Consider the following 69,390-nt stretch of genomic DNA (forward strand, 5'->3'; position numbering starts at 1 on the left):
CCTCAAAGAATTATTCCTTTTCGAGCATATAGCAAATTGAGTCAAAGGAATTTGTGAATTTTTGAGAGTTGAGAGTCTGTGTTTTCTTGTTAAAGGAAGCCCATCCCCCTTTTTGCTTCTTGAGGATAATTCTAGTTGCTTCCAAAGTATCTTATCAACATTATTATGTATGTGTTTGTTTACAAAGGAAAAGAAAAGGGAATTAAATAATAAGAAAAAAAAAGAATCCTCTTATAATTTACTTGTATCTTCTGGTTGCTGTCAATGTGTTTTGACTGAATACATTATTAGTGAGGGGACAATTTAAGTACTTCCATTTGTAATGAGCAATTATTGGATGGGATTGACATGTTAATCACAATGGAAATTTTATTTTGGACTGGAGTTGATGTGAAAACGAAGGATGAGAAGAGAAAGAAGAAAAAAAGGCAGAAGAAGAAGTCTGAGAGGAGAGATAGGAGGGAAGAAGATAAATTCGAGGAGGAGAAGGAGTTGAGAGAAGAAAATCCAAATTCTGTATATTCAATGTCAATTATAATGTGACTATTCCTCTTGATTGTTCTTCTTCTTGTACAAAAAGAAACGTAATTTTACAGAAATTTAATCACTTAAATTCTTGATATCTGATAATAAAGCACAAAGACAACCTAATCCCACTTTATATTGGAGACAAGATAAACCTATTCCTAAACCATTTTGCATAAAATACACGTATTCCTAATTTATTTGGGATTCTTGTTGTTCTTCCTTTTTCTCAAAATTATATCTTTATTATTTGATCCCTATCAGAAGTGGTATTGGAAACGCAAAGCAAGTAGGGATTTTGTTTCCTTTAGTGAATTGGAAGGACTATGATAGGATAAATTTTGGGAGGTAAAAATGTGAGTTTTGAGTTGTAGTTTCTTTACTAGCTCACCTTAAGATCTTGGAAAATGGTTGACAATATATGCAAGGGATTATAATGGGGGATAAAAGAGTTCTATTTAGTTTTGGATTTTGTGTTGGGACTTTATTTATCTAGAACTTTTATAAGAAGATTGGGATTCTTTGTTTTTTGAATTTTAATATAGTTCTAGTTGTTTTTGGAGTTTCAGCTTATAAATATGATTGATGGGTGTAATCCAGAAGCACGGTTTCCAGTAAGAACAAAAGTTAGAACTCTTGAAAGAGCTCGGACGTCTCTCACATTCCCCATCCTGTTCTCTATCTACTGTTTCCAGCATCTTTCGCCTTGCAAGATTTCCCTTCTTCCATGGGTGGACTACTCTCTTTCGTCCCCTTTTCTCTTCTTTTACTTGCCTATGTTCTCTTCCTCTTTCTTCTTCTCCGCTTGTTTTTTGTTCCTTCTTCCTCTCCTCCGGTGCATCTCAGTTCTGCTATCCTCTGTCTTCTTGTTCTTCTTCTTCTCTGTCCTGCACCGGGATACTGCTTCTGTTTTTTCCTTTGATTCAGTATGTATCCTTAAGGTTTCTTCTTCTTCTTCTTCTTCTTTTTGTTTTTCTTTTTTCAACTCTTATTGTAGTTTAGGGTTTGCTAGGTAGGATTTGAGATCGGAACTTCTATTTGGCAGAATGGTTCTGGTTCCAGCTTTCGTTACAAGAGTTTGAATACAAGTGTGGTCATTATAATTCTCAAAAACTGGGTGAGCATGTAATTGAAGACACTCTAGTTTGGTGTTAGTGACATGGTATTTATGTTTTCATATAATTACCAAACAAACAATTACACTTGTTATTTGAGAAATAATATAGAAGATGCTTTAAGCTAATCTTAATCTTTATCTTGCATCATTAATTTGCTTTGTTGGGCAACCCTTTCACCACTAGCATGCTCTGTTAAGATTAATGTTCTCATCTACTCTGTTCAAATCTGAACTTTGCTCGTGGAATAATTGAACAGGTTCATTCTTGGTTCGAATAAAGGCCTAATCGGAGCACATAGATCGGCAAAAGGTGGGGGGATGCAGTCAAGCGTGGAAGGGGAGGCCAGTCAGATTTTACATCACAAATTTGTCTCTGATTGTCAATCCAGAAAACAAATATCTGTAGATGAAGAACAATTTGCTTTTCCTGTCTGCCATGGTAGTAATAGTAATAGCAATGGCCGTACACACAGCAATCGCGAAATCTCTCTATAATTATGAGTCAGTTTGATTTTCTTTATTTTGGTAGCTAGTTAGTGCGATTTTCGTTCCTTGTTTCACTGCATCTGCCAAACACTGTTCCTTTGTGTTACTGTGAAGTTTCCAATGATGGTGACAAATTTTTTTTTTCCCGCTATGTAATTATGATCCGACAATTAGTTCTATGATGAAAAATTGATTGATTTATAACTATTTAAAAATAAACAGTTTAGTTTAGTCAGTGATTGGAAAAGTATTTTTTAATAAGAACATCTCTATTTTTAAGAGAAATTATTCTAATATTTTTTTCCTTAACAATTATTATCAGTTGCACTTTTTATCTAGAAGGATTGTAATATTTTTCGTTCGTTCTTGTTATTTAAGAAATTCCAAAAATAGAATAATTCTTAATATAAACCGCAAAAATAATAATTTAGTATTATTATAATTTTAATTTAAATATGAGGGAGGGAAGACAGGACAACATGGCACAAACATAATCTTACGTAATCTCTCATTTATTATTATTATTATGATTATTATTATTACATATTTTGTCCCTCTTTGGGCTGGGTGTTCGTGACACAAGCGGAAGGCAGGCAAGGCGAGAGGGAACAACTGTTCAAAAATTTCAAATTCCCAAAAGATAACCCTAATAAAAGTCACTTATTAACTTCCGACGCTGGGACTCAGATTCGACAATAAACATTGAACCGCTTGTGATCGGTGGTTATAATAAATTTTCTGCACTCGTCTCCCTCTGATTTCCCCCAATCATTTTCTTTCAATTCTCGGTTTCTGCCATTTTTTCCTGATTTGATAATTCTTGCTGTCAGTTAGGGTTCCGTTTCATCATTTGGTTCTGAGATTTGGCCAAATTTTCAATGTCCGCTTCAACGGTTTCTATCACCGCCAACACCGCCGCCCGGAGGAGGCCTGTGGTTGCCGGAGACAAGAAGACCGGCATAGAATTGGTGACCACCGACCACGTCGCCGCGGCTACCGCTGCGACTAGCGGCGATGGCGATGACAAATTGGTCTCCAATGGTAAAGATCTTAGCCACTCGATTAGGGGCGAATCTGTTTTGGAGAGATCGAGAGACGCGGTTCAGATCAAGAAGCTTGAACCTCGCCGTACCAACCGGAAGGCGGTTACGAAGCCCGAGAAGCCCCGTTGGCATACCGTCATCAGCATCTTCACCAAGAACGTGTTGCTTCTACTTGTGTTGGTGGGTTTGGCTCAGATGATCCGCAGATTGGTCCTTAATCCAGACAATGCTCCTGCCATTTCTTCTTCTCCTTCTACGGAGTTTGAGCGCCGCATAGCGGAAGTCGAGGCTTTCTTGAAGACCACGACGAAAATGATGCAGGTCCAAGTGGAGGTTGTGGACAAGAAGATTGAGAATGAAGTCTCTGGTCTCAGATTGGAATTGAATAAGAAGATTGAGGCTACAAACGCCGAGCTTGGCAGTGAGCTGAAGAAGTTGGATGGTAGGACTGGGGGTTTGGAGAAGACTTTTGGTGAGTTTAGGTCTAAAGACTGGTTAGCCAAGGAAGATTTTGAGAAATTTGTTGAGGAGTTCAAGAAAGCTAAGGGAACTGGAAATAGCTTTGAGGATGTAAAGCTAGACGAGATAAGAGCGTTTGCAAGGGAGATAGTTGAGAGGGAAATTGCAAAGCATGCGGCTGATGGGCTAGGTAGAGTAGACTACGCTCTAGCTTCAGGTGGGGCAATGGTTGTTAAACACTCTGAAGCCTTCTATGGTGCCGGGAAAAGCAGCTTCATTTCTTTAGGGAGCCGGAATGGAGTACACAAGGATGCACAGAAGATGCTAAGGCCCAGTTTTGGAGAGCCTGGTCAGTGTTTTCCGTTCAAAGGAAGCAGTGGTTTTTTGCAGATCAAGCTTAGGACCGCCATTATTCCAGAGGCTATAACTTTGGAGCATGTTGACAAGGTGATTTTTCTGTTCTTGTGTTTGCAATGCTTGATTCACTTGGGCATACTTGATTCATTGGGTAATGGGTAATATTTCTCCAGCATGTCCTGACATGCATCCATCTCTAATTCTAGTTGGCAAGTTTTATGGCTTAGATGTTAGATTTACATGTCACAGTCTGTGATTTTAATAACTATGATCATAGGTCTGCTCACTTTTCTCAAGATCATTCTTGCAGTTATGCTTTATAATTTGGTCAAAATAGGATATCATGGCGGTATTTCTTAAACAACATACCATGACTTTATCCACTATGGGGGGCCTTACATGAATTTTCGCTTTCTGTTCCTTTCTATCTGTAGTCTTATCCTTTTTAAGGTTAAGTTAATTAATATCATACCTAAGTGTATCCCATGGCCAAAAAAGGAACAATTCAAAGATGTTAAATGAATTAGTCTTTCCCTGAACTTTCAAAGATGTATTTTGGTGCCATGTTTACTTGTGGTTTGACTTGCCATGTTTGGAGCAAAACCAATTGCAATTTTAGCCTGATAACACTATTAGTCTATTAGAAAGATTTTTGTGTGCAACTGGAAGAAAATATGCTTGTTTTGTTCTGCTGTAGTTTTTTCTGGTGAGGTAGATTGTGCATAAGCAATTATTCTTGCCAAGAATTATCTAATGTTTACAATACTATCTATGGTGAATTGGTTGGAGGCAGAATTTTAAGGCTTATTTGAAGGGCATAGCTTACAGCCTTTATACATTTCAATATCATAGTCTTAGTAATATGAGCATTTCATATCAGTCTATGGATTATTTGGTGCAATCTAATTGAAACTGGCAGTCCATTTGTGGATGTTCACATTATGGAAGCCGTTGGTAAGGAGGCCTCTTTAAAGGCTGTAGTTTTTTATAATGCATATTTTCAATATATTCTGCTAATAAAGATATATATTTGGAAGTGTCACTTTTGATCCAATATTTTTCCCCAGCAAGAGTTAATATATAAACTAAATTTCATAGAGAGTATTTTTTTTGTTTTTAAACCTGCTTTAGTGTTGCCTAAAATCACTGGACAATTTTTTATTAATTTCAGTACAAATTACATGTTTTTGAAATTGATTTATCTGTGAATTTTTAACTGAACCCAGCATCATACTAGTCCATGATAAGTTGAAGATAAAATGAAATTTGCTAATGTGATTTATAAGTTGATTAGTATGACAGTATAATTTTATTCCTTTTGATAAAATACTTTCCCAAGTATAGGCTATCATGCTAACTTTAAGAAATGTTAGGCATGACATTAGATACAAGAAGAATTGTAGTTTATGAAGGGGGGATTATCTTGTTAAAGTCAAAATTTAAGATTTCAAAATTGAATATGACAACATGAAAGAAAAAGAATAGGAGACTTGAAACAAGTCTTTGGAAAATTCAAGAATGCTTGCTTAATTAATTTTGAGAGATTTAGAGAATATATACAAGTTCTGCCCTAATCTTTTTTCTATAAAGTAGGAAAGGATTTGAGCCATCTACTCCTAAAAACTAGGAAACACTATCTCCTAGAAATTAGAAGATAAAAACAGATACAAAAGATAACATTTACAGATTATTTATAACAATTATCTACTATTGAAAACATTCTAGAATAATCTTTAATAACTACTGAGTCTTGTAAAGCTTCTCCATTCCTTTTCAATGTAGACTTCTTCTTCTTTTGCTAAATTCTATTGGTCCTAATGATGGTAAATATATCCCAAGAGGGGGGTGAATTGGGATTCGTATAGATTTTTTGATAATTAAAATACTGATTGATGGTAGAACACTTTGTTTCGAAATAAACCTTTTTGTTAAGTAGGTTTCGAAACCTACTACATATGTTTCGAAATATACTTTACTGTTTTAGCTTGTTTCGAAATCTATGAGGTATGTTTCGAAATACAACTTACTGTTTTGCTTGTTTCGAAATTTCTTAGTTTGTATTTCAAAATAATGATCTTTGGCAAAGATGATTTACATAAATAAGAGTATTAGAGTATACCAAAGGTGTTTGAGATCAAAGATATGCATATATGAATATGTATGACTAAACTCAAGGAAACTTTGTTTTAGTCTTTGAAAACAATTCTTTTGAAAGTATGAGTAATAGGCAATAATGATAAGCAAAAGTAAAAGAACAATTGCACACAAGATATATAGTGGTTCGGCATCCAGCCTAGTCCATTACCTTCAAGGTTACCCACTTGAAGGATTTTTCAATCCCAATCACTTTTATTAGTGATCAACCACAGCAAGGGTTTTACCACGGTTCACTCTAAAACCTTGTACAATGAGTTTTTACGGGCTCAACTCAAACCTTATACTAAGTGAGTTTTAGGCTCAACTCAAACCTTACAACAATCAACAAGATAAATAAAACTTATCTTTACAGTCCAATGAATTTATAGCAATGAATATTTTACCAATGGCTGGACAAACCTCTTAGCTTGAGGTCAGGAGAGCTGAAGTGATGAGACTCGTTGTTTGCACTTGCTTCTCCTTTTACACTTGCAATGTACAAGCTTAAGATGTAGATAGATCTTCTTTGAGAGCTTAATAAAAATCTTTTGATCACTACTTGTGCTTGTGTGCGTGTCTCTAGTGTGTGCTCTATTGTTCTAACTTTTTCTTGCCTTCAAATACCTGCTATTTATATTAAGAGATAGAAATCTAGCCGTTAGAGACAAGACATAAAAGTAGATTTTGAAACATAGCATACAGGTTTCGAAACATCACAAATTTACATTAAGGTTTCGAAACATACTCCTCATGTTTCGAAACATACAGCTTTTCTAGCTGTACTTGCACTTAGAGACAACATTGAGTGGGAGACATAATCTATTCCCACTATGATTAAACACACGATCTCCAATTCAAATTTGAATTTGAATATAAGAGGATGGAGAATACATTTAAAAGTACTTTGAGAAGTTTTTAGATAAATATTAAAATGCAAAACAAAGCATCTCGGATTTTAAATCTCTACTAACAGAAATGTCAGAGGTTTCGAAACATAATCCAAAATCGGTTTTCAAAACATATGCATTACATAGATGTTTTGAAATATCATACATACTTAGAAAAACATTAAAAGCCTTTTCAGAAGGGGTTTCGAAGCATGCATAGAAACATGACAGATTTTCAGAAACATTTGTTTGAAAACACAATCCATAGCATGTATATTATAACATATTTACATTTCTTTAATTTAAGTAAATGTCCATATTTTCTTTTATTTATATTTTACTTTAATACATAAATGTAAATAAGAAACTACTCCCTATTTGGATTCAGTAAAAATATCCAAAAAATCAAAATCCATAATAATAAGAAAGTAGAATTTTGGTTTTAGAACAAACTCATGATTTAACAATATTACCACCTCCAAAATATATATTTTCTATTTCATGAAAAATTCATTAAAAATCGTTTTAATACCAATGGATATTAGAAATCGAAATACCGGAAGATAGTTTTCTAAAAAAAAAACATTTTCTTATATGTCCCCTTAAAATGCGATAACCTTCCAGACTTGGAAAAATAAGGTTTTGCAAACCTCGATACTTGGAATTCATTTAGTTTTCATTTTCACAAAGTAATACTTGATATTGAAATTGATATATGTTGAAAACCACAACCTTGAGTCATGACTTAGGGATTAAGCTAATAAAAGTTTTTCATCATCAAAACTAATATGCAAAAGGGTGCAATATCAAATTCTTGTCAAACAAGACTCAAATAGAAAGTAGCAACAGATTGCTATCTGTGGCTTTCCTCCAACAACAATAATCACAAACTTTAATCCCTCTTCTGAAATGTTCTCTTACTCCAATTGATTAACAGATACTAATTGACTTAGAACAGGGGCCATGTTGAGAACAAAAATGATAGACTGTGTGTAGGATTTTGACCTATTTGATGGGCAGACAACTGTGCAGTGCCTGAGAAGTTAGTTTCATTAGTCTTTCCTGAACTAAGATCTATTGGAAGCCATCTAATGCTGCTGGTCAAATAGCCATGCTATTGAAACACTCAATTTGTTCCATTTGATTAGGATTATTCATACTGCAGACACTTACATATTATTTCAATTTGATACCAGCATACAATCGGTTTACGAGTCCTTGTGGATGGGTGTTGCTTCTAATAGATTTGGGGACGGGAATTCTGGTTTGGATCCTCAATAGTATGCTAAGCCCGCATGTGTTGCTTATCTCTGGCTACCGAGGTGGTGTGTTGGCCTTTTGGAAGCAAGCAGAGGTTAGCTGGATATGGAGGGGTCTGTTGTCTGCCATTGAACTTGAGGGCAGTATATCGGGGAATTTTGATCAGGGTTTTCCTTATCTGATTTGTTTTGATGGGCTTAATAGAGGCCTAATCTCCCCATCTGATCCTTGTAGTGGTACATAAGAGAGGAGAGAGCAGATTTGAAAGAAGGGGAGAAACTGGAGGAAGAGTCAAACAGAGAATTAGTACCAATATAATAGGCAAAAAAACAAGAAAATGCAAAGAAAGAATCCAAAGGGACTACAGTAATGAGAGGAGATATGCAGAAGAAGATGGAGAAGAGAAGCAGCATCAGAACAGCATAGGGAGGTCGCAAAGAGAATAGCCAGAGCACAAAGAGGAAGAAGCAACAAGCAAATATCAGTCCAGCAAGAGGGGAGGATAGAATTTGCAGAAATTATGAGCAGCCCAGCAAAGAGAAGAGGTTAAAATCTTCAGAAATTATAAGAATGAACCAGCAAAGAAAAACCAGAATGAAGAGGAGATAAGAAAGGAAAGAGAGACAAGGGAACAAAATTCTCAAAGTTCCAAATATTTAGCTTACATTCTCTCCAAAGTTCAAATATTGTTTTTTTTTTTTTTTTGCAAGAAAAAACTCATTTTATCTATTTTTTGATAGTTAATCAACCTCTATTTTAGGCTTGATAAGACTCTCAAAAGTACCAAGAGCTGTTTTAAAATTGATCTTACTGATCTAGTACGTTACTTCTATCATATCAGCAATTCTGTGAAAGTTTAATTAAATCAAAATATATCAAGATAAAATAAAACTCGTTAGTAAAGGCTTGTTTGTTCAGACTGAGGAAGAGCCAAACCCATTGTGGTGAATACTTGAAATTTCTCAGCTCAATAGAAGAGCTGTAAGGGATCTGGGCGTGCACCTCAACATGCTGATGTAATAGACCTAGCAATGTGGAGGTGATATGACGAAACTTGGTAGGCACCACAAAATCAGCTTTTGCTGTTGAATTTTTGGACATATTGGATTTCACTTGTCAAGGTATGAAGGCGAGAGGATTTGGAACTTCCTCAGCTCAGAAATTTTGAGAAATTGGGGAGGTTTTTGTGATTTAGTACACAATGTACTAATATGTAGCTGTATTCTAGTGGTGGGAATACAGTTGATTTTGGCAAGAATAGGGTCTCTCTTGGTCTTTTTGGGTGATGAATTGTAATGTAATGCTGGGGGTTGAAGTCTTGTGGAACTTAGTTGCATTTGAGATGGATTGTAGGTGCATTAGGTCTGGAGAAAGTGTTTCCTAACTGCAACTTCTATAATCTTCAACAGTTATGGTTTCCTTTTGTAAACCTTCGCTTACTATTTAAAATCAGATCCAGATCAAGTTTACTTGAGTTGGGGAGATTGAAGAGTGTGCTTGCAGGAAGGATGACCATTGTTATGTTGCATTCAGACGTTGAAGATGAGAAGTAAATTTTTTCTTCTAGTCTTTTTGATACAACTTATATATATTTTTTATTTTACATTCAAATTTTATATTATCAATTTTATGATGCCTCTATAAAATTTGTATGTTGATTTGGATTCATTGTCATATTATTATGTTTAAATTATTGTTTATGATATATTTTTGACAGCACTTATGATTTTACATGTTTATGGAATGTCCTTTTATATATGAAATCTTATTATAATTAATTAGTTAATTATATATATATATATCTGAAACAGTATCAGGTAGAGTGTGGTGCCAGTACCATATTGTACTAATGATAAATCTGGTATCTTTTTCAGTACGGTACTAATTGCTATGGTTTGGCATTTGATTTGGGATGCCAACATAAAAGTTGAGGAAATTAAGCCTAAAATGGGTTTGAAGACTAAATAAAGATTGGTGGGAGAAGCAATGATTTTGATCTCCAGTTCTTGCATTGCCTTTATCCATATTTAGTTTCTAACTGTAAGCAGCATATTTTTTGAAGTAGTAAACGTAAGCAGCATATTGCTAGATGTGATATACTGCAAGCATATGTTTCTTTTATGTGAGCATGCCTTTGTTTCTGTATCATCAGTGCACTTATGAACATATACACTTACCATATATTCATTTGTTGTAATGCAAACAGAGCGTTGCTTACGACAGATCGAGCGCCCCCAGGGACTGCAGGGTTTCGGGATGGCTCCAAGGGGACGATCCTGCTGATACCGCCCTGGAAACAGAGAAGAAGTTTCTTTTGACCGAGTTTACCTATGACCTAGAGAAGAGCAATGCTCAAACTTTTGACGTGTTGGACACTGCAGGCTTCCCTAGCATTGTCGATATGATCAGGCTAGATTTTACTTCCAACTATGGTAGCCCTCACACCTGTATCTATCGCGTAAGGGTGCACGGGCACGAGCCCAGTTCTGTCTCAATGTTGCCAATGCAGCAGGGTTGAGATCCCCCTCCTCCTCCTCCTCCCCTGTAATTGTTGGTTTCTTTGATTTTTCTCCTTTTGTTTTGATCTTAAGGTCGCTCTTCCATGGCTTTTTAAAGTGTGGTTCTTTAGGCCGATCCGACACTAAACTTTAGTTGTATCAGAGACTACTACCCTCCTTAATTATCACATCAGTTTGTATTTAAAGAGTCGGAGGGTCTTCCAATCTCTGTTTGACTCGCGACAGAAAGAATCTTGGCCTCTTGTCTTTGATAAACAGTCAAATCATGTCAAGACTTGTAGGGATGAAAACGTTTTGGTTCTTAAAATCATTCTATAGGACTTGTAAATTATGATAAACCTCGTCTTATTATGGTACATCGGTCCAGTTTTAGTTCTCAAATTCTTTTAAAGATAGTTTTAAATTTTATAAAAACTTGTATCTGTGCAAGAGACAGAGGAGGTATCTTGAACTACAAAATATTCTAAAGTGAATTTGACTTAGTAAATTACTCAAATTAATTTAAGTTTCACTATATCATTATTTAAGGCCTGATTCACTTTAATTAGTTATTGATTTTAATTTTTTGTTTTCATTTTGAAACACAAAATATTTCTGCTTACTTTTAGTTTTTGTTTTTACTTATTTCATTAAATGTTTTATTTATATTAATGCTCAACAATCCTTTTTGATTTGTTGTTGCTCATTACAGGTTTTTAAACCAACCCATTGTTCGATGAGGTAGATCAATCCAAGAATCTATGTTTTTTTTTTTTTTTTTTTAAATTATAATATATTTTGTAATTTTAAAATAATTTTTACGTTAAAATTTAAAATTAATATAATTTATATATCTCAATCAATTTATCATTTTAGCCACTAAAATGATTGTACATTAGTAGTGTTCTACTAATTTCTAAGGCATTTGCTATCTTACAAAATTGTAATTTTAATGCTTGGAGTAAGAGTGATTCCATACAACTTTACCCGATTGAAGTCACCAATGCCATCACCATAAATTTTCATTTAATTATTATCTACTATGTGATTTATGCTTACCCTTAGATGACATCACCAATGGCATTGTCAATCTGCCTTTTCTATAGAATTTTACTACAGAGCTAGAAAATCTTACTGTGAACCTTATATAATGGATCGAAAAGATCAAAATATCACCGCTCAAAATACAAATTTGCAAAGAATGTTACTACCCACTATGCAGCCTTCGCCTCTCTCTCTCTCCTTTCTCTCATGGTCACGCGATCGTCGATCACAGACATTGTTGTGCCTGTGCCTCGTCTCATCGCCTCGCTGATAGTCGACGAGGCGAGGAGAGTCAATGGCAGCGAGGTGAGGCGCAACAGCGATGGCAACGAGCGAGGCGCAGCAACATCAACGATCGCACAGGTATGGGAGAAGGAAGAGAGGTAAGGACTAAGGCAAGGGCATTTGAATCTTTTCGATCCCATTCAATAAGCCCATCGGTAACCCCTTCAGGCAAAATAGTGTTCTCCTTTTCTATATCACCTCCTCTTCTCCTCTCATCCTTAGTAGTTATTTCTTTATTTCTTGTATTTGATTGACTAGCCTGGATAGATAGATATATATATCTATATTTATCAGTAGCTACTCCTCTTAGATCTATCTTTCTTTCACTTCAACTTCAAATTTCTTTCAACCGTTAATTGTAATTATAAGTGACTTCTAACCTGTTTGAATTTATCTGTTTCTTTATAGTAATTAATTATTTTTTATAGAAAATATAACTAATAATATACATTATGAAAAAATTATAAATCATACAAAAAATAAATTTGTAAAAATACATGTATTTAATAATAAAAAATAAAATTAATTTTTAACACTAAACAACATGTTTAATTTTTATTTTTAAATTTAAAAAAAAAACTAATAACGTCATCAAATAATATGCAAAATTACTAAAAACAAAAACTAAAAAGAAAAATTGAAAATTGACAACCTTAGTAAACATTCCTTTTGAATTAAGTTACGTCGATGTTCGAAATTAGTCGATGAAGATTTGTTAACCCACATCTGTATGGTAGATCTGAGAGAGAAATAGTGAGGTATCCGGTCCGATTTGCTGAGTCGACGGCCTGTCCCTGCAAGGTACTCCGAAACTCAAGTTAGCGAGCGAGTAAGCAAGTATATCGGGTGTTCGTGAGTTAGTGGTAAAGAGTACATACCATGGCCCTCAAGAGAGCTAGTTGATATATATATATATATATATCAGCAGAAGCTTCTTTTCCTACTCCGTACGTGTATAGGGAATGGGATGGAGTAGCCGGCGGGGGCGTCCTTGCTGCTGCGAGGTGTCGATGAGACCCTCATTAATGAGAATGAGATCTGCCATTAATGTGAATGTCCAGAAATCCAAGTGCGGTTGTAATGATGTTGTTGCCAGGATGGGACTGGCATGGGCCGACGAAATGAGCCCAATGGGTCCATTCAGGACGGCCCTTGGCTTGTCGGTATGCCGCAACATGTGCTTCTTCTATGATGCGAACTGACAGGCTAAGCCGACGAGCTATGAAGGTCGCTGGGAACTTGCCCAGAGTATAGCTGGGGGCCTATTTGAATATACCAACGAGTTAAAGGTGCTACCAGGAGCTCGTTTGGTCCCGACGTTTGATCTTGAGTTTCAGCATTAACTGAGCTCGCTTTAATGAGCTCAGTTCGATTTACTAGGCCTTGGACATTTGGGCCGAATCACCACATTAAGTCTAGTCCATACAGAGTGGAGCGAAAAATATCCGTAACAAGTTAAAAGATACTAAGATATTCAAATTAAACTTAAAATAACCCTATTTATCATGTTTCTAATTAAATTCACATGACAAATTACAGATACATAATAGTTACCTCATTTACATGCTGATGCTATCGATAGAAAAAAAAAGTCTGAATAAAAATTACAATCATGATCCACATAACTTTACTTACCCTTGAAATTGTAATTGCAAGAAAGAAAAAAAAAAGGCAAAAATATCTCTAAACACAATAGAGATCTTCAGCCTTCTCTCTTCTCCAGCGCAGCAGCGGATGGCAGTGAACAAGGCTTTCATACTCGAATACAGTGGTGATTGTCTCTTAAAACGACGATACATAACAATCTCTTAACGTTATAACGAAAATACAACCAAATATTTTGTTTCACATCTTTAGGCTTTCCTATATATGAAATAGAAGCTAATCTAACAACATAGAGATAGAGATAGAGATAGAGATAGAGATAACAGACTGTGGGAACTTTGAAATTAAAAGCTCTGACATAATACTCCGATTGTCTAGCAAACATTGCAACAAATACGTCGAACTTCTCCATGATGGACGTGGGCCCCGCCAGCCCATAATCAACGCCAAACCAATATGGAGGCCCAAATCCAGACTTGACCCACAAACAATAATGTACTACCAATACCAACCAGTGAAACTTGCAATTGGCAATTGCTATCCAAATCCCTCACGAGCCATAAGCCTCTCAATGGGAATCAATAATACAATCCTCCATCATCTATTTAGATCTAGATAACGCATGCTAGCCATCGTTGGTCATCTCATCTCCTACCAAAATCCCTGATGAGTTGTGTACTTTTTTTATTTTCTTCTATTTAGTTTCTCGTTTTCGACTTCTTTGCTTCTAATTTTATATGGTTTCCAATTGGTTAGAGACTCGAAAAATTAGAGAAACAGATCATTTGGCTAATAATTCTTTTTTATGTCTTCCTTTATATATGAAACCTAAATCTAAAAGTATAATGTAAATTTAAAATTCTTTTTTTTTTTTTTCTCTCTATATGTATCATCGATGCACGAAAACAGTTAGGGGGTACTGTTTTAACTTTTTAAAACATTTCTTTATTGAAAAGTTGATAAACACACACACAAAAAAAAAAAAAAGAATTATTTTTATAATTTTAAAAATATTTCATTAGAAAAAAAGGGGAAGAGTTGATTGCGTCCACCAAGTTGTTAGAGACGGAATTGTTCCGTCTCTAACCATTACGAACCTAGGTTTACCTTTGTCACAGCTTACAGCCACTCTGTCTCTCTGACCGTCCCCTTATCATCGTTCCCCCTTGCCGCCCGGTTGCTCGGTGCCGCCGTCGATTCACAAACACGAATCGACGTTTCCGTGCTCAGTGCCGCCGTTTCCGTGCAAGACGAATCGTCGCTACCCCTTGCCGCCGTCGATCCACAAACACGAACTCCGATTGCTCGGTGCCGCCGTCGATTCAGCTTAAAGGGGTATGATTTCTTTTGTTTTTCTTCTTTTGTCTGTTTCTTGGTCGTATTTCTGTTGATTCTCGTATTGCTTCGTTTTGACTTGAAAGGGTCTGATTCCTGTCCGTAAGTTAATGATCTTGCTTTCATTGTGATAATTTGATTGTGTTGTTACAATCTTTCGGAGTGAAGGGAAGTTGGGAACCTTTTCTTGCTAGGGTTGTTTATTCGTGTCACCCTAATTTTGAGGCTGCCCCTGTTTGATCAAATGAACTCATTAAGAATTATTACAAACTGAATTATTGTTGGTTTCCTTAATTTGAAAGTGAAATTTGTCTGGTGACAGTTAAAGGGATGTGCCCACTTTCATTTCAACCCAATAGATGCTTAACATTTAGCAGAGCTGACTCTGTTATCCATCCCAACCCGCCCACTGCTATGCTTTTAACAACTCTGTCATCTCTATCTTCTCCGTTCCTCTTAATTGTACTGATTCGAGTTTCTGGGCTTTAGTCTGGGAATGAATTGAAGTGTGAACTTGGTTGATGTGTTGATTAAATGATATTGGACTTGGTTGATGTCCAAGAGACCATAGAGAAAGTGAATGATGAAGTGGAAAAACTTTTATAAATTGTACCATGTTTGATTATTTTCTTTTTTTAAATTTATTGTATGTTTTTAATTAGTAAATCATGGTTCATGGATGATAGAACTTATATTTATGTTTGTTTGAATACATTATAAAATTCATGTTTATTTTTAGGTTGAATATTTTTTTTTATAATTTTATGTATTAAAAATTATATTTACAAAAAGGTCCTTACATTTTTTTATTTACGTGTTTTCCCTGCGTTTCCGTTTCCTATTTTTTTGAAAAATGCCATTTCTCTATTTTTATTTCGTATCATGTCCGTTTCCTATTTCCGTTAGTTCCACAATACATAGAAGTAACAGCGATCAAAGCAGACATGGGTTTTTGTAAACTACCAACAGAGCACCACTTTGATTATGATGCTATAGTTTGTTTAGAAACTAAAATTTTCATTAGTAATCAAGACATATCAGTCAGATTCCAGCTGAATCAACTGCCAAACCACTTCCCTCAACCCCTTCCATTTTCTAGTTAGCCTAATAATCCAGGTTAAAAATATTGGAGTCAATTACTCAATCCAGTTTCAAAATTTTAACCATAAGGAAAAGGGGGACATAGGATTTTAGCCTGCCCAATCCCATCCTATAGTCTTTCTACCAACTGGGACAACTCAAAGAGAAAAGTGTTTTTCCCTTATTGCATATAGTGGCTTCCCGTATCTTGTCTTTTTGGCTACAAGCAAATGTGGTTTCCTACTTGCTTGGTATATGTATTGGAGCATATTGAGTAATCCATGGAAGACATTTCTCCTATTCATAATTGATCCTAGGATCAGGGTTTGTATTAGGTAGTCGATAGCTAGTGTAAAAATTGTCAGAATCTTTTACTATGAATTCTAGACAAAAGCAATAAATTGAGATATGATGACCTTGGAAAAGATATTATCATTGATAGATATGGTTGGAGAGATAGAATTCATGTGGTCAACCCCACCTAGTTAGATTAGGCTTTTAATTGTTGTTGTTGTTTTTGAATCCTTAGAAACAAAGTTTCACACTTGAAATTATGCTGTGTAATTTACTAACTTTAACACATTATACCTTTTTTTTTTTTTTTTTGTTCTTGTGTCTGTGTGTGCTTTTGTGTTTTGTACTCTAATTGTCTGAACTTCCATGGTATTTATAGTCTTCAGATTATGCACTCTCTTTGTCTACGTTGTTATATTTTATTTTCTGCCAGTTGTTTCTATTAATTTGATATGAGAATGTGACTATTACTTGAAATTTCTTTCAAGGACCAAAACATAAATCTTTAATAGGTTAATAATTGTCTTAACCTTGGACTATAGAGTTAAGTTGTAAAATTGTTTCTTGCTTTTCGTCCTTTCCAAAACCAAGAATAGAACTGCATCATCGGGAACAACTCTGTGGTAGTTCCTTTGTGTTTCTTAGTCATGTAGGTCTCTTGTCTTTGATTATTCTTTATTTTGATAAGTGCCTTACCTGTCATGATTTTGTTTGTTTCTGTTTGTTTTTGGCCCACTTTTTATTATGCTTTGTTATCTGTTCTTTTTTTTTTCTTTTCCATTTATCTGCCTCCTTCCTGTTGGAAATGAAGAACACCTTGTGTCTTTTGTTGCCTGCCCTCATCTGGTCCACAAAGGGAGCCATAATATTGTACTGGTCTTGAGTTCCTTGTATTGCCATGTTGAAAATTACAGTGAGATTAGCACTCCCTGGGGCAAATTTCTATGATGTGGAGCTGTACAGACATGATAACTGGGAAAGCTGCTTGCCTCTTCACAACTTCTGAGATGTTAATATCATGTTATCAACATTATCTGCAGAGTGCAGAACAAATGTGCTTTTTAGTTGTTTTCTTTAATCATCTAGGAAATGTTGGTGTTCCCTTTATCTGTTTCGCTTACATTTATATGTCATTTGCTAATTTGGATTTTCACATTATTGACACTTTTGAGGTTAATTTTGCTTCTGGAGACATGGATAGTGATGTGATTGCAAAACTCACCCTGTATGGGCTGGGTTTCAGGGCTAAATTCCAACATAAATTAATATATTTTAAAAGTTCTAATAATTCAATCATTTATGCTCTTATAAAAAAATTAAGAAATTCTAATTAAATTTATATTTATAATTCAAGAATTGAAAAAAAAAAAACTAAATCCCTAATGCCCTATTGATTATCCACTCTCAGTCTGTCACACAATCACCCTGTCTGCCCTTATTCATCGCTCATTCAAGTTCCAAATCTAGGAGGAAATCAACAGTCCCCTCTTCCCAATCACTGAATCACAGCAACAGATCAACTATCCCCTCACTCAATCCGAACTTCAACCATTACAATTCTAGAAATCATCTGTGCGTCCATCATGCCTCTTCTCTGTGCACCTCCTCTTTGGGATAAAAAATCAAACTTCAACCATCCCTTCTCGCACTCAATCAATCCCAACTTCAACAATCTCTTCTCTCCTCTGTATGTCATGCCTCTTCAATATTGAAATCTTAAATTGAGATTGAAAACGTTCTCTGCCCATGCACAATTGACAGGTAACATTACAGTGACCCTTGTTGATGCCAGTTACCATCTATCCTTTTTGTGAGATTATCACCAAGTTTGGCAACCCTTTTTTGTCTTGTTAATGCTTGCTTTTGCTTTTGCTTTTTTTGTTCTTTATTTCAGTTGTGCTATATACTTCTTTTTAATGCTGCTGCTGCTAGGTTTTTTCAGTTGTGTGTGCTGGCTATGAAATGCAAATGATTGCTGGTTGTAATTATGTCGACTGCTGATTGTGATTGTCGATTATGATTGCTGGTTGTATTGTTTTGTAAAAATGGTGAAAAATTCTATATGTTTTGATTGTTTTCATTTTCCTACTAGTAAATGAGTGAAATTAAAAAAGTAGTGTAAAAAATTGTTAGGAAATTATTTAAACTGACAAATATAATTTTTTTTATTATCTTTTTTTATATGAATTTACCTAGTATGGGCATCCAATGGGTACCTATTACCCAATGGGGATGAAGATAGAATTAGGCTTGCAGGGATGGGGACTGGGAGAGTGGTCCTTGGTGCAAACCCTGCCCATTGCCATTCCTACTGCCAGACTTAACCTTCCATTGGTGACAATTTTCATATGCTAACTGGGTATTATTATTTTCTGAAGAAATTTCTTTTGCTAATAGTGTACCATCATCACATAAATGGATATGGGTACCTCTTTATACCTTGATCCTTTTTTATTCACTATGATATTGCTGAAGGAGCTCTCATGTGCTATGGTTTCTTTGAGTAGCATAAATTGCAAGTTTGTACGAATGAAGTGCATATGATATTGTAATTAATAAGCACGAATTCAGAAGAGCAAACTAATCAGCTAACCTTTTCTTCAAGTTCAATGGGAAAAAGAACTCAAATTATTGGCATATGCAAGATGTCCAGTCATCATTTTATCTATATCTTTTAAGTTGCATGTGCTCAACTAAATCAGATATGTTATCCAAAATTCAGAATGGGAAACTTGTCGCTAAGCTTCACCCAGCTCAATTTTTGTCATTTCTGTTACATGTGCCTAAACCAAATCAGATATATAATAAAATGAGAAATAGAGAAGGCAACTACACAAGCCTCTTAGTTTAGAGAACCTCTTAATTTCAAATTTATGGTTTGTTTTGTCTCGAGGTTACTGCATCATCCCAATGGAAGTGCTGTCTAATTTCTTGCAGGAGTTTAGTCTTTGAACCATGTTGAAGCATTTATATGACAAATTGTGTGTTCATGGGGGCCATAAAATTAGATATTGCTTGTATGCACAAACAAGTGGCTTCCAAAGTGGACAGGTACATGTTGAACCAACTTATCCATTTACATTATTCCCTTGATTCAACTGCCTATATATTTTAGATCATCATGTAGTTTTTGGTTCTTGAAAGCTGACTATTTTATGCTGCAGAGTAGCCATCTTTCAGTAACTAAAAAGAAAAAAAAAAAATAGCAGACATAAATGGATTGCATTTGCAATCCCCAAAGTACTGGGAGCCTATTTAGCCATCCACAGCCCACATTACCAATTTACCAGTCAGGCTTTGTTAGATTGCATCCACCATCTTCTTACTCTATTTACCACGTTCATTACTAGTAGATTTATTAAGGCTTAATACATACGACGCCCTCTCAATAATTAAAAAATATAGCGTTTAGTCTTTTGATGTGCAAAAAGTTAAGATTCCGTATCTCAAATATTAAAAATTGTTTCTTTAAGTCTTTATCGTAATAGAATATTAGCGCGTGTATGAATGCGCCTGTTTTCATGAGCGATACATCATGTGGATGATCAGTTGATAGTATTTGAATAGGCTGATTAGTTTGTTGCGCACTTACAACAATTAAAAAATATGGCGTTTGGTCCCTAATGTGCAAAAAAATCAAGATTTCGTATCTTAACTATTAAAAATTGTTGATTTAAGTCCTTACCTTTACTTGAGAGTAAATAGAACTATTATCTATGCCACACAAGACATACACGGAAAAAAGAGAAAGTATTATGTCATAAAAAACCATGCCAGCAAGACATATCAGATTAAAATTTACCTTGATAAGAAAAAGACTAAATTATCCATAGTTTAAAAAAAAACTTAAATCTCAAACACCGAAATTTCTGAATCACTAACCCAAAAAATGTTACCTTCTTCTATTCTCAATTACATATATGATGGAACTATTTTCCATCCTTTCTATTTGTTGAACACATTCCATCGTTCTCTCACTCTTTTGTTTATATTCTCTTTTTTGTCTAAGGGTAAGGACTCAAAGCCATAATTCTTAATAATTGAAATACAAAATTTTGACATTTTGTAAATCAGGAACCAAACACCATATTTTTTAATTGTTGAGAGAGCATAAGAAACCAGTTAACCTATTTAAATATTATTAATTGGTTATACACGTAGCATGTCACTTACGAAAAATGCGTGCATTCATGCACGCGCTATCATTCCGTCATAATAAGGATGTAAAATAATAATTTTTAATAGTTGAGATACGGAATCTTGACGTTTTGCACATCTAGACTAAACATCATATTTTTTAATTGTTAAGGGGGTCTGTATGTATTAAGCCATTTATTAATGGAAAAATGATTCCCAATTTCTTTCTTCGGAGCTGTTTCTTTTCCCTTCCCCCCGCCCCGGCATAGCGCTTCGCTTCAGGTTCTTCGTTAGAATCAACTGACTTCTCCCTTCTTCATTGATCTGGGGGGAAAGGAACTATCTACCAGTTGGGAAGCTAGACATCAAGTAAGTGGCTTGATGAGGATAACTAAGTTGACACGCTGGAGTTGGCTGCTGGCACAACAGGGTGGTGCCTTACCGCACTGCAGGCGAGCTCGCGGTAGCATTCGTGGTGGTGCTTCAAGATTCCAATGTACTGCGTCCAAGATCAGGTCCATAAAAGTTTGGCATTCATAATTTAGATAATTCATTAACCTTCTTTCTTGTATCAAGTTTGCACAGGAATGAGTGTTTGAATTATTCTTCTAGTTTATTGTTACCCCTCAGGTAGAACTCATCCTCAAAAGCTAGATGTCAAGGGGAGGATGCCCAAGAGGTTATAACCCCACACCAAGAACCTAAACCTCTGATGTGGAACAAGTCTCATACATTGCAGTGAACCATGATACCACCATGCTTCGTAGTCCCGATGCCCATGACGACAGGTTGTGTACTAGCTACGGGTAGTCCCGGACAAACACTGCAATACCAACGTCATCTTCGTTGCTGTATGATTGCAACTTGGAGAGATGGGGCCAGATCTAATACCACTTTTGTCAGACCTCTTAATCTATTGATGGATTTCTCATTGTTTCGATGAGATTTTGGCTTAGGAAATTACAAGGGAATTGAGAAGAAATATAGGGGGAGTTATAAGAACAGAATGAGAGGGAACGAGAGAGAGAGTTGAGAGAATCATAATTCATATATTGATAAAGCGTAATTCGGTTAAGGCACAATCGGGCCTTATACCGAGTACAATAGAAGAATCTCTCGTACAATGACCTGTCCTCCCCTTTTCTCCCTTCTAGAACATTTGTTATAACCACCTAGGTACAACCCTCAGCCTACAGCTACGGTACAATGATTCATAGCCTAGGTACACGACATTTGTTTTCTTTTTCCTTTTTTTTTTGTATTAAATGCTTTTTGATTTTCACATGTAAACTTGTTTATTGATTCAAGTTATTTCTGAATTCTGACTCTTGGATTGGATTATATATGACAATTTAGAATTCTCCACCCTTTACTTGTTTTATAATATAATAAATTAAAACCAATACCATAGTGGGCAGTGATCTTCGCATTCACAGTATAATCAAAGCTAGAATGATACAAAAAAAGAAGCAAAGAAGAAGAAGATGTTCACTTTACAGTACCTCTAGAGTTGGTAAATGGAAGACTTTAGCAGTATCTTCAAAATGTTAACGAGTTTGTGTTTGCTCTTCCCCATTTTGTATCATGTCATAGCCCTGTTTGGCACCAAGAAGCTTTTTTGGAGTAGAGGATTATCTGGACGATGACAATAGCCGGCCATACACTTACCAGAAGGAGAAGAAGTCAAAAAATCCGGACAAACATATTTCTTTCAAACAACGAACAATAGCTTACATGGAGCCATTTACTCTTGATGTTTTCATCTCAAAACGCTTTGTTTCAGCTTCACTGACCCACAGGGTAACAAGCAAGCAGGTTGCAGTTGCCGGTACTAACTCCAAAGACATCAAAGCTGCGCTCAAGTCTCGAGCAGACATACCTGCATGTTTGGCCATAGGCCGGATTTTGGCAGATAGAGCACGCGAAGCTGATGTCTACACGGCATCTTATACTCCGAGGGAGAGGGACAGGTTTGAAGGAAAGATAAGAGCGGTTGTTCAGTCTCTCATTGACAATGGCATCGATGTCAAAGTCTATCTGGATTAACTTTTGTAATCTTCTTCCCCCCTTTCCACAGCTTGGTTTAAGACATTGTGTTACATTTTATTTAGGTTTTATTAGAGCTGTGCATCATTTAGAGGCAACTTTTTTGGTCGTGTTTTGATATTAGCATACACAATATTTAGGCACTATAGATGGACCTAAATTTATCAAATTAAAATTTCAAAATCCTAAGTTCTCGGATGCACACCATTTGTTATCACGTGCGCCTTTGTCTGGACTTGGTTATCCAAATATTTGTTTAAAATTAGAAGAAATATAGAAACTTTTAATGGGTTTTAAGCAAAGCTTCATCCAGTTAATTCACCAAGTCGGAAGTGTAAGTTAATTCACTACCTCTAAAATCACTAGGTCGTTCCCTGATTCTTATAACTGATGAAACATTTCATGGCTCTTACAAATCCTTCGTAGTTTCAAACCACAGAATATAAACCTGTGCAAAATAAAATAAAATACATCAATGATTCAGTTGGCTCGGCTTAACTTTTTTCCACCCACATTGTAAAAACTTTGAAAAAGATGAAAATACTGAGATCTCCAAAAATAAAATATGCTAAACATCTTGTAAATGACATGCTTCCCACATGGTTGAAATCCGAAGCCACGGCAACTCTTTCATGTCATGTTCGTCTCATCAGCTGAAACAGTAAATTCACAGGTTCTGTTGCAATACAACACACTAGCAATTCCCGACCTGCAGAAGGGGAAAAAAAGGAATTCCGCAAACAGTCTCTTCTCTCATCCAAAATCTACCACAAGTGAAGCAGGGAGTTTCTTGTTGGAAAGGGTGTACCACAGACAAGCCATGAGCACATTATTCATAAACCATTAAGGTATATGTCATATGTATCTGGTTACCTCATCAATCCATATTTCAAACCCAAAGGCAGCAAAATTGCTAATCGATCGTCCAACTTTAGACAGCCTGATCAAACTAGGTCACATACAAATTCAACCCATTGAGCAGATAAAATTTGAAATAGTAAAGAGGGCCAGCCTTGGAATTAGGTAACAAGCAGTTAATGATATCTGTGTCGATCCTTCTCTCTAGAATAAGACGAAGCATGGTACTCGCGTTCTGTAAAAATTTCAATAGATGTTGGAAGTCAGCACCCTACAGTACCTAGTAACTAAATCAAGAAAGGGAATCTCTAGATCAAGAGACTCCCTTGTTTTGTGAGGGTTGGGAGAGAGTCATGTACACAGCCTTCTTGCTTTATTTTGCAAATAGGTTGTTTCCACAACTCAAATCCATTATTTTTTGGTCATAAAAGAGCAATTGGACCGTTGCCACCAAGGCTGGCCCTCCTAGTAACTAAATCAAGATTGGAAGAAATTTATAAACATCACTAACCTCGAGATGTATGACGCTTTGATTTCTCTGAATGACCTCCTGCATCAATAAGATATGGATCAGAAAATGCTAATATAATTTTGACTGTAGAGATCTAGAGATAAAACCGCCAAGTATTCATAAATTAACCTGAATCTTTTCCTTTGTCCTTGGCCCGGTGTCCTCTGTCCTTGATTTTGTCTCTGTCCCTTTCAGTGTCATCTCGCTCCCGCTCCCGCTCAGAATCCCTTCCCCTGTCACGATCCCGAACCTTTAGCCTCTCCCTTTCCCTTTCCCTGTCCCTTACCTTTTCCCGCTCCCTCTCCTGTCTTTCCCCACTCACTTCCATCCTATGCTCAGACTTCATTTTGGATGCACGCTCTTCTCTAGCCTCTCCCTCAGTGGGGATACTTTGAGAATCATCACCACTCTTCTTGTTAGACTCTTTCAACTTCTCAGGTGCTGCTTTTATCAGTTCACTCTTGGAACTGCCAGATTCCTTATTAGTTGTATCTGAAGATGCCTTTGGAGTACCAGGATCATTATTAGCTGGTGGGACAGTAAGTGAATCTTCCTAACAAAAACAGGAATGAGGCAAAAACTTTGGATTAGTAAGAAAACTTCCTGAAAAGAATTTAGTTTACTGATTCTTATTGATTTACCCATCTAGTGGGATTAAGGCTTCGTGCTGTCATTGTCCTGATTCTTATTCATTTGGAAGTGGGGGGTATTACCTTTGGAACTGGCTGGGAAGGAGATTCCCACGATCTGTTGGTTGTAGTAAATGAACCCCCATCCTTACAAACAGGTATATATTGTGCCTTAGGAAGGCTGTACAAATGTGCCAGAACTCTACAAACCTCATCGATACCAGACTTGTCTGCATCAAATGCCTTCCACCATGGTGGATTCTCAGGTAGTGGCACGTGGAATCTACGAGCAGCAGCATACACAACCCCGCAGGCAACAACCTCGCTCTTGAATCGCACACATAAAGTTGTACGCAAACTGCTTAAGAAAAGGATGGTCAATGAAGTACATCAACAAACAAGCATTAAGGTACAAGTAAAGGTGTAATAATAACCACATGAACTTTAAGTTATGGATCATCCACACACTCTGAAATTTTATAAGATTGGATCTTTCAGTTCAACAAACCAGTATCAAGTCACCAACAAAGGAGTAATGGCCATGAACAATCTGGTGGACCATCAATACAGCAACTGCATGAAAGGGACTCTCAATGAACTGCCTCAACAAACTAAAGTTACCAAAAAGGAGCAATAACTACATGACCAAAAAAATAAAATTACCAATGAGGATCACAATTTTAGATTAGATCCAAGTCATAAAGTTGCCTGGGATGGCCCGCAGGCCTGGTAAATAAAAACATATATTTTTTAAAAATTTATAATTGTAATTGTAACTCTTCATTTGTCATAATTTTGGAACAATAAGAATATATTGACATATAATTTAATATAGACATTACCTTAATGTGTTACTTTTAATTTTGTACATTATGATTCGTATATTATAAATTTGTATGTATTTTAAATCTTTTCATGTATATTATAAATTTGTATGTATTTTAAATCTTTTCATTTGTCAACACTTTTGAGTCGATAAAAATAAATTGAGAAATTATTTAGTACATAGAATATCTCTATGTGTTATTTTAAATTTTGTACATTCAAAATTGTACATCTGTAATTTTTTAATTAGAAATAAAAATTAATAGTTTGCCTGCAAAGGCTTGGTGAGGCAGCCTGAATCAAGCCCCTGGACTGACTCCCCATTTGGCATGTCTAACCAGCATCTAATATAGTTCCATTACATATAAAATAAATGAGAATTACCTGTCATTTGCTAGATTCCATGCTTCTTGTCTCAGTTCTAGGGGTGTCCCAAGGGCGGCAAGGTAGTTTGATATAAATTTATGAGGATGTTCAACGTGGCAGATGAAACCCATCTCCTTCAATAAGTGCCTCTCTGTTCTATTCAGGTCCATCTTTAACATTGCATATTTCTGTCAAAAGGGAAGACTCAGTTCAGAGATCGAATAATTAGAAGTAGATGATCATGTTCCATGGCTTGGTCCACTAAATATAAACAAATCCCCAAGAAAGGAGGAATGTAACAAGGAAAAGAAAACAAAAGGAAAAAAGATGAATACCCAATAGGTATGGAGCTGTTTATAATAAGGGCCCCTAGTGGTTGTGGAGGTTCATTCAGAAACAGGAGCAGAGGAGTGCAATTTTTGGAAAGCATGGATAATAGAGAAGATCATTTTACAAATGAAATCAAATGAGGTCATGTTGTGGGAGAGTCAGAAGAGTATTGTAAAAGCTTAAATTGCATTACCTGAAGTTTAATGCACAAAGTACCCAAACAAATGAGATGTATACTAACCTCGGTCCCTAGTCAGAGTGCACAAGATTGCGCCCCTTTTTTGTGTTCATTCATGTACTTATCAACAAATGTCTATATGTGAATATATTGTATACAGAATTAGTAAGTGTCATAGTATAATGAGAAGCAAATCCAACCTTGGAAAAAGGATCCAAATGCTCTATTGGCAAGCTCTCCCTCCTGCATTCCATTCTGTGGAAAACAATGAGTACATGTCTTGCTTTTCTTGGACATTCCTCAAGCTTTGATGCAAGCCAAACACAACTGGCAGCAACTCTCTGCAAATAAACAAGATCATATTCCACATCAGGAAGTAGAAGTACATACATATCATATAGCCTCCAATTGAATTTAAACAGTTGAAAAAAAATACAAACAAAACCTTCACGTTAAAGCGAGCAAATGACTTCTTGCAATAGAACCTATGAAATAGAACCTGACCAGTGGCCATTACTGCCTGAGGTCTGTGGAAAGCAGATTAAAGAAAACAAAAGACACATCTAAAAAAAGGCCAGATTGTGTTAGAAAGAATTTACAAGTATGTTCTGTAACTACTTGGTTGCCTTGGACTGTTTATGTTTGGCCTCAGGCAACCCACAGAAGTATTACAGAGCATTACTTTCAGTATCATAAAACAGTAGAAGCAGAAACAACAACATATGCAGGATACAGCTTGAGTAAAATGCCACCTTCTTGGATGAGGTCACAGCCATAGATTCTGAGGGTCGTTTCGGTTGCTTCATCTATGCCATCCTTCCTGGAAGGTGTATTTTGTAGCTGCTCATCCGTTACGTAAAAGGTGTCAATTGCTGTATAAATCATGGTTGATAGAAGAGCTCAACTAGCTTTAGTTCTCTGTCAAGAGAAAAAAAGGTGGGAACCCAGTGTTCACTTCCAATGTCATCCAGAATATAATGAACTGAAAAAAAGACGGTGAAGAATGCCTTGCAAAACAAAATATCAAAAAGCACAACAATGGTTAAATAATCCGGCCAAATCAAATTTCTTTATCTACCACAACATAGTAACTAGCCTTCTAGAGGGAAAATACAATACACATTATCAATAAATATATACATGTACATATCCACATAAGATTCTTTTGTCTGTCAACTTTCCGAAGAATTCAAAGTTCAAACGCATATTGTGTTCTAATAAACTTAATAAGTAAATAATATAGAAAGAACGTATATTTCCATCCAAACTGATGTTGCAGTTCTGGCTGCAACCCATATTCTGAATTAATTTCATCATCAAGTTAAATAATCAACATGGAAATGATATAGAAAAGGAAAAAAGAAACTGAATATGTTAGATTGGCCATGAGCTTAGGTTTAAGGTTACGGGTAGGATTAGGGGTAAAGATTGATCAGGAATTAGACTGCAGGCCCTACATAAAAATGGAGAGAGAGAGAGAGACTTTAGGTCAGAGTGTCAAACCAAAGTCCATGATGGATTTTATGTGGATGTTAATATTTCAGTACTATAAATCAGTCTTCCAGCTTTTCCTTCACATTACTTTGGACGAGTTGATGCTATCTCCTGCATCTCCGTCTCAGGCACTAACTAGCTGAAGTTGAAGAACTAGAATCAGCTAGGATGGTCACTTGGCCTTATTCGCTTTTCTCTCCTGCTCTTTGAAATTGAAATCCATGGTTTTATTTCAGTAATACTGATACATAAAATAAACAGCCTTCAAAGAAGACACTTGTTTATATAACCAATGAACCAGGAGCCAGATGAACTGATCCAGTTAAAACCATGACCCGGGTGAAGCAGACTGGTTCAACAGGCAATTTTTTTCTTATTTCAGAAGAACAAGAACACAGTAGAAGTAGGAATGGTAATGGGATGGTTTTGACAAGGGACAACTCACCCATCCCCATCCCCACATACCCAATCATGTCCCCATCAGGGATTTTGTTTAGTACCCCATCCACATACCCAAGGCACATTTTTCTTTTGTTTACACCCCTGGTTCAGTAGGGGCTTTTTTGTAAATATAATTTTTAATATAGAAAATTATAAAAAATGGTCATTTAATCTAAAAATAAACATAAATTCCATAATGCATTCAAACAAAAATAAACATAAGTTCTATCATCCATTAACCATGACTTACTAATAAAAAAATAATAATAAAATTTTAAAAAAATAATCAAACATAATACAAGTTATAAAATTTCCTCCACTCATTCTCTTTCTCTATGGTCTCTTGGACATCAACCAAGTCCAATATCATTTAATCAACACATCAACCAAATTCACACTTCAATTCATTCCCAGACTAAAGCCTAGCAACTTGAATCAGTATAATTAAGGGGAACGGAGAAGATGGAGAGATGACAGAGTTGTTAAAAGCATAGCTGTTGGCGGGTTGGGATGGATAACAGAGTCAGCTCTGCTACATGCTAAGCCTAAGCATCTATTGGATTGAAATGAGAGTGGGCACATCCCTTTAACTGTCACCAGACAAATTTCACTTTCAAAATAAGGAATCCAACAATAATTCAGTTTGTAATAATTCTGAATGAGTTTATTTGATCAAACAGGGGTGGCCTCAAAATTAGGGTGACACGAATCAACAACCCTGGCAAGAAAAGGTTCCCATCACTCTGAAAGATTCTAACAACACAGTCAAATTATCATAATGAAAGCAAAATCATTAGCTTACGGACAGGAATCAGACCCTTTCAAGTCAAAACGAGGCAATACGAGAATCACCAGAAACAAGACCAAGAAACGGACAAAAGAAGAAAAACAAAAGAAATCATACCCATTTAAGCTGAATCGACAGCGGCACCGAGCAATCGGAGTTTGTGTTTGTGAATCGACGGCGGAAAGGGGTAGCGACGATTCGTGCTGCACGGAAACGGCGGCACCGACCAATCGGAGTTGTGAATCGATTCGTGTTACACGTAAACGGCGGCACCGAGCACGGACAAGTTGATTCGTGTTTGTGAATCGACTGCGGCACCGAGCAATCGGAGTTCTGAGTCGACGGCGGCACCGAGCACGGGGCGGCAAGGGGGAACGATGATAAGGGGACGGTCCGGAAGATAGAGTAACTGTAAGCTGTGACGAAGGTAAACCTGAGAGAGATGAGGGTTCGCAGAGGGCAGCCCTCGAATCAGAATTAATATTGTCCTTACAACCCTGCATTTTACTAATATTACAAAACAGCCCTACAACGTTTTAGAAATTGTATAAATGCCAGGAAACGTTTTATATATATTTCTTAAAATTTCAATACAACATACGTTAGTATCTTCGAGGCATTTCAGTGTATATAAGTATTGGTACTGCATTGTGGGTCAGTTCTAGACTGGGGTGGGGCCTCCATAAAATCACTTGAGAAATTGATGTCTTTCTCTTTTAACTCTTTCCTTCCAAACTGTTGCAATGCTTGCTAGACAGAGTATATAGACTATTATATGCCAAAGTTTTTAATTTCAAAGTTGTCTGCAGTATATTATCTTTTTATTTCACATGTAAAAAAAAAGACTAAAGATGTTTCGATGCAACATTGGAAATAATAAGGCTCAAGAGACAACCACCATCGCTACCGAGTGAGAAAGTCTTATCCGTCGCCTTCATCATTGTGTTGAAGGAAAAATAGGACTAAAGACATGCCTTGTGTTTAGAGATATTTTTATTTTTTTCTTGTAATTACAACTTAAGGGTATGTGAGTTTTAAAGACCTTGATCTTTATAGATCTTGACCGACCATGACTTATATCAAGATTTTCTTTTTATTAATAATATCAGTATATAATCCTAACTTCAACCATCCTTTTATGTGTTAAGTGGGACCCCAAATCTCTTCCAAATTAAAATCTTATTTTGTAAAATCTTTATTTTTAATAAGAAATAATTATGAATTCTTATTTCAAAATAAAAATATATATAAAAAAAGAGAGAGTTGAAATTGGGATTGATCGAGAATCGATGTTATCTAATGATTTTAGTGGTTGATTTTTGGAATTCGATTTAGGGATTAGGTGAGTGGATCATTGTTTTGAATTGCAATTATAATAATTTACCAATGTCTAGAAACTCAATGGTTGAATTGGATGAGAACGCGGCCTTCACCAGTAATAGGATTTTGATTTTTTGTTTTTGTTTTTGAATTATTATAAAGACATCTTCTAATTTGTGAATACTTTTATATTATAGAATGATTGATTCATTCTTATAAATAATTTTATAATATAATTAAAAAAATAATCAAATTACAAATCACTAACATTTGATAGTCTTCAAATATAAGATATAAATATTCTCATGATTTATAATATCTTGCAATTATGTTACAATATCATTGGCATAATTAATTCGTATGGCTCTGATTGAATTTCTCCAATGCCTTCAGTTTGTATGTGTTATAAATTTTATAAATAGTTATTAATCACAAATATCTAACTAGGAATCGAACGACATCTTACTCTTATAAGTACTTTTTTCTAAATTTATTTTGATAAGAAAAAGTTTGATTATAAAAAAAATAAATATATATATATATATAACAGTGAAGGTAATAGTAAGGCGATAAGGATAGGATTTTAAATTTTCTGTTTATGCTTTTAATTTTATGGGGGCACTAAACTAATCCGTTTGGAGTTGGCGAAAACAGGGATTTTGCAATGGCGATGGATGCTGCTATGATGGTTACAACTTACAAGGCAATGATGAACCATTGGACTTGGAGTTTTAAAAAAAAAAAGAAAAAGTGTGGGTGTACATAACGCAGAGGATCCTCTCTAAATAAATATTCGTTTCTATTAAATAGGAATTAAAAAAGAAAAAAACACCTTGAACGCACTCACTCACTCACTCAACAGTCACGCCCATTCACAAATTAATTCACTGAGACTGACTTATGTGATGAAAGCATAAAAATTAATATAAACGAGCAGATAAATAAGAACAAAATAATCCATAAATGTATATGAGATGTCACATAGGAATAAAGAAGAGAGAATAGTGGGGCACTGATGAGTGAGGGAGTGGTGTCCTTGGTTGTTGGTAGTTGCCTTGGGTGCATCCTTCCTTGAAGCTCAAGCAGTCCTCCTCCTTGCGTGTGAATGCGCTCTAGCTAATTGGGGCCTCCAACTAAGAATAATAATGAAACTGTTCAGTTAAGAGGAGGTTGGTTAGATTTTTAATAGAGTAGATAATAATAAAATAAAATAAAAGGACACTTGTAATATTCAGTATAAATAATTATAATCTCAACCAAATGCAAATCCTCTTATATATATATATAAATAATATTTGAACTAAAAAATATATTCAAAGATGCGTACATACCTATCCATCAAACCCCACCAAAACTCTACAAAGAGACAGAATAAAAGATGTTCAAAAGTCCACTAAAAATAGGAGGAAATAAAGATAAAATCCCAGAAAATAGAGAAGAATAAGGAGACAGAGAAGAGGAGGGTTGAGGTGCGTGAGAGTAGAGTAAGGAAGATAGCGACACAAGAAGTAAAAAATAGGAAAATAGAAGAGTAAAAGAAGAAACAAGGAGAAGAGACGATGAAAGCCCTCCATCTCCATGGATTACAACAAGATGGCCTTGCCTTGCCTTTCAGAAATTCAGCTCTTCTTTATTTTTACTCAAAACTAAACAAAACTATATTTTTGGATTCCACCCACTCCTTTATCTATAAATCTTCGTATTATATTTATTATAATTTATAGGCTATAGAATCCAACTCCAACTCCAACTCCAAATACAACTACAACTACAACTACATGGTTTTTTGTCTTTTCTTTTTTATGATAAATACAAAGTAAGTGCATTCAAATTAATCATAAAGTACAAGATTATAGAATTCAACCAAAATTGTAGATTACGCTTCGCTCCCACCCTTCTGTCAAACTTAAAAAGGACAATTATTATTCAGCAAAGGCAGGCCCAACGCTTAGTGGGCGGGCCGAAGATCAAACAAAGAAGAAAAGTGACGCACAACGAAGAGGAGTACCCGATGCTTAATGGGCCGAAGCCCAAGGAAACTATCCACCAATGATGGCCCACAAGCAAAAGAGGAGAGTGAGAAAAGGAAAGGGGGGAGGTGTGTAAGGTTTTGGTCCATACAGAGAATATGGACAGGATTGGAGGGACAGAGATGAGGCGTGTTTGGATGGGAGTTGCAAAAGAAGAGGAAGAAGAGAAAAAAAGGAAGAGGTGTTTGGTGTTGACATTATTAACCCCAAATGCTTCCAAACCAAACGCTGCTGCCGGTGGGGGCCTTTGAACATACAAAGAAAGAAAAGCTGGTCTATTCAAAGAGAAGTTTTAAACGACAGTGACAGCAGAACAGATGCAGATACAGATACAGATGCTGCCGCTCATCTGCTCTTCTACGTACGTACGTACGTACGTACCATTGCTACATTGCTGCTGCTACTCACTCTCTCACTACTAGTCACCCCCCCTTCCCCTCCCCCTCTTTAATTCATCTCTTCCACCTCCACACAGCTGAGCTGCCCTTTCTTTTTAATCAATTCCCAAACAAAGATCCAACCATTCATCGGACACTGTTATTCGTTTTTATTTTTGAGGTCAAATAAAAATAAAAATAAATTGTATTAACATACAACACAATAATACAATTGGGTGGAAAAACTTAATAAATCCAATCCGAATCCATCGTACACAAAATTTTAACAGTCAAGTAACTCTCACACGCAGGTAAATAAGATTAATAATGAGCACGATTTACGATATATTATCTAATACATATCAACATATAATTTCTTATAATAAAAAAAAAAAAATAACGAGCAAGCGAAAAAATCTATCCGTAAATACGAGGCAGTAAAGGGGCAGTTCCGTCAATTGGGTGTGAAGAGGACGCCATCTGTCGTCACGTGACTTGGCCTCACCCCCACGCACGGAATGCTTTTGTCTCCTTCCTTCCGAATCCCGGGGACAAAACCGACAAAAACATGAGAACGCGGGGGCGAAAGTGGAAATACACCAAAGTTGAGGGCCCCACAAAAAATTACCCACAACCGTTATCCTTTCGGCCGCTTACTTTTGTCGCCTCCTCCGTCTGCTCTCCACTCCGCGGCCCCGTCTTCTTTAGCGCATCGCCATACATCCCTGCTATCCTGCGCCGCTCGCCTTATCCTTCACCCCCCACCTTTTCCTCTTCTTCAAACAGCTCCCTCCTTCATAGAAAAATACCCAAAATCTTTTAAGGAGACAAATATGACTCCAAGATTGGGTTAGAAGTCGAGCTCTTGATGGGTGATCTCGGAGAGGGGAGGGAAAAGAAGAGGGTTTTGTTCTGTTCAGAGATGTGATCTGATGCGAAGAGGGAAGCTCTGAAGAGAGATCTTGGTGAAATTTAGGGTTTAGTAGTTGACATCTTCTTCGTGTTCTTCAAGGGCCAGTGTCATGGCTGGTGGTAATGAAGTTGACATCAGTGAGTCCAGGGTACCCATTTTCTTTCCGATTAGAAGGGTGTTCCATTTCACCTTTCTTTTCTTTCAAGTATGCTGATTGATGAATATATGAGTATGTTTTTGTTTGATTGATCCAAATATGGGTTTTGACTGATATGAAGATTGAGGAGGGTTTCTTTGTACATTAATTTTTGTTCTCATCTTGCTTGCTTGATTTTTGGCTGGTTAGATTAGGCTTTCCTTTCCCTTTCTTTTTTGGGTTCCTCTGGCTTCATCTATATTGGGTAAGTGTACTGGGCATATGATTTCTTATTCCTAATAAGTCAAGGCTGTGCTGTTTTTGCTTGTTTAGGAGCCGCTATGATGGAACTTTTTGTAGGATTTGATGCTTTTGAGATGGGTTGCAGGTTAGCCTGCTTGTTTTTGAGTTTTAATGTGTTCTGCTATGTTGTGGAAATTATTGGTAGAGATCCTTGGTTTTTGTAGGATTTGAATCCATTTTCTCATTTTTGAACCTGATTGCTTGTTGTCGATTCAAGTTTGGCATATAAAACTGCCCTTTTAATAGGATCTGCTAAGCTGTACCTATGAATGGAGGATTTACTATATATGGTCTTGAATTATGATATCTGAATTGTCCCTTTGGTTTTATGCATAGATGGTGGTTCCTCTGAATACATGGGTCCTCATCTCCAATTTCAAGCTGGCATACACTCTTCTCCGTCGTCCAGATGGCACTTTCAATCGCCATTTGGCGGAGTTCCTTGACCGCAAAGTGCCTGCCAATGCGAATCCAGTTGATGGGGTGTTCTCTTTCGATGTTATTATTGACCGTGAGACCAGCCTCCTTAGTCGAGTCTATCGCTTGGCTGATGCTGAAGGTCTCCCTAGTATTGGTGAGCTTGAGAAGCCCTTGACATCTGATGTTGTTCCTGTCATTATATTCTTTCATGGTGGAAGCTTTGCTCATTCCTCTTCAAATAGTGCTATATATGACACCCTTTGTCGCCGGCTGGTGGGCATCTGTAAGGCTGTTGTGGTATCAGTGAATTATAGGCGATCTCCTGAAAACCGTTACCCGTGTGCTTATGATGATGGCTGGGCTGTTCTTAGGTGGGTTAATTCAAGGCATTGGCTTCAAAGTCCAAAAGATTCCAAAGTTCATATATACTTGGCCGGAGATAGCTCTGGTGGTAATATTGTCCATAATGTTGCTTTAAAAGCTGTAGAATCAGGCATTGAAGTACTGGGGAACATACTTCTCAACCCAATGTTTGGTGGGCAGAAGAGAACTGAGTCAGAGAAGCGGCTAGATGGGAAATATTTTGTCACCATTCAAGACAGAGACTGGTATTGGAGAGCATTTCTTCCTGACGGAGAAGACAGGGACCATCCAGCATGCAATCCATTTGGTCCCAAGGGCACGAGCCTTGAGGGAATCAAGTTCCCCAAAAGTCTTCTTGTTGTAGCCGGTTTAGATCTTATTCAAGATTGGCAATTGGCCTATGAAGAAGGGCTAAAGAAGCATGGACAAAAGGTGAACCTTCTATATTTGGAGCGGGCAACGATTGGGTTCTACTTGTTGCCGAACAATGACCACTTCTACACTGTTATGGACGAGATCAGTAATTTTGTTAATTCTTAACTGTTAATACACTTAGCTTACTGACAAGCAGCAATGGGTAAAAGCTTGACATTTTGCCACAGAATGATCTTCTTTTGAAGGGCTTGTTTGCAGTTTGTAAGATTGTCTAGTAGTACTGCCATTTAGTCTTTAGTTGGTTGTGTTATTGCTTTTGCACTGTGCTGGGTCTGGTTCATCTCCGGTCAGATGGACTGGTTTGGTTGTTGGTTGTTTCTTGAAGAAGTCAAGTGGTTCAGCATCTAGCTGGACATCAAAGTCCCGCTTACATTGACGACTTGGGCGTTTACTCCTCAAGTGATGTGGTCTGGTGTAAGTACTTGGCAGGCGAGGGGAGCCTTCTAACTCAGTTCAGCAGATCCGCCAATCTGAAAACTATCCTTTCCCGACTGCTTGCAACAGAGGAAAGTAACACAAAAGTGTGCAACAACAGTGTTCGGTGGCGATCAACCTGGGCTTGGTGCTATCTAACGTTATATAGCTAATTCTGTGACGTGGATGGAAAACATCCATTGTACTATAAACATATATGATGATGTTTATACTTATGTTCTAGCATTATGTAAAGTTTGTTGATCTAAGATCCGCTTCTTTTTCCTGTTCTTATCCTCGCTTCAATTTTCGTTGGTTGACAGTTTTGAAACTATGGCAGGCCTTTCCAATGGCTTGGGCTAGTGCACACTGAAATGGTATCAAATTGTCTCTTAGCCCCACTAAGAACATGGCTACAGCCATTTCACTGCTTCTCATCTTTTACCTGGATAGCATAGCTTCTGCCTGTTGTTAGATTCACCGTGTCAATGGGAACAGGAGCTGCAACTTACAAATGCAGAACCAATTATGGTGGTGGGTTCAGAAAGAGGGTGAATAGAATAGTAATGGGAGATCAATCTATATTATCATGGAGTCCAGCTGTAAGGTGAGCGACAAAGGCTTTAATTTAAGGATATAGCATTTATGGATGTTGAAGCTGGATGGCCTATTTTTGGCAGTGGATTTAGGAATATGGAACCTGATGTCAAGGTTGATGCTAAAAGCAGATTGTCCTCGGTACAATTTTTTCCCACTAGTGGGAAAGCAAAGCATTGTTGTTGATGGAAAAGTGGTGAAATTGCCTGTTTTGTGCTAGCAAGCGAAGCCCAAAAGAACTTGGGGCGCAAGTCCTCAACTTTCTCGAGAAAGTTGCAGAAGAGAGGAATTGTCCAAATTTGCCATGAATGATTGATTGGGGGGAAATCCAAATCATGCTTGTTTTGTCATTGGAATGCCTGTTGTAGAAGTTGGCTTGTTTTGGAAGATGGCCAACCACATTTAGGGGCAGTGATTGAAGAAGATTTGGATGCGTTGAAGAGGGACCACAAAAGAAGAGAGAGAGCCAATCCTCATCCTCATGGTGTTCGGAGCTGGTGGGAAAAAAGGCTTTCAAAATGGGGGCAGAGAAGAGAAGGGTGTATTAATTGATTGAATTGGCAAGCAACAGCTAAGATGGGGAAAAAGACATGCTAGCTGTTTTGTTCATCTTACTGTTTGTCTCCTTGTTAGCTGGTCTTTGTCAACCAGTCCACTGGCAAATTTGGGTGAGTAAAATAAATTCATACTGTTCCCAGTTTTAAAGATGAGAGAGTTAATGGCACTGCTTGCTTGGATGGCTCCTACTCCAAGCAGGATGTCTTAAATGTCTTATTAGATGATGTGTTAATTTTTGTCCAAATAAAAATTAGTACTCTGTATCTTTGACTCTTTTATATTTCTTTATTTATTTTAACTTAAAAAAAGGAAGAGATCGAACTAAAGTCACCGTTTGGCATTGATACAAAATAAAATGTTCATTCTAAAAAAAGTAAATTTTATTTTTACACAGATCTGACATGTTATTTCGATCAAACAAACATTTTCATTTACTTAAAAATACAATCAAACTGTCCCATGACAGGGCCACCAACCAGACACTAAATTTTCTTTTCTATTTGAATAATAATGTACTTGAAGACATGATGTGCAAGTCCTTAGTCCTTACCATCCAACCTTAGCTGGACACAAAAAAAAAAAAAAAAAAGAAAGAAAGAAAGAAAGGAAAACCTTAGCTTGACTAGAATATTAGTATTGGTTGGGTCTGGGCCTCGTTAGCCTTGGGCTCATGTGATCTATTCGGATTTGGGATGAGAATTTGGAGTACAATTTCAATTTTTAGCCCTATCTTTTAGACAATTATATAGTTTTATTTAAAAGTTAACAGACTTAAAACTATTCAGATTTGAAGTGCATAATATAATGAAACACAAACGAACTGGCCAAATCAAGGATTTAGGGCTTCTTGCAAGCTGACTATACTATATGCAACTGGGTCTGGCTTCGTCGCTGCTACCTGCACCGGCCATTCCCAGGGCAGAGTGCTTCTTATCCTTTTTAAGTTTCTCGGAGGCTTTCCTGAACTCCAAACAGTTCATAACTGAGAATAATAGTCAAACAGTCCACTTCGCATGATAAGTTGGGAAGCGGCTACTGCACTACTTTTGTAAAATGAATTTTACTCACTTCTTGCAGATGAACCCTGTAGAGGAGAATGCAAGCACCAGCTCGGCTATATCACTGGTTCTGCATCTCGTTCTAAAGAGAATTCATCACTCAAGATGAAGAAAGTGAACATAGTTTGAAGAGTCCGCAAGAACTATTTGAAGCACAAGAGAACAATCCCGGATCTGAGAATAGTAATCAGATAGGGTACCTTCACAAGGAAAGTTGGGAAGTGGGGGCTACCTTCACAACTTCTGCGGGAGTTTCTCGGATACTTTCTTGGGCTCCAAACAGTTCATGAGTGATGATACCAATCAAGTAGGTCCCTTCACAGGAAAAGTTGAGAATTGGCCTCTACCTTCAGAATTATCAAAAAGACTGCACTTTGTTGTGGATAAATCGTGGAGAAGAGAATGCAAGCTCGGCTGTTAAATCTTCTTCTTAAGAGAATTCAACACCCAGGAGAGAGTAAATGAACATAATTTGAACTAGAGGAACAAACCACAAGATTAACAGGAAATCTCTTATTACAACACAAGAGGAAGCTGGGGAACTTTGTATTGCTCCTTACATTGAAACCAAGTCAGAAAAAGAAAAAAAAACTTCCTGTGAGCAGTGATTTCAACAACTAAGCAGTGCCCTCTTGCGCAGAACAAAGCTACGAAAGATGTGCATTTGGGCACCATCTTGTTTCCTGGAAAAAAAAAACTTGTAGTTACTCCAAGAATTACTAGTTAGATACTTAACGCGCCCGAGCAACATATGCAACAGAAGCTGCAGCAAAAACTGTCAAAACCGAGGACACCAAGGTCCAGAAGTTCTTTCCCTTGCGCGCTTCCGCTACCGAGCCATGCAGAAGCTCAAGTTGCCGCTTCATATCTTCAACCTTAGCCTGTTTGTTCTTGAAAGCCTTCTTGATTGCTTCCAACTCTGCCACATATGGTTTAACCAATTCTCCAACCTTCTGTGTAGATACATTGTCTTCCTTAACACCATTCTGGTCTCCAGATAGACGAACCATCAATGCAGTCGTTTTCCTCAACATGTTCAGCAAGAACTCCAAGTTAGTATCTGCTAGTTCCATATTAGCCTGCATTTCATCGGCTTCCTTTCTCGCCAAAGACAGCCGATTCTCCAATGTGGCAATTTCATTTGCCAACAGCACGCCCCGGCCTTCTAACCCTTTCTTGACTTCAAATTCATTTTGAATTTCAGCCTTCAACGATGCTATCGCCTTATTGTTTTCTTCGATGTTCTTCTCCAAGGCCAAAATTTTCTCCCTCAAAATTTTAGAATTCTTCTTCTCCACATCAAATCCCCTTCTGGCCTCATCTCTCTCAACAGTAACTTGATTGGTTTCATCTTTATACTTGATCATTTCAAATTGCAGCATCCCATTTTTCTCGGTTTGCTCCCTGCAATGATCTTCCAAACATAATTTCTCATACTTAGCTATATTCAACTCCCTCTGAATTTGAACAATTTCACCTTCGCGTCGGGCTTTCACCTCTTCGATTTCAGTTTTCTTTCTGACTGTCTCATTCATTTTCTGCTTCTGTACCTCCAGTTCCTTCAGGGCCTCATCCAACTCTCTCTTAACCACACTGTTCTCTTCAACCAAGATCCCAAAGCTCGTTTCTTGATCCTTATTCTTTTCCAACAAAGCATCAATCTCCATGCCCAGCTTCTTTTCCTTCTCTACACCTTCAACACACCTCTTTTCCAAATCCACAACTTTCAAGTGCAACATCCGCTCCTCCTCTAGCAAACCCTTCAACTTATCATTTTGCACCGCCAGCATACTTTCCAACTCGTTCTTTTCCATCACCGCAACATTTCTTTCCTTCTCAATCCCCTCCTTCTCTCTCCCCAATCCCTCAATCTCTATCTTCAATGTTTCAATCACCCTGTTGGAATCCACTAAGCTTCTCGCAATAGAATCCTTCTCCCTTGTCAAGTATTCCATACTTTTTTCGCTTTCTCCCTTTTCCTCCACTAAACCACTGTATCCCATCTTCAGTTTTTGAAGCTCTTCTTCAATCTCTTTCCCTCTCTTATCTGCTTCAACGAGTTTGACCCTCAACTCATTGGACTCCTCAACCTGAGCCCTAATTCCAGCACACAGGACATCCCTCTCTTGACGCAGCTGATCGGAGCCCTCTCTTTCATTGCCAATCTCAATAAAAAGTGCGCTCACCTTTTGTTCCAGCAACTCAATAACAGACTCTTTCTCTCTCCTAATCTTTTCAGTCTCGCTTTTCTCCCTCAGAACCCCTTTCATTTCACTCTCCAGACTCCTAAAGTTACCTTCAATCTCCATTTTCGCCGTCCAAAACTCATCTCTCTCCTTTTGAATCACCTTCGCCTGTTGACTAACATGCTCAGCAACAAACAAAGAAACCAAATCCCTCTCCAACTCCAGCTGCGCCGTAAGGTCGTGCAGCTGGGTAAACTCGGCCTGCAATCTCCCCTTCTCCGATTCCGACAGAGACAATGCCGACTCCAGAGACTCTTTCGAGCGAACGAGCGAGTCCACCAGTTGGCGGCGGTCAGCAGCGTCCTTGATAAGCCTGTTATTGAGCGCCTTCAAAGTTTCAAGCTTCTTGGAAGCATCGTCGTCCATGGAGGAAAGGGGTTGGTTATCAGTTTGGGGGGGCTTGTCTTGGCGAGAGGGCTTCTTTTTAGCCATGGATGGAGTGATGCGTCTGGCTGAGAAAGCCTCCACTTGTGGTTCCTGGAGCAGAGAGATGAGATGGAAGACGAGAGGCCAAGGGTTTTTCTAGGGTTTCCCTTATTATGGGTGAGAAATGAGAATATATATTATATATACTGCGATAGTGTGAGATTATTTATGGCAGATTTATATTAGGGTTTAAGGATTAGACGGAGAGAGCGTTTAGGGTTTCGAAAAGTTCGTTTGGGGCTTAGGACTAATAATAAATATATTTTATTATTTATTTTTAATATTAATTTATCACTTGTTTAATTAATTAATAAGGTTATTTAGATTTTTAAAAAATATATAATAATCGTATTTAACTTTAAAAAATCATTTATAAATAAATGTAAAAATAACTCTTTATTTCTCTAACCGTGAGTCTGTGACCCTGAGGCTGCGGGAGGAGATAGAGCGGTTGAGGTTGAGGGGGCGGTGAAGATATCTCCTCTCCTCCTCCTTCCAATTCAAATTTATGGGCACAAAAGTCGAGGAATTTTTTAAATCTCGAGAATTGATTAATTTTTTTATATTTAAAATTGGGATAATAATGTTAATATATTCTTATATATTTAATCAATTAATAACAATATTTATTTGCAGCAGAGCACATCATTAACATTACTTTTTTAACTAATTTGATCTCAGTCAGGTCAGCCAAACGGATGGAAAGTTAGTTGGGCCACGTGGATGATTTTTTTCCCAACGGCAGCATAGCATTCGATCAGTCGGAATCGGAATTCCATTGAGCCAGGCCTAAACGATGACGTTTCAGTGAAACTGAGTTTTCACCGAATCAACTCAGCTTGTTAATTTAATTCACAACAAGTGATGCAGTAGCAGTAGTAGTATACATACACGAAGCAACTTTTATTTGAACTACTATAGCAAAGTTTGGAAACAAAAATATTATAGAATTATGAAGGTGACATTCAACTAAATCTTACAATAATATTTTATGCAACAAAAAAAAAAAACATTAGTATAAAGCATATACTAAAATTATATATAAACTTATAAGAATAAAATAGTACATTATTTGATACATTTTTTTTGTTTTTTATTTTTTAGTAAAAAATCACAAAGAGGAACTTGAAGTCTCCCCAACCCCAAGAACACCTAGGGCTAACCCCAAGAACACCTAGGGCTAGGGGGGGACAGATTTGGTATTGGTTGGTTAGTGGTGGGTAGCAACTAGAGATGGCAAATGGGCCGGGCCGGGCCAAATCGGCCCGCTTAAAAACAGGCCAACAGATTGCTAGTCCTAGTCTGGCCCTACACAGGCCCGCGAGCCAAACGGGCCAAATGGGGCGAGGGCAAGACAGAGGGCGAGAGCGAGGGACGTGGGCGAGGGCGAGACGAGGGCGACGGAGACGGCGAGCGAGGGTGAGAGCGAGAGCGAGGGGTGAGGGCAAGACAGAGGGCGAGGGCGAGACGAGGGTGAGGGCAAGGGCGAGGCTGAAGGAGGGGTTTGTGGCCGATTAGCGAGCCAAACGGGCTAGCCCGACCTGCCACCATTTGGCTTGCCGAGCCAAGCGGGTCGGGCGAAATCGGCCCGACCTTAAATGGGCCAACAAAATGCTAGCCCTAGCCCAGTCTCGGGTCGAGCCCATTTTGCCATCTTTAGTAGCAACTAGCAAGGTCGTGGAGGACTTGTTGGTTCTATCAACAGGGGTTGTGGTTGGCGTTGAATGATGCTATATATATATATATATATGCCACATTGCTATTTGTTACGTGTATCGCTACATATTACATAGATTGGTAAATTAATTCTTTTTAAGGGTAGTATTAATTAATTAATTATTGTTTTGAGGGTCGCTGTATATTTTATTTTTAATTTTTAATTTTAATTTTATTAATTGATGATAAATATATCATGTTGAAACATTTAATCAACTAATAAAATTCTTTACAAACTAAAAATAAGATATAATGAATGTATATTTACTATAAATAAGATATATTTATTGTTACTTAATTATTATTTTAAAGACAATAATTAACATTACTTTTTCTCAAAAATTCTTAAAATGTACTAAATTCGTCAAATTTATGGAAAATGCTATACTCATGAACAACTTTGATAAATATCGTTTATAAATTAATGTGACACACATAAATTTATAATAATTCTATTTAAAATTTATAATAGTTCACCGTGAAGAGTATATTTATTATTAATTTTAGATATAATTATTATGAATTTGTGTGTCCTACTTCAATTTGTGAGTAGTGTATTTTTTCAAATGTGTAATTCTGGACAATTACCCCTTTTATAGTTTTATTTTTAACTAAAAATTCTCCACGATATAATTTTCCAACCAAAAATAAATAAATTTACATGCCCAAAAAATAAAATGACGATCATGTCCAATGATTTTTTTCAATAATTATACACAATTGTATTATTACAAGTTAATAAAAAAATACTAAACTTGTCTATAAGTTGAGGAAAATGACCCTAATTAATGATTTGAGAGCAATAAAAAGGAAAAAAATTGAAAAATATAATCACTAATCTTATTCGGTTTCTAAAGCCAAATAAAATTTTAATTTATGTTTAATAAATACAAAACTAATCCGTCTATAATCTAAGTAAAATTTAATTTATTTTTGAGTCACAAAAGCAAAATAATTTTCAAATAATTGAATTTTTAATTAAATTTTCTTATCTTTTTCTCAATCAATAGGATTTTTTAATTGAATTATAAAATATATAAATTTTGAATTTTCTTATTCATTTTCTCAAACAATATAATTTTTAATTAAATTTTCAAACACTATATTTGTACTTGTAATTTCAAAGTTAGAAATTACTGTGCTTCTTAACAACACAACAACCGTGAGAGGCTTATGTTTTAATTGAAAAATTAAATATACTAAGTTGTAAATTTTGAAAGGACTTAAGAAATTTTAAGATTAAAAGATGCAATAAAATGAATATACATTAATAATTTCCCAAATTAGCTAATAAAATGTGGCCAGTAATCATAAATATGGCCCCTCACGTAATTAACCAAAGCATGAAAGAGAAATTAATTAATGCCTTTCCAACTCTCCATTAATTTCAAGCCATCCATGTTATTAAGGTAATATATTATTCATTATTATTTTTAGAGTGGCGTGTAGTAAATTTATTTTATTTCATTTTATTTTTTTAAAAATATATATAATTATTTAAAATTTAAATATACTATAATAATTACTCTTATTATTATTAGCAAATGGTACGTGGTTACGTATTTATTCTTTTATGTAAAATAAGAAATACATAATAATAATAATACTAATAATAATAATAATAATAATAATGTCTTGGGTTATTATTTGTAAATATTTTAATATATATAAATAAATTGAGACATCTCATCTCTACAGTTAGATGCCACACACACACACACACACACACACAGAGCCTAGTCTCTAGCCTTCAATTTCATCAACGCATCTGTCGTCGTCAGCCTCCTCTCTCTGTCTCTATCTCTTAGCACTCAACGCCAACTCATCATCGCTTAAATGTTTGATGCATTCCCGATATATATGAAATCTCTCTCTCTCTCTCTCTGTTTCTATGTCTGTTTTCATCATTACTTGGACAAAAATTTCAAACATGGTGAGAATTCTTCGCCTGCAGGTGGTGGTGGTGGTGGTTCTAATTACAGTCGTAGCCGATTTGAAGCAGCGTCGTCCAGTGGATGCTGCTACTGCTAGGCCTCGACGGATTCTCATGGACACCGATGCCAATATGGACGACGTCTTCGCGCTATTTTATGTTCTCAAGCAAAACAGATCAGAATTTGACTTGCAGGTCTCGCCTTATATATATAACTCTTGTGTTATCGTTCGGATATGGAAGCAATACAATTTCTTGGAAATTGCTTTTTTTTTCTGGAGACGATGAAAATTGCACAACAATTGACAGTGTTTTCGCAATTTCTTTTTGGTGCCTTTCAAAACATGAAAGCAAAAATGACGTTGATTGCGCGATGCTTGTGCGCGTGTCGTGTGTGATAGGCGATAACGATAAGTGTGAATGGATGGAGTGATGGCGGCCATGCCGTCGACCACCTGTACGACATTCTGTTTATGATGGACCGCGACGATGTTCCGGTTGGAGTTGGAGGCGAATGTGGCATCACGCCGAACGGTAGCTTCACCGGCCCCGAGGTCGGCGGTTATCTTCCCCTCATCGACCAGGTAATTTAATCAATAATCGAAATGGAGTGAAGAATGCAAGTATAGTGAAAACTTTCTAAATCAGAACTTGACTGTGATTGACTCAAAGATTAAAAAGGCGTGAAAATGATGCAATGCAGGGGATTTCAACAGTGGGCGGGTGTAGATACAGGCAAGCTATCCCGGTGGGATCGAAGGGTCGTTTGGATGTCGATACCAACCTGGGCTTACGCAAAGGATTTCTTCCTCAGGTTTGGTTCCAGACGTATTTTGGATTTTATTTTTCATCTCCCGCTAATTTTCTTGTTGGTTGGAATTTTGGAGCAGAAATGGCATTGTTCTTTATTGCTCTTTTTTGGGTAATTTCAGTTTTCACTTAACTACAATTTTGTAATCCAGACCCCAAAGATCCTGAAGACAACTGTTCAACTGTTTGAGAACTGTATTAAGAGAGATTCCATTTCTAAATGCCTTAGCTTTAGAACATAATTAAATGTTATTTAGTATTTACTAGTTTCAAAACACATTCAAATATATGCAGTAAACAGATAAAACAAAGAAAACGGAAAAACACCTCTTGCTTGGTTTGAACTATGGATTCCAACTCCAGAGGGGCATGCATGTTTGCTTCTTTTCTTTTCATCCCATCTCGTGTTTGGTTTAGACTGGTGTTTGTTTCCACAAATTAGGGCAGCAGGAAGTATTCTCCGCTTCAGCAGCTCTCTGCACAGCAAGTGATGATTGATGCCATTTCAGCTGGTCCTATCGTGGTGTTTCTTCTGGGATCCCACACAAATCTTGCCATTTTTCTGATGAACAACCCTCTTTTAAAGAAGAACATTGAGCATATTTATGTCATGGGTGGTGCTGTTAGGCCAAATTGTCCAAATACTGCTAACAACTACTCCAGATCAGAGCAGTGCCATCCCCCTGGCAGTCTGTTTCCGGATAACAGTAATCCGTATGCTGAGTTCAATATCTTTGAAGACCCTTTTGCTGCATATATGGTAATCAAAGTTGTTTTTAGATGATCATTATCGGTATGGATTATTCCATAATTTTCTTTTTTGCAGGTAATTCATTCTGGGATTCCAGTTACCCTCATTCCACTGGATGCTACGAATACAATCCCTGTGAGCAAGGACTTCTTGAAAGCACTTGAACAAAATCAGAATACATATGAAGCACAATACTGCTTCAAGTCCTTAAAGTTGGCTCATGATACATGGTACAATGACCGGTTTCATGAGGTATTGTAGCATCTGATTCCTACCATGTAGAGATGTTAGAATGCAGAAGCCTATATACTATTTCTTATTTTAGCCTAAAATCCTATGATGTGTTTGCTTTCTCAAGGTTATCTAGTGAAAAATGAATGTTGCCTTCATGCAGACCTACTTCATGTGGGACTATTTTATGGTTGGAGTAGCAATATCGACAATGCAGAACTCCAACGGTAATCTTGGAGAAAATGAATTCTCTCAGATGGAATATATGAACATCACTGTAGTTACTTCAAATAAACCTTATGGAATATCAGATGGGTCAAATCCATTCTTTTGCAGCCAAGCGTTCACTGAATTCCATTTGCAAAAGAATGGGGTGCACAGTGGTCATGTGCAGACAGGAATGCTCGACCCGTTCTGCCTTGTCCATAATGGAAAAGGCAGATGTGAGGTATTATCTATGAACACTACTTCCAAAAAAAAAAAAAAAGAACAAATTTCCAAAACTTAATACTTAAAAATAGATGTGTTTTTACTTCCACAAGGCGCTAATTAGCTACTGCACAAAAATTCACCTAAAGTTTTGAGACACTTCTAGCGGGTTATCTAGAAGGGCATGAAATTGTTTTGAAATTAAATACCATAGAGAGCTATGTCGTTCATATAGCATGAGTTAGGACATAGCTAATAATAGTAAGTTGTCCACAGCTCAACTAGAAGATCTTGGTAACTGAATCAACTTCTGGTAACAGGACGGTTACACAAAAGAGGTAACTGGTCCAGAAGCTGTGCAGGTTCGTGTTGCAACAAAAGCCAAGCAAGATTCCAGTGTCGACGGTTTGCTGAACATAACATTTTATAGAAGCTTCTTAAGTGTAAGATCTTCTCGAAGTTCTACTTTTAGCATATGCTTTCTTTAATATATGGAAAAAAGAAATAGCATTCTAAAAAGAAAAAAAAAAAGAAAAAAGAGGAGCTAGGCTGATAGGCAAACAACTGGTGTGGGAGATATTGAAGTTGCAACTATCACTTAATATGACAACTCTCAAGTATTTTTGTCAATGCAGGTTATTAATAGTCCTGAGCAATCTGGGAGGTTTAGTATTGCCACACAATTTCCTTACTACGAGGAAGTCATGTTTCGACCAGATTTTGGAACAAGAAAATTGGGAAGACCCGTAATCTTTGATATGGATATGAGTCCTGGGGACTTCTTAGCTCTTTTTTATCTCTTAAAATTACCTGTAGAAGTTATTGATCTAAAGGTAGAGCAGCAATCTCTTTGTTTTTTTAAGAGTTGTCATAAATGTACTAAAACTGTTGACCTTTCCATAATGCTTAAACTTTTGTAGTGTTTCCGTTTTGAGCAACAAAGTTTCTGATAAATATTTCAATGTTTTACCAGGGGATATTGGTAACTCCAACAGGCTGGGCAAATGCTGCAACAATAAACATTATATATGATGTTCTGCATATGATGGGCCGTGATGACATTCCGGTTGGCTTGGGAGATGCGTTTGCGATTGGTGAAACAAACCCATTTTTCCCTGCCATTGGAGGCTGCAAGTATAGCCAGGCAATCCCTTATGGCAGTGGTGGCTTCTTAGATTCTGATACACTGTATGGTTTTGCTCGTTACTTGCCTCGTAGTCCTCGGAGGTAACATATTTAGTCTCGGTGAACCTAAAAGTGAATTTGGTATTCAAAATAGTGTTGTCTTTTGTCTTATAAATCTCTTTGTTATTATGATGAGTTACTGGTTCAGGTACACAGCAGAGAACTCTGTAAAATTTGGGGCTCCACGAGATACTGATCATCCTGAACTTAGGCAACCGTTATCATTAGAAGTTTGGAGGGCTATCACAGAATCAATGAAACCAGGGTACAAGATTAATATATTGACCAACGGCCCCTTGACTACTTTAGCCAAAATCATCCAACAGAATGGAAGCTCCATGATTCAGGTCAGTTTGTTTTTATCTTAGTTGCAGTTATTGTAATATTCAGACATTGCATTATTCTTGGTGGGAAATGGGAAAATTGAATGTGTTTATTATTAAGGTGTTAGCGCGAATGACAAGGGTGTTGATATGGTTAAAAAATATTTCAAATTTGAGTCCTCTCATAAATGATTTTTCTTTGCTCCTTGTATTTTGATTGGTTTTCTAATCATAAATGAGTTTAACAATCAAGCCTATAACGCTATTAAGAAATTTTCAAAAACAAGTTTTATCAGTGGTGGCGTGTATTGACATAAAGGGGCGTTGGATATTCCAAGTCTCTCACTAGCCTGTGTTTAATTGTGAGATTCTCTCTCTCTCTCTCTCTCTCTCTCTCTCTCACACACACACACACACACACACACACATTATATACAGATTTGTTAAAATCATACTACCACGAGTTTACTTAATACCACCAGATTATTAACTACATCTGCTGTGACAGGATGTGTACATAGTTGGGGGACACATTCGCCGTGACAGTAAGGATAAAGGCAATATTTTCACAGTTCCAGGAAACAAGTATGGAGAGTTCAACATGTTTCTTGATCCTTCAGCTACAAAGACGGTATTCAACTCAGAATTGGACATCAAGCTTGTCCCTCTAGACATTCAAAGGAGAGTTAGTTCTTTCAGAAAGATTCTTGAAAAGCTACAGCTCACTAATAAGACTCCAGAAGCTGCGTTTGCTTCCCATCTTCTCTCAAGGCTATGGCACTTGCAACAGAAGCATCACAGATACCATCACATGGTAAAAGTTATAAGCATGAAATGTCTTTAACTCTGCCATGAATTTCACATGTAGACAAGTTTTTATCTGCAATAACTCATTTCTCTCAATGCTAAAATTTCACAGGATATGTTCTTAGGAGAAGTCATTGGTGCGGTGGTCTTCGCTCAGAATCACTCCCTTCTGAACCAAACATTTCAATCCGAATCGCTCAAGCTCCAAGCTTCTGGTGAGATTTCAAGAGTTGGACAGATCGGTATAGACAGAAGAAGAGGCAAATCAGCCAAAATATTGAAAAGCATTGATAGCGTAAAGTATTACGAGCACTTTGCCAGTGTGTTGGGTGACCACAAACAGCCTACTTTGATAGGAAGCTTCGATGAACAGAAAAGAATATGGGGTAGACCGCATAATGATCCTGTGTAAGTCAACATGCTTTTAATGCGAGGGCATAGGTCTGTAACCCGTGCTTTCTATGGAAATATAGAACAAAAGAAAGCGATAATGAAGGATGCTTTGCCTTTCTCCTACTGTGAACCATGATAGAATAACTGCTATGAAAGATTATAGTAAAAAAATCTCTGCAATGTTTCAGATTAGGTTGAGTTTGCATATGCAATCACGACACGCAGGAATTGAATAGATATCCAGTAATTGGCGATGGAGTTCGTACGAGTTAGACTGAGGGACCAAGTAATGATATTATTTTGCCCTGTCTCACTTTTGTGAGTACACATTTTCTATTTGCGCGTTGTTTCCACTTGGGTCATTAATTGTTGTCAAAAAATGGCAACAGAAACAATCCGCCAGCGCCAAGCAAGCCTTGTTCCTCCTGCGCTTCCTCAAATTTGGGAAACAAACAAATGAGAAGAAAAAGGAAACAGAATATTATCGAAGGGGCACTCTGGATCCGAGTATTCCATTGGCACATTCATTTCCAAAGGAATAGTCATCACACACAAGTGTGTCTTTGTTGTACATGAGTGCCGAGGCCAACTGTAACATTGGCCTGTTCGTCTGTCTGAATGCAAGAAGTATTCTTTTCTACCTTTTCACGACCTTAGTGGTTGTATGTTCCCACCCTGAACAAGTACAAAGGACTAATGATTTGATTTCCCTAATCACAAAGTTCAACACTTGGATTACTCCATTGGTCATCATCCCCTTGCAATTTTTCTGTTTTAAGTACAAGAACGATTGTAAGTACACTCATTGAAAAGTTGATTGACGATTTCAAGAACCCAAAGCAATCTCCTTATGTCGACTCATATCTTTCAGATACTTTGTTGAGTTGTATTCTGCTGCATCCAAGAGTTCTTCTGAGAATGTTCGTTGGAGGAAGCGCTTTTGACTGCCCGGTGAACACTTTGCATTATAATGTTCACCCCTTAGAAGATTTACAACCTGCAACCAGCAAAAGAACAAACTAAAACTACGACTCATTTTGCTTCAGGCTTTTATGGTTTCCACCTGTGACTTGGACATAGCCAGTTTAGGAACGTTAAAGCACCAAAAGGCAAAATCTATACAACAAGTTCAGGAACGTTACAATTGGGAAAGCAGAAAATGGCTATCGGTCAAATACCTCTGTGTGAGCCCAATTTAACTGTGAAATAAAAATGAAAAGTAGAGATGCAGTCCTTGTAAAAAAAAAACTACTTACCTGACTCATTCGAGGTCGTAGTGATGGAGTTTGATCTATGCACATAGAGGCCGTCAAGATGACACAATCCATCTCTTTGGCATCATAATTATGATGAAGAGAAGGATCAACAAGTTTCTTGACACAATTGCCATCGAGCAAAGGCTTTGCCTAAAAGTAAATTCAAACTATTAGCTAAATAACTGACATGAGAAGGCCAGGGATGGCATGATCCAAATTATAGAAGCAAACGTACCCAAAGGACAAGGCTTTTCTTTGTCTCATCCAAAGCTTCACGTCCCGTAATGAGCTCTAAAAGTAGAACTCCAAAAGAAAATACATCAGTTTTCTCATCCACTATGCCATGAGCAAAGTATTCTGGAGCAAAATATCTGCGATGACAAACGTAAAAAATTACAAAAGTGCTTCTAATTGCCATAAAGTGAAGGCATAGCCAAAAACAAAAATTGCCATGAAGTGAAGGGTTTTGGAATTACATACCCAAATGTACCTTCAAATTTCGGCACATTATGGTGTGTCCATTCTTTTGGCAACCATTTTGCAAGCCCAAAATCACATATCTGGATTGAAATTGGACATCGGTTAGGTAGCATACCATGGTCGATCTAACCTTATCTTCTAGTCAGATTGGTTTTCTGTTAATATCCAATGCAAAGAGATGCCCCTTTGATTGATTTGGAAGTTCATAATGCAGCATATCCAGCTGGAAAGAAATTTAAGAGCTGTTCACCTTGTTCATGAATTTAAAAATTTGTTATCTTATTGGCTCTATAAACAATCTCTAATCCATATTTGACTTTAAAACTTCCAAACTTCTCATTAATGGCTGTTGTATTCAGATTTTCTTTTTGTGTTCATGTTTCATTGTCAAAATAGGGGACATATGCAATATAAATTTTGAAAATCGACTGCCGGAAAGTCACAGTTTGACTGCCGGATATGGCCATTCTATGCTTTGAAAGCTCAAAGATACCTGAGGTTCAAAATCCTCTGTAAGCAGAATATTGTCAGCCTTGATATCTCTGTGAATAATTCGCCTTGGGCAGTTCTCATGAAGATAAAGCAGGCCTTTGGCAGTCCCTACGATGATCTTGTACCTAACAGCCCAATTCAGCTTTTCCCTGGATCCTGGGAAAATGGAAAATCCATTCATTGACAAGCAAGGAAAATAAGGAAACCGAACACATGACAAGCCCATCAACCAAAAATCAATAATAGCAGAAAAAAGAGAGGTGAAGAAAGATATACTAACCGCGAAGAAGCGATCCTAAACTCCCGAGAGGTGATAATTCAAGAACAAGATGTATTCCACCTTCAACTCCAAACCCAATCAACTTAGCAGTATTAGGATGATTTACGTGTGCTATGGTGCCGATTTCGGATAAAAAGCTCGTTATCTGCTCCTCAGGAGGTCCTTTGTTCAGCCGCTTAATTGCTACAAGCTGTCCGTCTGGAAACCGGCCCTTGTAAACATCAGCATAACCACCGCTTCCAATCAAATTCTCTACAAGAAGCAACACCATTAACTCCAAATCGAAGATTAATTCTATAGTTCACATCACCATAATACATAATTAGCAACGAATGAAGTTGGTAAGTTTGTCATTGAGATTCTACCACAATTACTGCAAAAATTAGAGGTTCACCACAGATTCAAATATCTGGAACAGACACACGGACCTTGTCTAAAGTTTTTCGTTGCAGTTCGGAGCTCAGACAGGGTGAAGTTCTTCCAGGAAGACTTGAAATAACAGAAATTTGCATTGATGTTCTCTCTTGCATTTCTGCTCTTTGATCTTGATGTTCGTGGCACTGAAAAGGGAGGAAAAGAAGGCAACCGCTTTATGGGGCCTTTCTTCCAGAGCTTGACGAATCCACGCCAGCGAGGGTGTGGCCGTGAATCTGAATCACAGAATTTGGGCTCTGAGGAGGAGGAGTTGGCTTCACGAGGACCAGCTTCAGTGTCCAAGCCTCTTATGCACGCTTCTAAGACTCCCCTAGGGGAGGAGATGTCTTCTTTCTCCTTTTCAATCTCAAAGCATCTCAGATCTACAACGGAAAAAAAACAGTGAAGGGACCATGCATTGCCCATGCAAATGGGAAAGGACCGTGATTCTTGGGCTGAGTCAGACCGAGAATTTCGGGCCCACCGGCCCTTGATCTTACTCAAGTCTGACCAATAATCATTATCCCCATCACAACCGGGGGCAGAAGGAGAGGAACACATTACCTTGAGCAGAAGCAAAAGAATTGAACCTGCGGCGTAGCATTCTGTGGCCTACTGGAACAGGGGCTGTCTTCCGGATGTCTGGTCTTCTTCAGCAAATTACGAGGATTCACAGCATTCTTCCTGCATAAGCAAGCAATTCGGATGTATGTGACAAGAACCCAAAATAGCCAGAGCCCAGAGCCAGAAACAGAACATTGGCTGAGCCCATCATGCCCACATATAAGAATGTGCAACCTTGTGATGAGAAATGGATAGTAAACAAGGCATATGAAATATCAAAGTATCTCGCCCACTCCAATGTAAGATAATCACGGCAATAAAGGATTTCTAAAAGATGAAATATGAACTCGCTCCAAGAATAAGAATCACCATAACAAACACAGTAATTAATTGTATATATAGGCAGAAAACCTTAGAATGGAGGACGTGGCTAGAAGAAATCTCCCCCGCATCACCAGCATTAAATGCACCAAACAGAGAAATTCCCAGAAGCAAAAAAGGCCAAGAAAGAAACAGGAAAGTGAAGAAGATAAAAATGAAGAAGAAGAAGAAGAAAACCCATACCTGCAGACCGGGGGGAAAGTGAAGGAAGAGGCAAAAGCTTGTTTGTTTGATGCCTGTTCTTCCCAGGAGGCGACAAACCCGCAAGATTGTTGATGCCTAAAGGACGTTAATGCATTACAAATATCTAACTTTTTTCGTTCAGCATTGGGAAAAATTTTCTCGGCTGTAGTGAAGAAAGTCTCTCTCTCTCTCTCTCTCTCTCTGCGTGGAAAGGTTTCTCCTTCTGTTTTCTCTCCTATTTGCTGTGTAAATTCTTGAGGTTGAGAGGGTTGGTTCCGTTTGCTATTGCTCTGAGCGGTGCTTTCAATGCAATGAAAACCCAACACACAACCAAAAGCCTCCTATTTCTGCTCTCTGCCGCTGACATCCCATGCAGAGGCAGAGGCAGAGGCAGAGGCAGAGAGAGAGAGAGAGAGAGACTATGCTTGTTGAAGTTTCAACGTTATTATTAAAATAAAACCAACGGAAACTTTAGGGATAGTTTTTGGTACAATGCCAAGTTTGCGGGCAATTTGGGTACCCCCTGCTCTGCTCCCCGTCTTTCAAGAACATCCCATTCTTTCTATGTTACGTCGTATTATTATTTTTACACCATAGCTTCCAAGTTTTGGTACCCAAAGAACGCTGTTTGCCCCTTTTGTAATTTGTTGGCGGACTTCAGATTTGTATCTTCTAATCAATACATATTTACTCATTTGCTTTGTTTATTATAATAATATTTGTGCTTTATACATATTAATTATTATATACAAGAAATGTATCAATCAAGATTGGTTGTTAAGTCTTGAACGATGAGATTGCACAAAAGCCATAATCTCAAAATTAGTTGCTAAGTAATGAATCCACTCTCATCCAATTCTTTGATATTTAAGATTTAACTTTACCAAATAAAAGATTCACACTTAATAAAAATCCTAATCTAAAAATTTATTTTTTTTATAATTTAAGATGAAATCAATAAAAATTTTATTTAAATTAAATGAAGGCGAATATCATACTCAATGGACACAATAACTATGTAAATTACCCAACAAATGCAACTATTACAAAACTTATATAAGTACATCTATACATATGTGTGAATGTGCACTCACCCTCTAATGTTTTCCAATAAATTATGGGTAACTCATGAATGATTGAAATGTCTAAAAGTTATTAAAGAGACATCCATCATTTTCAACACCTCTAGTCACAATTAAATTTTTATAATTATCAAATAATATGTAAAATTTTTAAAATTTTAAATTTAAAATAAATTAAATAAAAACAAAAACTAAAAAAATCCTATTTATATCAGAGTGAAAATTTCATTTTCAACCTTCCTAACTCTAAAGTAGCATGGGGAGGGCATCCCAAGTAGCATAGGGTGAATGGATGATGATAATAAGTGAGAAGAACAAGAAAAGATAATTTTCTTCTTTAATTGTGTAATAATAATCATGTACTGCATTAGGTAGCTGCATGTTGCTTGCGGTCATTCACAAAGCAACAGCCATGCAATTTTTAGACTGCTCAATTATTATTTTAATTTATTCGTCGAGGTGACATATTATTTTGAATAATTCTTAATAAAGATTTTTTTTATGAATAATTTTAGAATCCTTATGATATCAATATACATACTGTCTCTCCAACAGGCACAGGTTAACAACTCTGAACATCTTATTTTTACACTACATTTTAAGATATAGATACTTAAAAAGAATATTATATAAGTCTCTTTATTCACACAACTATAATATGTTACCATGAAAAATTTGACGTGATTTTTTCTTTCTTAAGAAAAATAATGTATATAATATAATAGATTACCAAACGTGATTCAAAATTTATTTAAAAATAATAATATAAATATATGTACATGAATATAAAATAAAGTATGCATGTTGCTTGGAAATGATAATATGGGACATAATCTAATGGTGGGCCTTTACAAATCTTGTTTGAAATCAAAATCGAATTCGAACATTCTCTTCTTTCTAAGCGGCACCTAATTAAAAAGTAATGATATATTATTATATGGGCTTTTAATTATATATAACATGAGCAAATAAATAATTTGGGAAGAATGCTTGAGTTTGATACACAACTACAACTACTTAGATTTAAAATAATAATTAAATTGTCTCACGAGCATGAGTCAAGTAATCGAACAAGTGATATGCTGATGTTAGTGGATCGTGAGTTCGATTCTTGTCTTGCGCATTAAGACGAAATCTCATATTTATGATTTATTTTTCTTAACATAACTAAGAACACGAATATAGAGAGTCATGCAACAACGGTCATTCTAAAATAATAATTAAATTTGTATTTCTCCGAACTTGGCACTGTCCTTTGAGAAACGAAAAAGAGATTATGTTTTATTAATTCTCAAGACTGTAAGTTATCTTTTGTTTTCTATACATACCAGATGAGATGTCTTAAATAATTCATGTAAAGATTGGTTGGGCAATTCTGCTTACCCTCATTTAGCGCCACTCCCAGGCTGCAACGTGATATTGTTTATTGGATTAAGCTAGCGTGACATTTTATCAGTCAGTTGGAGTGCAGAAATCAAAATATTGTTGTCACCTTTCAACGCCGCCAGAGCAGATTCGGGCGACGGGGTAGGAGTGGCGTTAAGGAGAGCCTCTTTTGCAACCAATACAAAGGAGTAGTGTGAGTGGAAGATCCCCGGCTGCTGTTCATTATCCCAGAGGGGACGCTGCTGCGCCTATCGAATATCGATTGGGATGGGATAGGGTATACGCACTAACCACTTTGGAGGCCAGAAAAGGGCCAAATTTGGCAAAACCCTAATGAGACATAGGGTACTTATGTTCATGCTTGTAATTAGTAGGTAGCCATAATGGCGTGGACTGACCTCCAAGCTCTGTGTGGGCCTTCATGTTTGGCAATTGGGCTAACATATCTTGCTAAAACGTTGGACCCACTCATAATGGTTGGTAATTCGCCTAACATACTAAGAAGCCTCTTTCACCAATGTGACTAAGAACTTCCTTATATCTATATTAGAGTGGTGGATAGAAAATTTTAAATAAACCTTTATATCAAATGATGTTTACTAAGTAAAATAAGTTTTAATATGGTGGTAAAATTGTTTACAAATTCATTGTAATTTAGAGAGGTTATAAGTTTAAATCTCATTAACATAGTTAAATTTTATTTTCTTAAAGAAAAATATTAGAAGGTGTTTAAAAAAAAAGAAAAATATTAAATATAATAATTTCTTGTGATCTATTTTCTGGCGTCATATTTATTGGTAAAGCCTCAGTCCAAAATCCATCTTAAAAAAAGAGGCCATTAATGATATGGTGATGATAAGCTATATTCATATTGAGAATATATTAAGATAGTTTAGGCATATATATATATATAATTTTGATTTTTTAGGTAACGTTATTTAATTTATATTAAGTAATGTTGATATGCCAACTTAAATATAATAATATAATAATTATGTGAACTTCACATATTTAATTCTTTTAACGCAACAATATTATTATATAATCATTATATTTGAATTATCACATTAATATTATTTAGTATAAATTAAGTAACATTACTTAAGAGATCAAAACTCTTTCTCTCTATATATATATATATGGAAGAAAAACAATTACATGCTCATATGAGAAAAAAATAGACTTAATAACATATATAAATGAAATCTGCAATAGGAAGAGCTTAATAAATTAAGAAAGGATACTCTTAAATGACACTATTAATTGTAATGATCTTACAGTTAATTAGGTAAAGGATAAATGACAAACTAGATCATACACCCAACTGAACTGAATTGAATTCACTTGGCGGCCAGGACTACAACTTTATTGTAAATCTACTCCTCATTGAACACGGTCGTTAAAGCAATAACTCATGAAAAACCATTTAATTTCACTCAGGAAGACTAGAGGATTTAACGCCGTTGAGGAAACTACGGTTGTTCGACTTTAATAACGCGGCCTTGATTATGAAGAGCTGCGCCGCCCTTCTTCGATTCCCGAGTGATAAAACTTACAATTCCCAAAGCCGCATGTTAGTTTTGTGTTTTCTAATAAGGCCAAGGTGGTGATCTAAGTGGGCATGTTTAAGCTTTATAGGCCCAGACCCGTGAATGAAATTCAACACATTTATTGGCAACCCAATCTCTTATTTTGGAGAAGAAATGGGCTATACTCAAACAAGAGAGAAGCCCACCTTGAAGCCCAAGCCCATTGTCTTGCCCTAAAATCTCTATATAAAATGTTTTAACCCTTTGTTGGTTTGCTGTAGTGGCCGATTTGCTCTCCTCCTTTCCATACTTGGCCGATTCTTGATGGTTGCATTTCCATCTCGATTTGATGCTCATTTCCTTGTTGTGCGTTGTGGTTGTTCGTCAATAGCGTTTTCGATGCCTATTTATTTCGAGTTGTTGTTTTCTCTTTTTTGGGATAAGCTTTTCGACCCTTTATTGAACCCACCATCTTTGTGGTTTGGTGTGCTTATTCTCGGTGTTGCCTAAGTGGTGTTGGACGCCCAAATCTGAGCCTTGGAGCAGTCTTCGTGACTGCCATTGCCGAAGGGAGGTTTTCTCATGCCCAAATTTGAGCCTTTGAACAGTCTTTGTGATTGTCATTGCCGAATGAAGGTTTTCTCTTTACTTTGTGTATTGTTTCAGTTTCTGATTCAATTATTATTGCGCACTAACCTTGTTTTGTAGGTGTTTCCACTCCAACAATTGGTATCAAAGCCTTGTGCGGCTCTTGGGTTGTGCGAAGTCAAAGCCAAATCAGAAAAGCCCTTTGGTTTTTTCAATCGATTTCATGGTAAGGGTTTTCTAGAATCCGAACAGACTTACCTCATTTGCTTTGTGCAGGGTTTGAGTTGGGGTGTTCCAACCCCATAATCGTAATCGACAAACTGAGGTGGTTTCCCTTACCGGCGCGTGCCAACCTACTCGTCGTCCGATGGCGACGCAAGAAGTTGTAGGCAACGACGCGTAGAGGTCGATAAGAGTTTCATTTAGTTCCAGATCTTCCTAGATCTGACCCTCTTTAGTTCCAAATCTCAAATCTGAGATCTATTTTGATAACCTATGTGGTTTTATATATTATTTTCTATGATTTACTTGTGATTATTTCATTGCTTGGTGCCTTTAAATATTACTAAGTAAATTTGTAATATCTTTGTGATATCTGTGAAATCTACATTTACTTACGGTTGTTTTGTTGCTTATCTTGCCTAATAAATCTGTTAGGTATCAGAATTTGTTTATGATCTTTATCTAGTATCAGCTTGGTATTTTGTTTAATATCTTTGTGATTTACCTTGCCATTATTAACTGCTAAGTGCTTTTAATTTTCTGCAAGTAAATTAGTGTTAGTTGTTGTTGCTTGAAAACCTACCCTAATTGAAGTTATTTTTTGTGAATAGGCTACCTAGATCTCTGGGTTGAAACTTAGTGTTTCTTAGTTCCTTTTATAGGTGGCATTGTTTATTGTGTTGTGCATATTCTTTGTGAACATGTCTATACATTTTGAATTGAATGTTTTCAATGGGAAGGGGGATTTCTCTATATGGCAACAGAAAATAAAGGGAATTTTAGTATAATAAAAAGTCTCTAAGGTTATAGAAGAAAAATATCCTGAAGATACTAAAGAAGAACAAAAACTTGAAGCTCATGATGTAACGCCCCGCTTTTCCCTAGTGTTAAATAGTTTAGAAATTTCGAGAATATTTTTTTTTTCAACATGAACTCAATATAAACATTTTCCGACAATCTCATTTTACTTTCTCAACATACCAAAAATAAGAATCAATAAGTTGAGACATGTAATCATCATAAATGCGGAAGCAATAATTGAAACATGATATGGTACATAACCGAATTTGCTTTAATCATAACACAAGAATCTGTATCATCGTATTATCAAATACTTAAATACATGGAGACTTATCATCAAGAGATAACAACTGAGCATCTTAAATACAATCTGACGATTCCTCAAAAATACATTAAATCGTATCAATTATACATAATTATTGATATAGTATAATCTTCTAACCATGACTAAAAACATATCCTGAATCCTCACAAAAGAGTATATACCAGAATAACTCGTCGAACCCATCGGCCACGTCATCAATCATTCCATTGCCATAACTGCAAATCCTAACTGGAACGTTTGAATGTTTCAGGGGCATAACCCAATTAGAAGATGAATCTTCTAGTAAGGGTTTAGAAACATGATACATGAATGCATGATGCAATAACATGAACAATCATATGCCATAGTGTAACTTCCTTGGCCTTCTAGCCCGGCACGGAACCTTAGGCAGAATCCCAACCTACTTTCAAGATAATCCTAACGTTGTTCCATCATTTGCCCTTGGAGAATTACGGCTACACTATCAGAGCGACATCTTAATCTCATGCACGAGTGTCAATATGGTAATAATATCTTGTCATGCAAAAATCATAATCCATCAATACAACAATACATGTATAAATATGATAGGATGCTCATATAATACATATAACTTAGCCACTTTCATGACTATCATGCTCAACATAGGCAAAATATAACATGTATAAGCTTTTGGGAAAAACCACTCACCTTTTACACAAAGTTCAAAATACCTCAAAAAATACGTATTGCCTCGATTTGCACTCCCGACCTCAATTTTAGTGCCAAATCTCAAAAGTTACACAAATCACTATTCCTCGAGCACAACAATCCTATCAAATATATTTATTCACAAAATATCTCAATACCTCAATATCTTCACACTTTCTTTCATTTTCTTCCATTTTATTCCATCTTCCTTTCTAAAAATCCAAATAAATACTTCTTAAACTATTTTCTCAAATATTTTTCCACAACAATTCATCATATTCTAAGAACTTCAATAGAAAATTCAAGAACTTACATCAAAGCTTCGTTTGCACGTAAAACGAGGTTGACTATTACAAAAATCGAGAAATCGGGAAGGCCAAAACAAAAAATTTTTGCATAACCCTCAAGATCACAAATTTCTAAGATTTTTGGCATTTTTTGCACAAATTTCTAGGCACTATGCTCCCTCACGCTCCCCAAGAAGGCTGGCCCACGCGCATGTGCGTGATAGCCACGAGTGAGCCTCACGCTCCAGCTTTCTTCTCCGGCGACAGCACACTAGAGATGCTGGGGTTTCTCCACCATCATGATCTCCTCTTGCTGTTGATCAGTATGGAGCATCTTCAAGCTCGAAAGAAGCACTGGAAACTCGTCAACGAACCAGCCAAAGCTTCGTCTCGGTCGTCCACCACTTTCTTCAGCCAACTCTCAAATCCCTCTCTAACCTTCACCAAAACGCACGAAAGTTTCCAGAAATCATCTACTTCTCATGAGCAACAAAAGCCCCTTATTTTGGTGCCTCAATTTGTTCAAAATCATAGTCAATTTGAAGCTTAAAATTCTGAAATTTTCAACCACTTTGGATCTCTATTTATACACAAATTTGAACCCCTAAATGACGGATCTCGAGCAACCCAAAGCCTCTGATGTCTCCCATTTCCATATATCCATCCAAAACCCACTGAAATAGCCCTCAAAAGCTTGATTAAAATGGCCAATCTTTCGACCACTTTCGATCGAAAGTTGGCTAAATTCGATCAATTTTTGGCTATTTGACAGCCATGAAGCTTGTCTTGGCCTTGCTTCGAGGCCTCCCATCCACTTCTTTGGGTCTCCCATGGCCGATTTCGGCGATTGGAAGGTTGGTCGGCCATGGATGATTTTTTTGAAAATTAAACTTTCACCCCTTAAATTTTTGAAATGTCATTTCGGCCATTTCCACAAAGTTCCTGAGTATTCCTACATTACTGTTGAGACCCTTACGTTCTAAATTTCTCGTTTAACCCCCGAGATTCCAAGAAATACGTCATTTCGATCTCCCTCGAGTAATTTCAAAAATTATACTTTGGCCCGAACTTATACTTTGCTTGCAAAACCCCCTTGTTTCACCCTAAAACCACTTAAGCGTTGTTTATCAGGCCCAATTTGACTCTTTTAAGGGTTTCGTTGACTTTTTAGAAGTCCCTTAGGACAATTAGATTTTTCATCCCTATCTGAAATTGTACCAAAAATTGTGTTTAATCCGATTTCTCTCGATACTAAAAGTTATTTCTTGAGATGCTCGTCAATCCCATATAATTTTCCTTAGATATCTTGGCTCCAGATATCTTGGCTTCAAAAATTTTCCTTAGATGTCTTTAACAAGTTGGTTCAAGATATCATAAATTGTGATAAAATAATGTCGGAGGAATACAAGATAATTATTTTGTTAAATGTCATTTCTGATATTTATAAAGAAGTTATGTCATTAAGTATGGTAGAGATATGTCAGCACCTGAAATTGTCATAGATTCTCTTAGAAGTAAAGAAATGGAACTAAAACATGAAAGTGAGAGAAAATATGGTGAAGTCCACATAATGAGGGGTAGGTCTTAGTTAAGGAGTTAAGAGGAAAGTAGTAAGAAAGGGAAAGGTAGGTCAAAATCCAAAATCCAATGGAAGGGTAAAAAGTGTTACGGTTGTGGAAAAATCGGACACTTCATTAAGGATTGTTATGCCTAGAAGGGTAAACAAAAACAAAAGTAAGAAGTCAATGTAGTGACCTCCTATGACCCTAGTGAGGTTGGTGAGGTATACATGCTTCTAGATTCTAATGCTAAAATAGTGGGCGAAGACTGTATGTTCGTCGTTCTATTTTAGAGAAAGGTTGAGTATCCTTATTCTCACCATCTTGAGCGAGGTGGAGAGTCATATCCTAACCTAAGTGGAAGGATGAGAGAGAGTCTAACCCTAAGTGGGAGAGAGATCCTAACCCTATTTGGAAGGATGAGAGAAAGGCTAGAAATGATCATTTATGCATTTACTGATTGTTTATGCATTCGTTGCATGTTTATGCATTTGTTGTAAGATTATGCATTTGTTACATGTTTATGCATTCGTTGCATGTTTATGCATTTGTTGCAAGATTATGCATTTGTTGCATGTGCTTGTTCCTTGTTGCCTGTGTGTGCTGGCCTCATTAAGAATCAAGGTGGAGATTGTTGGTTTTGTGTTTCCTATTGAGACCCCAGGCGGTGATGTAATTAGGCATGTTTAAGCTTCATAGGCCTTGGCCCGTGAATGAAGTTCAACACACTTATTGGCAGCCCGATTGGAAGATAGACCATAGCACATTATCTATTGTTTTGGAGGAGAAATGGGCCTAGCCCATTTTCTCAAACAAGAGAAAAGCCTACCTTGAAGCCCAAGCCCATTGTCTTGCCTTAAAACCTTTATAGAAAAGGTTTTAACCCTTTGTTAGTTTGTTGTGGTGGCTGATTTGCTCTCTCCTCCTTTCCATGCTTGGCTGATTCTCTATGGTTGCCTTTCTATCTCGATTTGATGCTCATTTCTTTCATGTGCGTTGTGGTTGTCCGTCAATAGCGTTTGCAATGCCTATTTATTCCGAGTTGTTGTCTTTTTTTTTTTAGGGTAAGCTTTTCGGCCCTTTATTGAACCCACCGTCTTTGTGATCCTTTGCTCATTCTGTGGTCTCTACTGTGTGTTGAGTTTTCTATGATAAAAGGGGTTTTCATTTCGACCGAGAAGGTTAGGGGCGATTTTGGGGATTTTAGCTATTAGGCTTTTTGGGGCTTTCCTTTGTGGCTTGGTGTGCCTATTCTCGGTGTTGCCTAAGTGGTATTGGAAGCCAGATCTGAGCCTTGGAGAAGTCTTTGTGATTGCCATTGCCGAAGAGAGGTTATCTCACGCCCAGATCTAAGCCTTGGAGTAGTCTTCGTGAAGGGAGGTTTTCTCTTTACTTTGTGTATTCTTTCAGTTTTTGGTTCAATTATTATTGTGCACTAAGCTTGTTTTGTAGGTGCTTCTACCCGAACACCGCAGTTGCAAGGCACATGTGTAACAGCCCACTTTCTCGGGCGTGTTATACCTTAGGAAAATTGGGTCTTATTATTATTATTATTATTATTATTATTATTTTATCTTTACATTATCCCGAAATTCCCTAAGGCCTATCTAGTGTTTAATTTACACACCAGAGATAAATACGATTTACAAAGTTATTTGCACAATGGATATGGAGTCTCTTATTATTTTTCAACATTTGCCTTATACAGATATGGAGTCTCTTATTATTTTTTTTGATTTTTTTTTTTAATAAATGTTTTGTTTTAGGGGCCCAATAAAATCATACATACCACACAAGACAATATTATCGAGTTTAACAAAATTATTTGCACAATGGATCAGTTTCAAACACCAATAAAATCAAGTACACCTTACATTGTCCTCAATCGACAATAAAAGGATAGAAGATAGGCATACCTGGTGGTCTTCAATGCATGAACTCGTATGCAAAAAAAAATTTATTTAGACTGCACACAGAGAAACACTATTTGAATCAAAGTTAATTAAGTAATGCAGAAAATGAACAACTTATATATATAATTCTTTATTATTTTATTTTATTTTTATTTTTATTTTATTTTATTTTTTTATTTATTTTATTTTATTTTTTTATTTTTTTTTATTTTTTTTTTTTCAGATCTATAAACATCCATTTAACCTAAATGGAAAGGTGGTCTTTTAACGTTAGATTCCCAGACGATAGGAAACTTTCCCTACTCATCAGATGATGATGGATCATCCAAATCCACAACTCCTTCATTCTCCTCAACACTACCCTGGTATGGTTTCAACCTATGACCATTGACTGTTAGAAGCTGTCCTGACTCCGGATTTTCTATCTCAAATGCCCCATATCCTGAGATGGACTTGATTACAAAGGGGCCGACCCATCGAGACTTCAATTTTCCTGGGAATAGATGCAATCGAGAATCATACAAGAGTACCCGTTGCCCTACCTGAAAGCTTTTTCGAATGATGTGCCGATCATGTAACTCTTTCATGCGAACCTTGGCCAATCGTGCATTTTCAAATGCTTCATTCCGAATTTCCTCAAGTTCATTCAATTGGAGCTTCCTGGATAAGCCTGCTTCAGTTAGACTCTTGTTGATCTTATGAATTGCCCAATATGCTTTATGCTCAATTTCCACCGGCAGATGACAAGATTTACCGTATACTAGCCTATAGGGAGACATTCCCAAAATTGTTTTGTAAGCTGTCCTATACGCCCAAAGAGCGTCTACTAGTCTTAAGGACCAATCCTTACGATTAGCAGCAACAGTCTTTTCCAATATGCGCTTAATCTCCCTATTGGCTAGCTCGGCTTGACCATTGGTTTGGGGATGGTATGGTGTTGCAACCTTATGCAGTACACCATATTTCTTCATTAATCCTGCCACAACTTTATTACAAAAATGGGAACCCCCATCACTGATGATTGCTCGTGGCATCCCAAATCGACTGAATATGTTTTCTTTCAAAAATTTCACGACAGTCCTATGGTCATTTGTTCTGGCCGGGATTGCTTCTACCCATTTGGACACATAGTCAACAGCAAGTAAGATATATTCATGACCAAATGAATTGACAAATGGGCCCATAAAATCCATACCCCAACAGTCAAAAACTTCTAACACTTGGATCGGATGTAATGGCATCATGTTTCTCCTTGACAGACTTCCTAACCTTTGACATCGATCGCAATTTGAACAAAACTTGTACACATCCTTGAACAGTGTCGGCCAATAAAATCCACTCTGAAAAATTTTTGCAACTGTTTTCTTGACAGAAAAATGGCCTCCACATGCAAGAGTATGACTAAAATCGATAACACTTTGTTGCTTATGATCGGGTATGCATCTATGGATGATTTGGTCAGGACAATACTTGAAGAGGTAGGGCTCATCCCAAAAGAAGGTTCTGACTTTTCTGAAGAATTTATGCCTATCTTGCTTACTCCAATGGTCTGGGATCAGACCAGTTGCCAGGTAGTTCGCAATGTCGGCATACCAAGGGACAACAGATGATGCACGAATAACATTCACTTTAAACAGTTGCTCATTAGGGAAATTGTCATGAATTGGTTCATCAAATTGTGTGAGATCTTGACTTGGAATCCCTGACAAATGGTCAGCCACCACATTTTCTACTCCATTCTTGTCTCTGATTTCAATGTTGAACTCTTGCAGGAGTAAGATCCATCGGAGCAGACGGGGTTTTGCATCTTGCTTTGTGAACAAATACTTCAGAGCAGCGTGATCAGTAAAAATGATCACTAGTGACCCTATGAGGTAAGATCGAAACTTGTCCAGGGCAAAGACAACTGCTAGTAACTCTTTCTCTGTAGTGGTGTAATTCTTTTGTGCCTCATTAAGAGTTTTGCTAGCATAATATATCACATGAGGTTTCTTATCCTTCCTCTGCCCTAACACAGCTCCTACCGCGTAATCACTAGCATCGCACATAAGTTCAAACGGGAGGGACCAATCAGGGGACTAAATGATAGGTGCTGAAATGAGTGCATCTTTCAATTTATCAAAAGCATTTTGACAGGCAGGACTCCATTCAAACGGAACATTTTGAGACAACAAATGGCACAAGGGTCTTGTTATGGTGCTAAAGGAAGCAATGAATCTCCTATAAAACCCTGCATGTCCCAAAAAACTTCTGATGTCTTTCATATTCCTAGGGATGGGGAGTTTTTGAATTGTTTCAATTTTTGACCTGTCTACCTCCATCCCCCTAGATGAAACAATGTGCCCCAAGACTATGCCCTGTTTCACCATGAAGTGACATTTTTCCCAATTGAGTATCAGATTTGTTTCCTCACATCTTGCTAAAACCTTTTTCAGATTCTCCAAACAGGCCTCAAAGTTACTTCCATAAACAGAAAAGTCATCCATAAATACTTCAACAATCTGCTCAACCATTTCACTGAAAATGCTCATCATACACCTTTGAAAGGTGGCTGGAGCATTGCATAACCCAAATGGCATGCGCCTGTATGCAAATGTCCCAAATGGACATGTGAAAGTTGTCTTCTCTTGATCTTCTAGTGCAATTTCTATCTGATTGTACCCTGAGTAGCCATCTAAGAAACAATAGTAGGCTTGGCCTGCTATTCTCTCCAGAACTTGATCCAAGAAAGGCAAAGGAAAATGATATTTCCTTGTCACAGAATTGAGCTTTCTATAATCAATGCACATACGCCATCCTGTCTGGATGCGCGTGGGAATCAGTTCATTGTTCTCATTTTTTACAACAGTGACTCCAGACTTTTTGGGTACTACCTGTGTTGGACTTACCCACTTAGAATCAGAGATTGGGTAAATTATTTCAGCATCCAATAGCTTAAGCACTTCTTTTCTGACAACTTCTTTCATGTTGGGATTTAATCTCCTTTGCATTTGCCTAACTGGTTTTGCTCATTCTTCCAAGAATATCTTATGAGTACAGATCAAAGGGCTAATACCTTGCAAATCTGAAATGGTCCATCCTAATGACTTCCTGTGTGCTTTTAGAACTTCTATCAGTTGTTGCTCTTGCTGAGGTGTCAAACTTGAAGAGATCACCACTGGGAATGCTTCCCCTTCTCCTAGAAAGACATACTTCAAATCACTGGGCAATGGCTTTCTCTCAGGCGTGGACTGATGGCTATCAGGAGCCACGAGCTTACTGTCCAAGTTCCTTAATGGCTCTAAATCAGGCATCCATGTAGGCTTCTCACTTTCTTTGCTTATGACTTCCACTTCTTTTATTTCTTCAAGATCTTGATTTCCTTCTTTGGGTCTTCTCATGAACTCTTCAAAACAGTCATTGGTCAGTGTTTGGATCAAGTCTACCTCCTCCACTTCACTCTCAATGTCCTGATGTTTGGCTACCTTGAAGATATTCATTTCTACAGTCATGTTCCCAAAAGATAGCTTTAACACACCATTCCTACAGTTGATGATGGCATTTGATGTGGCAAGGAATGGTCGACCTAAGATGACTGGCACAGGAGGTTGAGGCCCCTGATGCGGCTGGGTGTCCAAAACGATGAAGTCCACTGGAAAGTAGAACTTATCGATTTGTACCAGAACATCCTCCACAATTCCTCGTGGAACTTTGACTGATCGATCAGCCAGCTGAAGGGTCACTCTAGTGGGTTTAAGCTCACCTAATCCCAACTGTTGATACACACTGTATGGCAACAAATTGACACTAGCTCCTAAATCCAAGAGTGCCCGATCAACCTTTTGACTTCCTATGATGCATGTAATGGTTGGACAGCCTGGATCTTTGTATTTGGGAGGAGTTTTCAATTGGAGAATGGCGCTGACTTGTTCAGTCAAGAATGCCTTTTCATGCACATTTGTTTTCCTTTTGACAGTGCACAGATATTTCAAAAACTTTGCATATGAAGGTGTTTGCTTGATTGCATCCAACAGCGGGATGTTGATTCTCACTTGCTTAAACACTTCATATATATCTGCATTTTGTTGCTCTTTTTTCAAATGATTCAACCTTTGTGGAAAAGGTGGTTTGGGCCTGTATTGAATTTCTTTCTCATCTTCTTTTTGTTTTTCATTTTTCTCATTTTTTTCATTTTTCTCATTTTTCTCATTTTTTTCCACGGTGGATTCATGATCTTTTGGTTCTTTTTCTTCATCAACATGTTGGTTTATCCTAGGATCAATTGGTTTCTCAATTATTCTTCCACTTCTTAGGGCAGTCACTGCTTGCACTTGTTCATGAGTGTTGGTTTCACTATTTGAAGCTTCTACCTGGTTGGTTTGCCTAATTGGGTTAGGATTAGTTTGGGATGGAAACCTCCCGGGTTCTCTCACACTCAATGTTTGTGTTATCTTGGTCAACTGGCTCCTAATGTCTTCTATGGCTCTATTTGTTTGGTCTTGATTTTTGACAAGCTGAGCAACCTGATTATTGATACCTGTTTGACTTTGGATGAACTGGTGCAAGGTATCTTTCAAAGATCTCCTATGAGGAGGTTGGTAAGTATTGGATGAAGAACCTTGATTTTGTTGGAAGGTATGTTGTTGTGTAGGGAAGGGAGGTTGAGAATGATTTCCAGAATCATTTCTCCAAGAAAAATTGGGGTGATTTCTATTATTGGGATGGTACGAATTGTAGTTCTGATTATTCCCATAATAGGCTCCACTCTGATTTTGATTTTGTCTCCCCTCAAAGTTGTGTGAATGATTGTTATTAGTCTGCCCATACAATACCTCCTTGAAAGCAGGTAGGGTAGGACATTCTTCAGTTGAATGATCTGTTGCATCACACACAGCACACTTTACTTCCACTTGATTAACAGATTGCACCTTTTTGGGTTGCATGTTTTCAACTTTCTTTGTTAAAGCAGTTAGTCTTGCATTTAAATCGTCACTCTCACTCAGTTGGTATCTCCCTCTAGGTTGTGGATTTTCTCTTGAATCAAGAGCAGATGTTGGACCAACTTCCCAGTTCCTTGTATTCTCAGCCAATGTGTCAAAGAAGTGGAAAGCTTCTTCTGGAGTCTTCTCATAGAATTCTCCATTGCACATTATAGAAACTAGCATTTTCAATTGGGGAGTGAGTGAATCATGAAAGAAACTGACCACTCTCCATTGCTCAAAAGCATGGTGCGGACAAGTGTGAAGAAGGTCTTTAAACCTTTCCCACGCTTGCGCAAAATTCTCATTTGGTTTACAGGCAAAGTTCATGATTTGTCTTTGAAGAGTAGCAGTTCTGTTGGCAGGGAAGTATTTTTTTAAGAAAGTTGTTTGCATTTCTCTCCAAGTTCCTATAGATCTAGGTGGGAGAGTGCTTAACCATATTTTTGCCTTATCTTTCAGTGAAAATGGAAAGAGTTTTAATCTTATGACATCCTCATTTGCTGTATGGTCCATGCAAGTGCTACATACTTCCTCAAATTCTTTCATATGAGTATATGGATTTTCAGAATCCATGCCATGAAAAGTTGGCAACAATTGGATTGTGCCAGGTTTAAAGTTAAACCTATGATGATTGATGGGAAGAATAATGCATGAGGGGGTTGTCTGCCTAGGAGGATGAAGATACTCCCTAAGAGGTCTGATCATCTCCTGATCAATGGGATCAGGGTCACCGTGGTCACTACCACGTGCAGACATGTTCTGTGGAAGTGGCATGTTCTCATTGTGTTGAGACATGAGTGACTGATTTTCTACAGTTTTACCTGACCTAAG

The 69,390-nt window shown here is 37.0% G+C and overlaps 8 protein-coding genes across 24 annotated transcripts in view; 5 read left to right on the top strand and 3 right to left on the bottom strand.

The window, feature by feature from the left end:
• The window catches only part of LOC127794190 (uncharacterized), a 5,256-nt gene extending 2,977 nt beyond the window's left edge, over positions 1-2,279 (top strand). Inside the window, exon 4 of the mRNA XM_052325123.1 lies at positions 1,900-2,279. Within this exon, the coding sequence (XP_052181083.1) occupies positions 1,900-1,928 (29 nt within the window). The 3' untranslated portion in view covers positions 1,929-2,279. The remainder of the gene's footprint in view (positions 1-1,899) is intronic.
• Positions 2,280-2,721: 442 nt separating this feature from the next.
• LOC127788255 (SUN domain-containing protein 1-like) lies at positions 2,722-11,127 on the top strand. Of its 2 annotated transcripts, XR_008020306.1 has the most exons (3): positions 2,722-4,077; positions 8,207-9,819; positions 10,477-10,617. XR_008020306.1 is itself a non-coding variant. In XM_052316371.1 (2 exons), the coding sequence occupies exons 1-2, from the start codon at positions 3,007-3,009 to the stop codon at positions 10,786-10,788; spliced, it is 1,383 nt and encodes a 460-aa protein (XP_052172331.1). In that variant the 5' UTR covers positions 2,727-3,006; the 3' UTR covers positions 10,789-11,127. The 2 variants fall into 2 exon arrangements, 1 of the variants encoding a protein (XP_052172331.1); XM_052316371.1 differs by lacking the exon at positions 8,207-9,819 and having other exon boundaries at positions 2,727-4,077; positions 10,477-11,127.
• A 3,654-nt stretch (positions 11,128-14,781) lies between these two features.
• Positions 14,782-22,796, top strand: LOC127801491 (uncharacterized). 3 transcript variants are annotated; one of them, XM_052336703.1, is made up of 4 exons: positions 14,782-15,037; positions 19,349-19,462; positions 20,885-21,063; positions 22,142-22,796. In XM_052336703.1, exons 3-4 carry the CDS (start codon positions 21,043-21,045, stop codon positions 22,592-22,594), a joined length of 474 nt encoding a protein of 157 aa, XP_052192663.1. In that variant the 5' UTR covers positions 14,782-15,037; positions 19,349-19,462; positions 20,885-21,042; the 3' UTR covers positions 22,595-22,796. The 3 variants fall into 3 exon arrangements, with proteins under 3 accessions (XP_052192663.1, XP_052192671.1, XP_052192654.1); XM_052336711.1 differs by having other exon boundaries at positions 20,899-21,063; XM_052336694.1 differs by lacking the exon at positions 20,885-21,063 and having other exon boundaries at positions 14,787-15,037.
• Positions 22,797-22,948: 152 nt separating this feature from the next.
• Positions 22,949-29,472, bottom strand: LOC127801466 (cyclin-L1-1-like). Of its 6 annotated transcripts, none has more exons than XR_008023064.1 (10): positions 29,131-29,472; positions 27,025-27,209; positions 26,737-26,818; positions 26,492-26,632; positions 25,802-25,971; positions 24,677-24,950; positions 24,093-24,516; positions 23,964-24,002; positions 23,468-23,543; positions 22,949-23,303 (listed from the first exon to the last, which is right to left on the bottom strand). XR_008023064.1 is itself a non-coding variant. In XM_052336675.1 (9 exons), exons 2-9 carry the CDS (start codon positions 27,174-27,176, stop codon positions 23,539-23,541), a joined length of 1,287 nt encoding a protein of 428 aa, XP_052192635.1. In that variant the 5' UTR covers positions 27,177-27,209; positions 29,131-29,472; the 3' UTR covers positions 22,949-23,538. The 6 variants fall into 6 exon arrangements, 4 of the variants coding, with proteins under 4 accessions (XP_052192635.1, XP_052192622.1, XP_052192623.1 ...); XR_008023063.1 differs by having other exon boundaries at positions 23,468-23,687; positions 29,131-29,471; XM_052336675.1 differs by having other exon boundaries at positions 22,949-23,543.
• A 3,961-nt stretch (positions 29,473-33,433) lies between these two features.
• On the top strand, positions 33,434-36,016 carry LOC127804286 (gibberellin receptor GID1C). 2 transcript variants are annotated; one of them, XM_052341134.1, is made up of 2 exons: positions 33,434-33,801; positions 34,429-36,016. In XM_052341134.1, exons 1-2 carry the CDS (start codon positions 33,763-33,765, stop codon positions 35,413-35,415), a joined length of 1,026 nt encoding a protein of 341 aa, XP_052197094.1. In that variant the 5' UTR covers positions 33,434-33,762; the 3' UTR covers positions 35,416-36,016. The 2 variants fall into 2 exon arrangements, with proteins under 2 accessions (XP_052197094.1, XP_052197102.1); XM_052341142.1 differs by having other exon boundaries at positions 33,434-33,790.
• A 2,408-nt stretch (positions 36,017-38,424) lies between these two features.
• On the bottom strand, positions 38,425-40,728 carry LOC127804280 (uncharacterized). Its single transcript, XM_052341121.1, has one exon. The coding sequence runs from the start codon at positions 40,613-40,615 to the stop codon at positions 38,669-38,671; it is 1,947 nt and encodes a 648-aa protein (XP_052197081.1). The 5' UTR covers positions 40,616-40,728; the 3' UTR covers positions 38,425-38,668.
• Positions 40,729-44,039: 3,311 nt separating this feature from the next.
• Positions 44,040-49,379, top strand: LOC127790821 (nucleoside hydrolase 3-like). 6 transcript variants are annotated; one of them, XM_052320529.1, is made up of 13 exons: positions 44,040-44,163; positions 44,280-44,453; positions 44,660-44,842; positions 44,962-45,072; positions 45,511-45,828; positions 45,895-46,071; positions 46,214-46,498; positions 46,800-46,922; positions 47,115-47,312; positions 47,453-47,706; positions 47,813-48,011; positions 48,496-48,801; positions 48,907-49,379. In XM_052320529.1, the coding sequence occupies exons 2-13, from the start codon at positions 44,373-44,375 to the stop codon at positions 49,204-49,206; spliced, it is 2,535 nt and encodes an 844-aa protein (XP_052176489.1). In that variant the 5' UTR covers positions 44,040-44,163; positions 44,280-44,372; the 3' UTR covers positions 49,207-49,379. The 6 variants fall into 6 exon arrangements, with proteins under 6 accessions (XP_052176489.1, XP_052176498.1, XP_052176481.1 ...); XM_052320538.1 differs by lacking the exon at positions 44,040-44,163 and having other exon boundaries at positions 44,170-44,453; positions 44,610-44,842; XM_052320521.1 differs by lacking the exon at positions 44,040-44,163 and having other exon boundaries at positions 44,170-44,453.
• A 423-nt stretch (positions 49,380-49,802) lies between these two features.
• On the bottom strand, positions 49,803-54,914 carry LOC127790849 (receptor-like cytosolic serine/threonine-protein kinase RBK2). 3 transcript variants are annotated; one of them, XM_052320589.1, is made up of 9 exons: positions 53,238-54,914; positions 52,674-52,793; positions 52,124-52,492; positions 51,696-51,947; positions 51,417-51,571; positions 50,934-51,003; positions 50,679-50,734; positions 50,444-50,593; positions 49,803-50,184 (listed from the first exon to the last, which is right to left on the bottom strand). In XM_052320589.1, exons 2-9 carry the CDS (start codon positions 52,711-52,713, stop codon positions 50,014-50,016), a joined length of 1,263 nt encoding a protein of 420 aa, XP_052176549.1. In that variant the 5' UTR covers positions 52,714-52,793; positions 53,238-54,914; the 3' UTR covers positions 49,803-50,013. The 3 variants fall into 3 exon arrangements, with proteins under 3 accessions (XP_052176549.1, XP_052176534.1, XP_052176541.1); XM_052320574.1 differs by having other exon boundaries at positions 50,679-50,814; positions 50,924-51,003; positions 53,238-54,912; XM_052320581.1 differs by lacking the exon at positions 53,238-54,914 and adding an exon at positions 53,085-53,231 and having other exon boundaries at positions 50,679-50,814; positions 50,924-51,003.
• Between the last annotated feature and the right edge of the window lie 14,476 nt (positions 54,915-69,390).

Source organism: Diospyros lotus, chromosome 1 (assembly GCF_014633365.1).
Source record: "Diospyros lotus cultivar Yz01 chromosome 1, ASM1463336v1, whole genome shotgun sequence".
In the NCBI taxonomy this organism is placed as follows: Eukaryota; Viridiplantae; Streptophyta; class Magnoliopsida; order Ericales; family Ebenaceae; genus Diospyros; species Diospyros lotus.

Excerpts from the sequence above, each read along its gene's own strand:
- LOC127788255 (XM_052316371.1), top strand. The coding sequence starts at position 3,007 with ATGTCCGCTTCAACGGTTTCTATCACCGCCAACACCGCCGCCCGGAGG. Across the intron at positions 4,078-10,476 it reads CTTTGGAGCATGTTGACAAG|AGCGTTGCTTACGACAGATC; the intron begins GTGATTTTTCTG and ends TAATGCAAACAG.
- LOC127801491 (XM_052336694.1), top strand. The coding sequence starts at position 19,367 with ATGTTGAAGCATTTATATGACAAATTGTGTGTTCATGGGGGCCATAAA. Across the intron at positions 19,463-22,141 it reads GTGGCTTCCAAAGTGGACAG|CCCTGTTTGGCACCAAGAAG; the intron begins GTACATGTTGAA and ends ATCATGTCATAG.
- LOC127801466 (XM_052336662.1), bottom strand. The coding sequence starts at position 27,176 with ATGATTTATACAGCAATTGACACCTTTTACGTAACGGATGAGCAGCTA. Across the intron at positions 26,633-26,736 it reads TTGCTCGCTTTAACGTGAAG|AGAGTTGCTGCCAGTTGTGT; the intron begins GTTTTGTTTGTA and ends GTTTATTTGCAG. Across the intron at positions 24,003-24,092 it reads GGACAAAGGAAAAGATTCAG|GAGGTCATTCAGAGAAATCA; the intron begins GTTAATTTATGA and ends TTATTGATGCAG.
- LOC127804286 (XM_052341134.1), top strand. The coding sequence starts at position 33,763 with ATGGCTGGTGGTAATGAAGTTGACATCAGTGAGTCCAGG. Across the intron at positions 33,802-34,428 it reads TTGACATCAGTGAGTCCAGG|ATGGTGGTTCCTCTGAATAC; the intron begins GTACCCATTTTC and ends TTTTATGCATAG.
- LOC127804280 (XM_052341121.1), bottom strand. The coding sequence starts at position 40,615 with ATGGCTAAAAAGAAGCCCTCTCGCCAAGACAAGCCCCCCCAAACTGAT.
- LOC127790821 (XM_052320521.1), top strand. The coding sequence starts at position 44,217 with ATGTCTGTTTTCATCATTACTTGGACAAAAATTTCAAACATGGTGAGA. Across the intron at positions 47,313-47,452 it reads TAGAAGTTATTGATCTAAAG|GGGATATTGGTAACTCCAAC; the intron begins GTAGAGCAGCAA and ends ATGTTTTACCAG. Across the intron at positions 48,012-48,495 it reads ATGGAAGCTCCATGATTCAG|GATGTGTACATAGTTGGGGG; the intron begins GTCAGTTTGTTT and ends CTGCTGTGACAG.
- LOC127790849 (XM_052320574.1), bottom strand. The coding sequence starts at position 52,713 with ATGCTACGCCGCAGGTTCAATTCTTTTGCTTCTGCTCAAG. Across the intron at positions 51,572-51,695 it reads TTTAGGATCGCTTCTTCGCG|GATCCAGGGAAAAGCTGAAT; the intron begins GTTAGTATATCT and ends CCATTTTCCCAG. Across the intron at positions 50,594-50,678 it reads AGAAAAGCCTTGTCCTTTGG|GCAAAGCCTTTGCTCGATGG; the intron begins GTACGTTTGCTT and ends ATTTACTTTTAG.